The following is a 72089-nucleotide window of genomic DNA, read 5'->3' as shown; positions in this document are numbered from 1 at the left end:
TGCTAGGTTTAAAATAAAATCAATACCACACATTACCAAAAGTAGAAGAGACTTGGATCATTTTATTATATTCACCTATGTTAATGCTCATCATGTTAAAGAAAAATAGAGAGTGAAAGAAAATTCATACCTTGTTATTGCACTATTTGGTCACTTCTATGACTTTGCACAATGATCTCCAAACAATAGATAATTATTTATTTTAGTGAGAAGAACTTAGTTGGCTTGTTATAAACAAAGAAAAAAATGGACTTTATATAGTTGGAAAGGGAAAATGGAGAGTTATAAGAGAGAATAAAAGGGTTCAGGTGCATTAATAGTTGGAGAGTTACATAACCTCTTCAAATTACCATTTAAACCCGCTTGAATCAGATAAGAATGAAAAATTTGGCTATTTAAATTACTTCAACCTGACCCACTGAAATTGGGTTTCATGCGATGTTTCAATCGACAGTCCATCACATGTGCAACATTCTGTCGGTCATTCCTATCATCCTTTTCCAGTGACTTACCTGGAAATATACTGGCAATAGTTTAAGTGGTGGTCCATCAATTTATGATGGTCCGTCAGTCAACCCATTGCTATATTTAAGTAAATTAGTTTCTGGACTTTGGGGCGACAACTACCACAATGGTCCATTGTATCATCGATGGTCCGTCGGGTTACCTGTCGGTCACCCCAAACATTCCCAATTTCTATTTTTCTGCACTGTCAGACTTGCACACTTACACAAACCCTTCAGCTTGACCAAACAACAAAACAAACACCAAAATAACTTTAACTAGTTCTTTACAACAACACACAATGGGTTGCCTCCCATTAGGGCCTAGTTTATTATTGCGACACGACTCAGTTATCTCGATTACTCAGATTTTATCAAGATAGACAGTACGAATACTCTTTACCGAGTCCATTAGACTGATATACAATTTCCCACATTTCCATTTACCTTGAACAAACTTTTGTCTGTATTTTCATGTTTCACTACTCTAGATGAGTAGACTTGGCTCATATTAAATGGGATGAACCATTTGGATTTGAGCTTACTTGGAAATAGTTTGACTCTAGAGTTAAATAGAAGCACCAAGTCAACTCTCTGGAAATCCTGCTTTTTCATTTTGCAGTCGAGGTACTACTTCATTCTTTCTTTGTATAGATCAGCCTAATAATATGCTCTAAGATGAAACTTGTCTATCTCATTTAATTGCCCTAGTCTCATATTTGCTATCTCATTCTAGTTCAAATTAAGCCATTTTATTGCCCATAATGCTTTATGCTCTAGCTCAATCGGCAAATGTCATGCCTTGCCATAAACTAATTGGTATGATGATATGCCAATAGGTATCTTGAAAATCGTTCGATATACCCATAAGGCATCATCTAGATTCCTAGACCAATCCTTCCAGCTAGCATTTATGGTCTTGGCAAGGATAGCCTTGATTTCTCAATTAAAGATCTCCACCTTTCCATTGGTCTGTGGGTGGTATGGGGTAGCCACCTTATGCTGTTTGACTCTATATTTTGCCAAGGTGGCTTTGAATATCTTATTGCAAAAGTGTGATCCTCCATCGCTTATGATGGTATGTGGTACCCCAAAGCGAGAGAAGCTATTTCTCTCTAAGAATGCAACAACCTGCGTTCCTTCATTGTCCGTCAGAGCCACAGCCTTAACCTATCTTGACACGAAGTCACAACAACTAGTATGTACTTCAACCCAAATTAGCTTACGAAAGGCCCTATGAAATCAATGCCCTACACATCAAATAATTCTACCTCTAGTACTTTAGACATTGGCATCTCATGGTGCTTTAAGATGGACCCTCTTCTTTGACATTAGTGACATTTCTTCATGAACTCATACGTATCCTTAAATAAAGAGGGGAAATAGTAGCCACTCTAAAGCACTTTTCTTGCTGTCCGATCACCTGTAGGGTGACCACTAACTAGGAAAGCATGGCTCATTTCCAGTATACTCAATTTATCTACTCTAGGGATGCACCGTCTAATAATACCATCCCCACATTGCCAAAAAAGATACGGCTCATCCTAGAAGTAACAGGTCACATCATGAAGAAACCTTTTTCTTTGATGAAAGGAAAAATTCTCTGGTATCACCTCATTCAGCACATAATTTGTGAATTCAGCATACCAAGGTATTTTCTCCATAACAACAACCAAGATTTCCTCATCTGGAAATGCATCATTGATATAATTTTCATCTTTAACTTCTCTTTCACTTTCCAACCTGGACGGATGATCCACAACTTGGTTTTCACACCTTTTTTTATCTTTGAATTCAAAGTCAAGTTTTTAAAGTAGCAGCACCTATCTAATCAACCTTGGCTTTACATCCTTTTTCACCATTAGATATCTCAAGGTAGTGTGGTCAGTGTGGACCACTACCTTGGTTCTTAGAAAATAAGCCCAGAACTTTTCAAAGGAATAGACAACTGCAAAAAGTTCCTGTTATGTTACGGCGTAGTTCTTTTGAGCACCATTCAGCGCTTTGCTGGCATAAAAGATTGGATGAAACAATTTGTCTTTGTTTTTTCCCAGCAAAGCTCCTAGGACAACACCGCTTGCATCACACATGATCTTAAATAGTTTTGCCCAATCCAGTGTAACAATGATAGGGGCCTCATCCAGCTTCCTTTTACGGCATTCAAATGCCTTCAAGAAATCATAATCAAAGGACAACTTAGCTTTCTTCTCCAAAAGTTTACAAAGTGGATTTGAAATCTTAGAGAAGTAACTTATAAACCTTCGATAAAAGAAAGCATGACCAAGGAAACTACGTACTCCCTTAACTGAGATGGGAGGTGGTGGCTTCTCAATAGCCTCAACCTTGGATCGATGAAATTCTATCCCTTTGGCTGAAATTTTGTGCCCGAGAAAAATGCCCTCCTTTACTATGAAGTGGCATTTCTCCCAATTAGGCACCAAATTAAATTCCACACACCGTTGCAAGGCTCTACTTAAGTTTGCCAAACACAACTCAAACGAATCTCCTACCATAGAAAAATCATCCATGAACACATCAAGGGTGTCTTCCTCCATATTAGAGAAAATAGACATTATGCATCTTTGCAAGGTAGGGGGTGAATTACATAACCCAAATGGTATTTGCTTGAATTAAAAATTGCCATAGAGATACGTGAATGTTGTTTTCTCCTAATCTTCAGGAGCAATATCGATCTGGTTATAGCCAAAATAGCCATCGAAGAAACAATACCACCCCCTTCCCACCAATTGATCAAGCATTTGATCTATAAAGGGCATTGGGAAATTGTCTTTCAAATCCCATAAGTTTGGTTTGCTATCCGTGCAAACTCTCCACCCAGTTACAGGACTGAGGGGAATTAACTAATTCTTTTCATTTGCAACAATAGTCATGCCCCCTTTCTTAGGCACATATTGAACTGGGCTTACCCATTTATTGTCGAAAATAGGATAAACCACTCCTTTATCCTGCCATTTAATAATTTCCTTCTTAACCAACTCTTGCATTAGTGGGTTAAGATGGTGTTGATGCTCGATGGTTAGAGTACAATCTTTCTTAAGTTGTATCTTATGAGTGCAGATGCTAGGGGGAATTCCAATAATATCTACAATAGTCCAGCCTATTGCTCTTTTGTACCTTTGAAGCATGGAAATAAGTGATTCCACCTACTGCTTACCTAAATCATCTGCAATAATAATAGATAGCATATTTCGTTTGCCCAAAAACACATACCTTAAATGCCCTGGCAACTCTTTCAATTCCAACACCGGTGGTTCTTTAATAGATGGCTTAGCCGGTGGTGTTGGTCGATTTTTAATATCAAGATCTAGATTCTTAGGAGCATAACAACATGATCCCATTCTTGTCAAAGAACAAATAGTCTCTTCATATGCCTCAATGCCTTCTTGATCTAAATTCATCAGCACCGCAGCTAGAGGCTCAATGACAAATTTCTCCTCTATTAGCACCACCTTTTCATCTTCATAATATACATCAAAAATTGAGAACACACATTGATTGAGACACATAAAATCTTACCACTTTATCTTTTAGACTAAATAAGAGCTCATTATCTTGCAAATCAATCAGCAAACTTCGAATTGTGAGAAAAGGTCGACCCAAGATTATGGGCACCTCAAAGTCTACCTCACAATCTAGAATAATGAAATCCATAGGAAATATGAAGCTAGCCACCTTCACCAGCACATCATACGAAATACCAAGAGGTCATTTTACCAACCTATCCACCATCAAAAGTCATATGTTGGTGGGTGCAGGGTCTCCCGAACCCAACTTTTATAAACAACCAGCGGTATCAAATTGATGCTCGCTCCTAGATCACATAAGGCCTTAGCAAATTCCATGGACCCAATCATACAATGAATAGTGAATACTCCTAGGTCTGCCTTCTTCTGCACCAAGGACCTTGTAGAAATAACACTACAACGATGGATATTATCCACTTGTTCATAGCTTACCACTTTTTTCTTAGTTACAAGACCCTTCATAAATTTAGCATATCTGGTATTTTCTTAAGTGCCTCTACCAAAGGCATATTCACTATTAGCTGCTTCAACATTGCCATAAATTTACTAAATTTCATGTCATCGGCCTTCTTCTTCAATCTCTGAGGAAAAGAAGGTGGTGGTTTTGGGAGAGTATTCACCGCTACTTCCCTATCATTGTCTTTCTCTTTTACTCAATCATCTACCTGCTGATGATTAGAAGGAATATCAATGCCATCCATCTTTTTAGACTCTACTGGATTGCCTTCTTTAAGATCAACATCTTCTTTGATCACCTCATCATTCACAGCTTTGCCCAAACAAGGGCCTGATAAAATCTTACCACTACATATGGTAATATCCTTGCACTAGTCATCATTTTGAGGGTTCTGAATTGTATCACTTGGTAGAATTCAACCCTTTATCTTATCTAATACTATAGAAAGTTGCCTAATTTATTGTTCTAACTTTTTGATCGAACTGGAGTGTGAGTTTTCCAACTAACTCATAAAATACAAATCTCTCTTTATGGTAGTCACCCTGAAGTTGGTAGCCTCAAATCCCTTTATTAATTTCTCCATCATGTCCTCCATGGACATATTACCAGAGCTAGTTGCAGTATTATCTCTTCTTTTGGGAGGCACATATAGCCCACTCTTATCATTCTCGCTTTTCTAGTTTTCTTGATCCAAATCCTTGTAACCAGCCTCGTCATAGTATTTTGGACCTTGATTTCCTTGTCTATTGCCTTAGAAACCCCCTAGTTATTCAAATAGTTAGCCTCTTTTTATGAATTAGAATCATCTCTACCTTGGGATGTAACAACTTTCACTTCTTCAGTCTTTGTATATAAAGTGTTTGGTCAACAAATTCATATACGTCTTCTCGTGTACCATGTCTTGATCATGTTATTCCTCTTTTCTTACGTTGTTCTAAAGTCATGCCAATAGATACAGTAGGGCTTGTTACCTGAAAATCCCTGGTATGCTAAGCTCTACTTTGTTTGGTCATTCGATCAAGCATTTTTAGGACTCTTAAAAAGTGACATCCATAAATGATCCCCCTGTAGAATTATCAATAACTAATTTTGTAACAGAGCTCCAAGCCTAATAAAGAGTCTCCATCAAATGAATATCTGTCATGTTATGGTTTGGGCACTACATCACCTTCTTTTTGAACATATACCATGTCTCATAAATAGCTTTGGTTGGGAACAAACAAAAGTTATTGATCTCATCCCTCAACTGTTCCCTCCTAGAAGGTGTAAAAACTTTCTAGGAAAGCCTCTTTCAATTAGCTCCAGTTGGTTATAAAATCGGGCGTCATCTTAATAAGGCATAATGTTGCCTCTTCAAATAGAGACAATGGAAATAAATGTAGACAGTGATATTCTATCCCACTCCCGGGTTATCAAAGGACTAGCAAATAGTGATAAAGTTCACTAAATACATATTGGGATCATCTCCCAGGTGTCCACCAAACAACCCCTTCATATAAAGGAGTTGAATCATTATACTAGTAATATTGAACTTTTCTCCTAGTTCTAGAGGTAGAGGAATAATAGCTCTAGTAACACCATCTCCATCCATTCTATCCTCATCATCATTAAGATCAAATTGTATAGCTTGGTGATCAGGTCTCGCCCTAAAAAGATGGCTTTTGTTTACATTTCTGTTAACTAGTGCAACTACATTATTTGTATGCCTTCGATTTAGAGGATCTAACAAGTCATCGTCCCCTAAATAATCATCATCAGGATTAGGATGACGTGCCTGCTGACCATTATTCTACTGATTTCGTTAAGCTATAGCCAAAGCGGCTAGTCTTTTTATATCTTGGGGGTCGCCATTCTACCAATTAGTTGTGGTTCTAGATGTATTTGTAATAATGGTACACCCAATCTCCGCGTAATTAGTATCTACAATAACTCCTTTTCACAAACTAAAAAACAAACAAAAGTAAAATTTCAAAAACTTTACCAAAGGTTAATTAACAAGAACAAACTTAATTAATAATCGTATTCCTCGACAACCCTGTCAATGTTTGGTACGCCTAAATTACATCTCTCTTATGAGAGAGTAAGAGGTCACTGTCAAATATAGAACCCAATTGGGTTGGGTGTCGAATCCCATAAGGAATATTGTGTTCACTAAGTATTGTGACTGTTATTAGACTATTGATCTAAGGTTTTATAGGTGAAAGGGGGTTTGGATGTGTTAACAATATTATTTCTTATTTATTTCACAAAAAGCCCAGCTAACGAGAGTTAATGTTGATGTGATTTCAATAATAATGAATTGACTAGAGTTATACTTACCAAAATATTCAAATAATTAGGGTTGTGAATTTGTGCTTGAATTTTAACTTATGTATTCAATTGCAAGAATTATTGAACTCTTAGAATTACTCATGTGTTTCTTAACCTAATGAGTGTTTAACCCTTTACTTCTCTCGAACTTAAAGGATTCACGCATTATTCAATAACACTTTCATGAGGGTTGATCCTGTTAAGGTATCTACCCATTAACCCAAACGTTAAACCTATGGCATGCATGTGAATCAATTCTTTTCCAACATCTACTTTCTTGTCAGACAAATGGTGTTCATGAGCTCACTTCTCAAGTTTGCAACCAAAAAATGTCATTATAATAAAGAATGATTCATGCAATTTTGATAAATATTAAAATCAAACTGGTTCACAACCCCAAAATAGTTCTCTATATCAAGGCTCCCATAACCCTTGTTATGAGCGTTTAGCTACTCATCTCTATGTAAGAAATTAAAGATATATTGATGTTCATAAATGGCTTCAAGAGAGTACTTACAAAAGTCACAATATTGTTCTTCTCATTCTTTAATGGAAAATATATAAACTAACAATCAGATTCCAATAGCTAGATTCAAATCTCAATAAAAAGTGTTACACAACTCTCAATAGAGAAGAAAGTATGAAACTAATGATAAAAGATATGGAATAAACCCTAATACTTGGTATTTATATATTTCTAGAACTAGAATTTTAAAATTTAAATTTGGTGTTGTAACATCATGCTTGATGGATCGAGCGATGGTTTGTCGATGAGGTGACGGTCCATTGCATAAACAGTCGTTGGAGCAAAAGTGAGTCTATGTTCTATTTTTGGGCAATGGGTGGACCAACTATTCATTGTAATACCGATAATCCATTGCGTGGACCACCGTATGACTTCCAATGGTACTGCATCTATTTCTTGGCAATGATTTAGGCCGATAATTCATCGCAGAGCTGACGAACCATCTCCTGGTCCATCACAAGATGTCCAGTATATCTAGCTTCTATTTTTAGGAAATGATTCAAGCCGATGATGCATTGCCAGGCCAACGACCCATCGCCTAAGCCATCATTGATGATTTCTTTTTTGTTTTGTCCAATTTATCCAAGTTGTTCCTTGTACTTAGTTCATATCCTAAAAAAACTAAAACACCATGTTAAATACAATAGTAGTTGCTTGAAAACACATAATTATCCTAACAAAAAGGTCTAAAATGTTATGTCAAAAGCTATAACATCAGTAGGGAAAGCGGCAAATGGTCATAGAAGAAGTGGGGGAGTTCTTCTTCCTTCTCTACAGCTAGCACTCCTTACCCAAAGCAGTTGGGTAGCAGACGTTAGTAAGGTCATGATAATTTTTTGGCACAAAGTGCCCAATAGAGGCGAGTGGGACACATTTGCAAATTTTTTAGTCATCTTCATTGAGGATTTTATGATGAAAAAAGGGAAAAGTATTTTAAATATGGCCAACAAAGACGTATGCTCAGGAATTATCCAATAAGTAATGGTGCATCAGGAGCTGTCAAGGATTTGATTACTTTATCTTTTGCTCCTATACCTAATGGTGCGGCTTCAGAATCTGCTCTGGATTCTGGTACCAGCATAAGTCTGAATAGGTTGCATGATTTTGCATCTCGGTAGAAATCTAAGGCATCACTTATTGTTGTAAATGGTACATTACAACTCTTTTCTTTGACATGCACTGTTTACTTGATCCAGGGTCCAATTTTTCTTATGTGACCATATATCTAGATATATATTTTGGTTTTGATCATAGAGTTATTTCAGATCCTTTTTCTATTCCTACCCTAGCAGGTAAGTCGATTATTGTTAAAAGAGTCTCTAGCTTATTTGTGGTATTTGTTGGTAGCAAGTTGAGCTTGGTAGATCTATTTGAGCTAGATACGTTGGATTTTGACCTTATTCTAGGGATGGATTAGTTAAACTCTTGTTATACGTCCTTAGATTATCAGACTAGGACCCTTGGTGAACCAATTATAGCGTTGGAGGGTGGTTCTTTAGCTCCTAGGGAAGGTTTAATCTTATCTTAAAGCTCAGAGATTAATCTCAAAAAGGTGTCTTTATCACATGGTCCGAGTTAAAGATTCTAACTCTGAAGGTCCTTCTAGACATTCTATTTCAGAGGTAAATGAGTTTACTGAAGTCATTTCGGGTGATCTTCCTAGTGCTCCCCGAGATAAGGAAATTGATTTAGGTATTAATTTGGTTGCGGACACTCGTCTAATATCTATTCATCCAGATAGAATTGCTCCAACTGAGTTAAGGTAACTCAAGGAACAACTTAAGTATCTTCTAGATAAGGGATTTATTCATCTGAGTGTATCCCCATACAGTACATTGATGTTGTTTGTGCGCAAAAATGATGGTTTCCTTCAGATGTGCATTGACTATCTACATTTGAAAAATGTAACAGTCAAGAACAAGTATTCTCTTCCAAGGATAAATTACTTGTTTGATCAGTTGGAAGGTTCCAAGTTGTTTTCTAAGATAGGTCTTCGTTCTGGGTATCATTATCTTTAGATTAGGGATGAGGGTATCCCTAAGACCATTTTTAGCACTTGATATAGGCACTTTGAATTTTAGGTGATGTCATTTGGTTTGACTAATTCCCCAATGGTATTTGTGGATTTAATGAACATATTTTTAGGCAGTTCTTGGATCTTGTTTTCATTATGTTCAGTCATGACATCCTGGTTTATTCTAAAAGTAAGATGGATCATGCCAACTACCTCTGTGTGGTGGTGAACATGATGAAGGAACAATGGTTGTAAGATAAGTTCTCCAAGTGTATGTTTTGGTTGAATGCTATAATTTTCTTCGGTCATATTATTTCTTGTAAGGAATCAAGGTGGATAATCAAAAGGTTCATGTGGTTAAAAGGTGGCCAAGACCTATGACTCCAACCAACATTCAGAGCTTCTTAGGTTTTTCTAGGTATTATAGGCAGTTATGGAAATCTTTTCTTTGATAACGACTCCTTTGGCTAAATTAATTCAAAAAAAGGTAAAATCTTCTTTATCAAAAGCGTGTGAAAGGAGTTTTGAGAAGGTTTAGGATAAACTAACTTCGACTCTAGTTTTGACATTGTCTGATGGTAATGAGGGGTTTGTGGTTTATTTTGATGCAGCATTGGAAGGTAAGTGCCTATGCTTCAAGGCAGTTGAAGGTGCATGAGAGAAATTATCCTAATCATGATTTAGAGCTATTGGTGGTGGTTTTTACTTTGAAAATTTGGTAACATTATATGTATGGAATGTACATAGACATCTTTTATAATCATAAGAGTCTAGAACATGTGTTCACTAAAAAGGAGCTAAATCTCAAGCAAAGCAGATAGTTAGAGCTTCTCAAGAACTATGATATGATTCTTTCCTATCACCTAGGTAAGGCTAATTTAGTTGCTGATACTTTTAGCAAGTTTTCAATAGGGAGTTTGGCTCGTGTGGAGAAAGAAAACTAAGAATTGCTGAAGGATATTCATCATTTTACCAATCTCGAAGTTTGTCTCTTGGACTCCAAAGATGATGGTATGATTGTTTAGGAAATGTTTTGGTCACCTCTTAGTGCGGAGGTTAAGGAGAAGTAAGTTGTAGATCCTGTCTTGATGAAAATCAAGAATGATGTTTGTGGAAAATAAGTAATGGTCTATTAAATTAGGGGTGATAGTACTTTACGGTACCAAGGAATATTATGTATTCCTAATGTCAATGATTTTCGACAAAGGATTTCACTTGAGGTGCATGAATCAAGATATGTTGTTCATCTCGATTCAACAAAAATGTATCATCATCTCTAGGAGAGGCATTGGTGGAATGGTATGAAAATGGATGTGGATGATTTCTTAGCCAAGTGCATAGTGTGTCAACAATTTAAAGTTAAGCACATAAGGCCTGGTGGGTTGTATCAAGAAATTGATTTGTCCAAATAGATATAGGAGACAATTAATATGGATTTTACTACTGATCTTCCTTGGTCTTTGAACCAATTTTATTTAATTTGGGTTATCATGGTTAGGATGACAAAGTCTACTAACTTCTTTCTAGTGAGGACTACTTTTTTGGTAGAGGATTATGCAAAGTTGTATTATTTGGATATTGTGAATCTACATGGGTTACCTATTTTTATTATCTCTGGTCGTGTTACGTAGTTTTCATCTTATTTTTAGTAGTCTTTTAAAAAGAATTGGGGACTAAGGTTAGTCTGAGTACTGCTTTTTCTCCTCAAACAGATGGGCAAGAAAAGAGGACTATTCAAAATTTCGAGGATATGCTTTGGGCGCGTGTGATTAATTATGTTGGCAATTGGGTTGAGCATCTACCTTTGGTAGAGTTTGCTTACAATAATATCTATCATTCTAGTATAGGTATGGCCCCTTTTGAGGCATTTTTTGGTACGAGGTATAGATCTCTTATTTGTTGGTTCAAGTTTAGTGAGGTGGATATGTTCGGTTGAAATTTCGCTTATCAAGCTATGGAGAAGGTGAAAGTGATTTGGGATAGGTTCAAGGCTGTCCAAAGTCGCCAAAAGTCCTATACAAATAGAAGGTGTAAAGACTTTAGTTTGAGATTGGGGATAAGGTGTTTCTTAAGATACCTCCCATGAAAGGAGTAATACAGTTTGGTAAGAAGCGGAAGCTTAGCCCCTAATTTATTGGTCCTTATATGATTTTACGAAGGTTTGGTAATTTTTTTTATGAATTTTTGTTGCCTTCTGGTTTGAACTCTATTCTTCCTGTATTTCATGTATTCATGTTAAGGAAGTGTCTTAGTGATCCTTCTTCAGTTGTTCCTTTATAAGGATTGGGTATCTCGAATTCACTTTCTTATAAAGAGGTCCCCATTGAGATTTGGGATAGAATGGTTCGTCAGTTGTGTACCAAGGATGTGGCTTCAGTTAAGGTTCTATGGTGGAACCATAAGGTGGAAGAAGCTACATGGGAAGTGGAAGAGGACATGAAGTGCAAATATCTGCATTTGTTTTCTACTCCTGGGATTCATGCGGAAGTTATGTTCTTCAACATAATTTTGTTTCCAAACTTTATCCAAAGAAAGATTAATATATTTGCATCCTTGTTTTCTAACTTGGTTAAAGGTTGGATTGATATTTGATAATGCAAATGAGTCATGCTTGTGTTTACCTTACTTTGTTAGTCATTCAGGGGTGAATGTTCCTAGTAGGGAAGACTGAAACACCCTTGTTTTTGGCCCTTAGAAAATTTCCTTGATTTCTGTTCTCTAGACATAGTATGACTAGGGAAAATGACTCATACACTAGGATACGAGTGGTATGGGTTAGTTGTATGCTGACCAGTGTTGTTTTGCGGGTTTGATTTGGTTACTGCAATAGGTATAATTGTTTGGTACGAGTCTTATCGGTGGTTACTGGTTGGTTGGCCACTTCACTTAATCCTAGACTTATTGACTTAGGTTGGATCTAAGTATAGTGGATCACCATTAGCCGTAAGACAAGGTATGAGTCATACCTTGGACTCGTATGGTGGACACTGTTTAATTATCTTTTGGTTCTATTTAATCAAGGCTATGGTTTATGGGTATTATTGTATTCTTGGGTATGGCTTTTTTCTGGGTTAGTTATATCCTTTACAGTTATTAGATCAAAGGGGAGACCTAGGGTACAAGTGGAGGGTACCACTCGTACAAGGAGGGTATGAGTCGTATAGCTCATTTATACACTATGATGTGAATTAAATGTAGTTTAAGTGAGGGCAATCTGGATATTTCCCACTTATACTAACAAAGCGTCACAACTTTTAACCCACTTGGGAGGTTATATACCTTATTATTCTATTCTTTAACACTCAGAAACTTCTCTGAAACAATCTATAATTCTCCCTAAGGATTTTGGGTAAAGAAAGTCTAGGGTTTCATCTTAAGGATTAATTTAGGGCTTGTGTTGGTGATTTCTCTCCATCATCTTCGTTGTTTAAGGCATGTTCTATTCCCTCGTTGTTTGTTAAAACAAAAGGTATGGGTTTCATTTAATGTTTTTATGATTTTAATGTTGTATGGTTTTGGGTTTTCAAATATAAATTTGGGATTTTGGTTATGATTTTCCCATGTTTTAATAATGATTTTATATGCATTAATGGTGATTATGAATAATTGGTTGCATGGGAATGGCTTTTTGTAATTGGTTTTGGTTTTGGAATTATTATTTCCCCAATATGTTTGATAAAATGTATATGATGATTATTTCACTATGTTATTGGATTTTTAATGGAACTTTTGCATGGTTTAAACAAGGTAATGGACCTCTAAATTGTTTAAATGGTTTTGGAATGGTTATGGTTAATAAACATTCTTGTGGGGTACAATGGAATCCTGCAAGCTAATATAATAATGGGACACTTTCGGGGTACATGGGAGTCCCCCAAGAAAACTTTGTGAATGGGTACACAGGAATCCCTTTATCTTATAAGGTTTGGCTAAGGACAATACCTGCAGGTTATAGTCAGTATGACAAGACCACTATCAATAGCCTTGGTAAATGATAAATGGAATAATGAATTGGCTGGTTGTAAATGGTTTTAATTGGCAATAATGGTGTGTTGTGATATCTAACCGTGAAAGTAGGAGTTCAACGAACAAACACTGCAGACTCATATTTTCCGACATGAGGGGTAGGGCATGGAGACCTTTATATGATACTATTAGTTACACGTGATTCCTTTAAGTACATTTTACATATGTATCATGGAGGGTGAGGGTACTTGGGAATCCCTTACTATAAGACCGTGCAAAATCCTAGCTTAACTCAGTCCTTTAGAGCATGAAAAGAGGTACCAGACTTAGAAAATTTCATCCAAGTAATTGAAACTTAGTCTCATTTTGGCCTTGATATTTCAATGACTTTATCTTCGATCCTTATGACCTTAAAATGTAAATTTATTTAAATTGCTTTATGATCAGGAATGTCAATAGGTGTTCTCAAATGTGTTTAAGATTTTTCGGACCTTGTTTGAAGCTTGTTTGTACATAAAAAATAGTGAGTATATGCGATATCGATGCATCATGTCGCTTGTCACGTTAACTAATATTTTTCACAGCATTTAGTGCAAATTGCAGTGAGCTAACGACATATTGATGCGTCATGTCATCCATCGCGTCGAACCCATGAGTTCGACGCGGCAAGTCGGTCTGCGTGTCACTCGTCATAGTTTTTGTTGTTTTAATTTCATGTCCAGAGGGGTTGTTAGGTCAGTTTTTCCACTTTTATTCATCCCTAAAACACAATATTTATCCACCTTAGAGGCAAAATTCATTCCTTACTCTCAAATTCTCTCAAGAACAAAACCCTAGGGCATCCAAGATTCAAGAACACACCACCAATCTTCATGAATTTTATTTTTAAGGTATGTTAGGTGTTCATGCAAGGGTGTCCTTCCACCCTTGGAGTTCAAGAACCTCTTTTAAAACTACAAGTTGATTGATTTTATGAATTTTTTGTTGAATTTGATTTTATTCATTATTATGATTTTATTTGGGTTTTTAATCCACAATTTATTACAAGTTTCATGTGAAGTAATTAATATGTGTGTAATGATATGTGGATTTATTTAAAAGCCCCTTGAATTTGTGAGTTGGGATTTGTGATCATGATGCTAGCATATTGATTATTATTATATGCATAAATCATTCCACCAAGTGTTTGATAAAATATTCATGTGAGTTGAAGGGTGACATCATTACATAATTAGTATGTGAACAAGTTTATGTATCTTAAGTGTTTGTCAAGATGCCTAGGTGAATGTATTGTTAACAAGTATTTATTGTTATGCTTTTCAAGATCATGCTATGCTTTACTTACTATGCTTTCGAGTCCTGGGGGTATTCAATACCCAAAAATCTAGTTGTTCACCTAGAGCTACAACAGTTTCAGAATAGTCTCAGAAATCTCACGAACAGTAGTACGCAACCAATTATAGAACTCAGTGAAACTCAATATCAGTCTAGTTTATTTCACTATCATAATAGTGTATTTCTTCGATTAATAGAACTTAGAGAACTCAGTCCAGTTCAGTCAGTTAGTACGATCAGTAATAGTTTAGTCAAGCCTAGTAAAGTCTTGAATTACTTTAGTATCTATTCAAATGGGAGTAGAAACCAGCATCGAGCGAACCCAGGGATGGGGGATTCCTGGCAGCAGAGGGTTTGACCCTTAGTAGAAATCACTGCATTACAGATCTACATAGCCAGCATAGGTTGATATATCTTCCTTCCAGACTAGGGTTGATATTTCTCATACGAGTTTTTCTGCCAGCAAGGGTTGACGAAATATCTTCCTACTAGAGAGGGTTAACTTATAGCCATTATTAGTATCCCTTGGCACGGTGCTAACACCCTTCTAACTGGGATCATAGGTTGGACCCCAACTCAGTTTAGAATCGGGGTATATCAGTTAGATGAACAGTCCCATAGTTTTAGTTTTAGTTTTAGACTCTGTATAGAACTCAGTTCAGCTCTAGAGAATTAGGACTGTCAGACACAGCCACCCAGCTTAGTACTGAACTCAGTTCAGTTCTATAGCATCAGGACTGTCAGACACTGTCACTCAGCTCAGTATAGAACTCAGTCCAGTTCTACAGGATCGGACTGTCAGACACAGTCACCTAGCTCAGTATAGAACTCAATTTAGTTCTACAGAATCAAGACTGTTAGACACTGTCACTCAGCTTAATATAGAACTCAGTCCTGTTCTACAGGATCAGGACTGTCAAAAATAGTCACCCAGCTATCAGTAATATAGTTTTCAAAAAAACATAGATAACTTTCACTTAGTAATCAGAAATCAATGTCTAGTATTAGTATGATCTCAGCTATAATATATGTAGTTATGTGCACAGTATTTCATAATCAGTGCTTCAATAATTTCAGTCATGCATGTACTCTCATCCAGTTATATTCATATTATTCAGCTAGTTATTGTTCATACATATGAACCCTTGCAGATCAGTCTACCTCACTTAGCATATCGGTACATTCAATGTACTAACACATACTCTTTCTTTTGTGCTATGATGTCTTATATCATAGGTTCAGATGCATGTGCTCCTAACCGTACTTAGTAGCCCAGACTATCCGCAACAGATATAATGGTGAGTCCTCATCATTCAAGGATAGAGTTATCGTTTTAGTATTTCACTAGGCAGTATGTTTAGTAGTCGGAGTTGGTTAGAAAATTTCCCCACTAACTCTATATTCAGACAGTTAGGGGCTTTTGGACTAGACTATTTTAGATATATGTTTTGTTTTCAGTATTTACTTATCAGTATTTGATTTTCAATTATGAACCTTATGGAAAATTTTAGCCTAAATTTTGCATTATCTCAGTATTATTATGTAGTGCTCACAGCAGGTACAAGTCATAGGTTGGCTTATGGTCCTTTGGGGTTGAAAGCATTGTGCGATTCCCAGGGCATAGACTCGGTATGTTACACTTACTCTTATGGCATCTTTTGCTAGTATGGCTACATGCATCGGGGCCCGTTCAGGGGGTTACATTAGACCCATATAGCTAGTGGGTGGTTGAGAATAGTTAATCTACACATACCCAGGTTAATGGTTTCTAATTCATGCTAAGCTTGATTTCTTTTCCCGGTATGGTTAAATATATGTATGTTTTATGTGCATTTGGATGTTTTACTTAGTTTTCTTAAATAGCTTTATGTTATCCTTATGCTGAGTTTATGTTAGCATTCACCTGCTAACCCATCTTCAGGCGATTGTATCCCCACACGATGCAGGAACTAGTCGTTCTACTCCTCCTGTACAATGATCAAACTTCGAGAACATCATTTGGATTGTAGTGATGAGCTTCCATCTTTTCAGAAGGCTCTATTTCATGGATGATATTTCATATTTTGGATTATTTATGGATATTGGTTTTGCCTATTATTGGGGGCATGTCCAAACTAGATATTTATATTTTTTTGGTTAGAGACATTTGTGGAACTACTATGAGTTGGAATTAGCGAGATCAATATTGGTATTAGCCTTAGTATTGGTATTGGTATAGGGGATGACACCGGTTGACTGTATTATTGGTCATTTCATCCTTTTTTAATTTAGGATTATATATTATTATTATAGAACTCTTATGGTTATGGTTTTTTTAATGGTTTGGTTTGCTTATGGCTACTAATTGGTTTGGGGATGGTTGGACTCTTTTGGGTCAGTCGTGGTATAGACTTATCCCAGTGTCTGGATTTAGATAGTTATATGCTATCTTGTTATTGTTCAAAATCCATCCATATCAGGGTATGTTTTTTATGGTTAGGTTGGGCATTTGGGGGTGGTCCCTTGTCTTGGATGGACTTGGGATGCCTATTATGAAAAGTCCCCTGGTTGGGTTATCTCATAGTATAAAATATATTACAAGAACATCTTGGTAACTTTACCAAGGACTCCCTCTACACTGATTAGCTCTATATAGTCTACTGCTTAGGCCACTCTACTTAAGAAGCTTTATCTCAGCAAGAAAACACTACTCTTATAACATGATTAGTTCTGATATAATTCATTAATCACTCAAAAACTATTACAATTTAAGCATTGATAAAACTAAGAACTTGAGCAGTGTTGAAATAGGGTTTTTACAACCTTTCGTCACTCTTTGGATTTTTGAAAAACCAATTGTTGATGAAGCATCTCTTTCCTTTTATAGTTGGGTGTTGATTAGAGATTTAAATATCATTGGAACAGTTGTCCAAGTCAGTACAAAATAGCACAAAATAGCACCTACAAGTTTTTTATACAAATGACAAAATTGTGTAGAATGCTCGTGGCAGCTATATTGTACTTTGCATATCCAAGTACTTTGTCCCTTATAGTTTAGTTGTTCATCATCAAAACTATATATAGCATGATATCATTATCTTTTATCATCCAAGAAAGGCTAATATGGTAGAAGATGCCTTGAGTAAAAAAAAAGTAAGTATAGGTAGCTTTCCTTGTATATCAATTTCTTTGAGGTTGTTGGCATGGAACATTTAGTCCTTAGCCAACTAGATATTTTGCCTTGATATTTTACACCCTAGGAGGATTCATTCTAGTTTTGAGGTGAGGCCTTTTCTTTTAGATAAATTTTTGGATAATTAGCTTTGTTTCCTTAGTAATAAGATGTTGAGTGGTGAGTCTTAGATAAACACCATAGATTCTGAGGATGTTTGGTAATTACTTAGCCGTATTTTTTATGTAAGGAATGATGACATTATCCAGTTGATTCTGCATAAGGTTCACAACTCAAGGTATTTTATTCATCCGAGATCAACTAAGATGTATAGGGATTTAAGACAACATTATTGGTGGAGTGGTATGAAAAGAGATGTGGTATATTTTGTAGCTCGATGCCTTTGTTGTAAGTAGGTGAAAGCTGAGAATCAACTTCCAGATTATTTGTTTTAGAGATTACCCATTCCCGAGTAGAAGTAGGAGCAGATTACCATGGATTTGTTAGTAGTTTACGCTGTACTTCTCTTGGTTTCAATGGTACTTGGGTCATTATGGATCAATTGACCAAGTTAGCATATTTAATTCCTATTCAAATGTTGTATAGTGTTGACAGGGTAGCTCCTATCTATGTACCTTAGATAGACCATTTGCATGGTGTGCCCATATGTATTATCTCAAACTGAGATTCTATGTTCGCTTCTTGATTTTAGAGAGATTTTTAGGAGGAGTTGGGTACTCAGATAGATCTACATAAAACCTTTTATGGCCAGGCCAAGTGGACTATTCAGGTGATTAGGTTATGCTATGAGCATGTTTTATGAATTTTGAGGGCCAGTGGGAGGAGAACTTAGCCTTGGTAGAATTTTCTTGAAATAATAGTTATCCTTCAAGTTTTAAGATGGCGCCTTTTGAGGCTTTGTATAGTCAGAGATGTCGTTCTCCGAATGGATGGTTTGAGACTTCATAAATTTAGCCCCGTGGTACTGATTTTCTTTAGATCACATTGGATAGATTTAGAGTGATTCAGGATAAGACGAGAGCACCTCAAAGTAGACAGAAGTACCATACGGATCATAGGCTTAATGCCTTGAGATTTGGTTCGGGTCCAAAGGCACCAGGGCTCATTTTGACCTATTTGTCAAAAAGTTAAGAAAGTGGCAGTTGGGTATGGGACCCATATTTCATCAACATGACCTCGTATGAAAAATTTTGACTGTTCCACTTAGTCCAAAATGTCAAATTTTTCACGGTTACATAGATCATTTGCTTATACAGTGTTTCAAATAAATACCTAGCACCAGGTGGAAGTCCATTTTGGACTTTGAAAAAATCTGTTGCACTATTTTCTGGGGCACCTCAATAGCGGCTCTTTAGACTGCGTTCATGGACCTTTTGAGTAGGTCCAAGTACCGCGATTGTAGTACTGATTGCCGCGATTGCGACTGGTGTACCGGTGGACAAGTATTGCGATCACATTACCTTTGTCGCAATAGCGGGACCCGAATACCTAGGATAGGTATAAATAGGTCATTTTCAACAAATTTTTTCCATTTTGTACTCATTTTCTTGAGAGCTAATAGCATAATTACAAAGATATATAAAAATTGAAGCTTGTGAGTGATTTGGGAAGCGTGATTAATGTTTATTTTTTGATTCCCCTTCAAATTTGAGGTAAGATTCCTCTAATTTTATGATATAAGTTTCCCCTAAAACCAAGAGGGCTTGATTTTTGACCCAAATTAGCTCAAATTCCACCCATTTTGAGGGTAATAAATCCTTGAGCATGTGCGAGCATTAATTTGATTTCCAAAACATGATTATCCATAAGCGGGACTAACATGGGATGTTTGGGTGATTTTTGAACCCAAAGAATATTAGTGTAATATGGGTATCATTTTTCTCATATTGATGTATATAATGTGAAATTGATAGATTGGTACTTTGTGGAAGCTTTTGGAAGGAAAAAACCGATGGTTTTGGGGATCATTGAGCTTTCTTCGGCATCGAGGTAGGCTAGGTTTTCTCTCTTGTTAGATTGATCTTGTTCATTAAATTTTTATGAAATTGTGTGAGATTTGGGATTGGTTCTAGGTGTTGGTATGAGAAATTTTAATGCTTTGGATTAATTGAACTATTTAGGCTATTTGACATCCATAAATTAGGCATAATTAACCTAGTTGCTCATATTTTTAGTTTAATTTCCTTTCTTAGGAATAATTATGGCTTGCTTAGTATCTAAAACTGAAAAGTGAAACTTTGAAAACTATAAGTGGGCCATTGACCCACCTTAGGCTAAGTGCATGTTAGTTTGTGTAGAATTTTATACGTTTGTTAGACTCTTGGAAATTCCTATTGAGGTAATATTTAGAAAGCTTGATACTTGATGGCTATGTCGGTTGATGCGAGGGTTGATGCCTATATATTATGCTATTACTTATGCTATTATTATGGTTTTATCCATACACATCAAAACAAACACATAAACACACACACATATATATAAAATTACCGGTTTGAGTCTAGAAGATGCTTATGATATTAATGATATTTACCCGTTTCGAGTGTGGAGGATGATTATTACTATTGATTATATTTATGGGTTAAAGTCATGCTATTGATTATATTTTCCGGTTTATGTTCGGCTACTTATTATATTTGTTGGTTCAAGTACAGCTATTGATTATATTTATAGTTCAAGTATGAATATTGATTATATTTACTAGTTAACGTCGGGCTATTGATTATGTTTTTTAGTTCATGTCTGGCTACTTATTATATTTAGCGGTTCAAGTCTGACTATTGATTATATTTATCAGCTCAAGTATGACTATAGATTATATCTACCAATTTACATCTGGATATGCATATTATGCTATGATGATATACGTATTATAATATGATGATATAAGGGTGAACGATTACAATTATAATTTAGCTATGTCTTAAAATGAGGAGATGGTTATAACATGGTATGATATAAATGGGTTCTAATGGCATAATGATTAGTTGATAAGTTTTGATTAATTGATAAATGCTGAATATAGACAAAGAATGGCTATAGTGTGGCATGACTTAGTTAAATTCCCATGGTATTATGAGAGTTGATAAATAACGGTGGTGGGATATTGTATATTGTTTCAACCTACTTGGATTATGAGGGCTTGCAATGGGTTAGTTACTTTTTCATGCTAATTGGTTTATGGGCGCCAATATTGTAGCTATGTTTGCATATGTTGATGCTTTATGTTATTTTATGCCATTATTTGGGTCTATTTACCTATGTATGTATAGTAATGTTGGAGTTGATTCAGGTTGGTTTTGTTTCCTTACCTTGACTAAGTTATGTTATCTCTTATTTTATCATACATATGTCATGGCTGAGCTCAGTTAGCCTCTAATGCCCAGTGAGTACCTGTTGTTTGGATAGTCATACTACAATTTTGTACCGTTTTATTCCAGATTCAAGTATTAGTTGTTGCCATTGATTTGTGTTCATACTTCTTGATATCCAGAGATAGGGTGAGCTCTTGCAGCTCGAGAAACCCATTTTCCTATATCTTTCTCTGTTAGGCCTTGTGATTTGAGACCAATGTATTGACTACTCTAGATACTTGGGTTGTATTACTATACTAGATGCTCTTGCACTGGATCTACCAGGTCATGGGATGGTATTATTGCAGTGACTACCTTTAAACGATTCCTTATGTCTTGCTTATTTTTTGTGTTGGATTACCTATTTTGCCTTTTTGGGGCATTTCCAGCAAGTTAACCCATTGCGTTTATCTATGGAATATGGTTCAGCTTACCTAATAGAGGGATTTAGTAGTTCCATCATGACTCGTAAACCGATTCATAACAAAAACACCAAAAAGTGTTTTATACTATTTGGTGAGTAACTCACAAACTTGATCAATCCTTTGTGTTCAGTAGGTTCAACAATTACTAGGCAAACTTAATAAGCCTTTTCATCCGCAAAGGATGATGACCCGAACACATTGTTTTTTTGATAGTCCGGTCTTATTCGCGATAAAGAGAAAGGCCCGACCAAGTCCAAATAACCATTCGCGATTAAGTCCACGACATCATGATTGTGATGAAGGAGATTTTACTTCTACGTATTCGTGGATTGATATAAGATGTTGCACCAACTGAACCCATAATTTCTGACTCTCTAAATGAACCCTCATAATTTATTAGAGACCCCATATAATAAAAACATATATTTTACTAGGCTATTTTTGATATTCTAGACTCAATGGAACCATCAAATCTTTTAAAAGAGATTGTAATAGATTAACCCCAGCACCCTTTTAGGTTTATTTTAATAGATTTTGAAAAAAAAGTAAAAGTTCAAAACAAAGGCTTGGGACCCAAACTAACTATGCTTCTTGCCCAAAATCGACATTTCAAATCAAATCGCCATTCGATGCTCAGAAAATAAGATGTTGTCTGAAGTCCAACTCATGACATTTAAAGCCTCTAAGTCTCAAACTCTCTTAAATCATTCCTAAATACATTAGGGACCATTCCAACCATCTCCAAAACTCACAAATTGTATGTAACAAGTAAAGGAAAGGGAAAAATGATTAAAACACATAAAAAAGGGAATTCACCACTAAAATTATTACACCTAGTATGCAATATTCTTTTGAAGAACATGCACTAAATGTACCAGTTAATCAACCACCCTTAGCTTCTTTTCCTATCGTTATTGTATCTCGGGCTAATATAATCTATATATACGTAACTGATGCATCGGTAACACTGAAAAAAGGTCTTTTAGAACCAAAGATGCATCTATTTGGTTAAAGGACTTTTTTACAACAAATATGACAAGTCCTACTACAAATTACACCATTTCTAACTACCTATAGTATTGCCATCTTCCCTTTGGCTATCAAGCATTTATTTATAAAAGCTCAATTGAAATCAAACCATTATCTTATAATGAAATAATGCTTCATCCTTGACAGGTAAATGCAATGAACATAGAAATAAATGTTTTAGAAATAAACAACACATGGATAGTTATTTCTCCGCCAAAAAGGAAGAAGGCGATATGATGAAAGTAAGATTTTAGCATCAAATACAAGGATACAGGTGAAGTAGAGAGATTAAAGAAAGACTAAAGGAAAAAGGTTTTCGTAAACAAAAAGGGACTGACCATAAAGACACATTTTCTTTTGTAGTCTAAATGGTAATGGTGAGAACCATCCTAGCAATTTATTATATCAAACATTGGCGTATTAATCAAATAGATGTGTATAATGCATTTTTAGGGTAATCATACTGATGAAATCTACACGAAACTTTAATAAGGATTTAAGAGTCTGGGAATATAATACCAGCATGTAGGCTTCTTATATCCTTGTATGTCCTAAAACATGCTCCAAGGTAATGGAACATGAAGCTACTAGAAGCGATTCTGTAGTTCAGGTTCAGACAAAGTGAATATGATCACTCTTTATTCTTGAAGAAAACTAGAAATGAGTTAATTGTAATTCTAGCATATGTTGAAAAGTCTACAAATACAAAGGTATACGTGCTGCAAAGTAGAAAAGCATCAGAAGGATGATTCAAGAGAAAACCAACAATAAAAACTATGATGAATCACAATAATAATTATAATCACATAAAAGTCTCTCTAGAATCAAGAACACAACATAATTATGATTACAGGGCGAGATCTATGTAGAGGAATTAGGGTGCAATGACACCCAGGAGTCTTGGTTGAAGCTTTCTCTCTCTATATATAAATATATATTTACACTTAAATATATATACACACACACATATGTATATTTATTTACACATACATACAATTATTTGCATATATGTATGTATGTATGTGTGTATACATATATGTATGTATGTATATGTCACAACACTAAAACCAATAGTCATGATGGCACTTGTTGCAGAAATCCTGGACAAATAGGCCAATCACCCTTACTGATATCAAATGAGAAATCAATACAAAAACTCAAGGCAAGGCTTCTAGAATGACGCCTAACTAACAAATATGATAATAGCGGAAGTACAAAACCAAAGATAGCATAAAATATCCCACAGTGCAAGAATTACTAAATATATCTCAAATGTCAAAAATAAAATAATAGATAACATGGACCATAATCAATCTCTGAAACAAAATAAACATGAAATAGCTATGAAAAGGTAGTAGGCCAACTCTGCAAGCATAGATCATCCGCTACCACAAATATACTTTAGATACCTCCTGAATCAATTGTAATGCGGTGTACTCGTACCTGGATCTACACCGAAAGGGTGCAGGAAGGGTGAGTATGTTCCACTTGTACTCAGTAGGTATCATAAGACAACTGAGAAAAGTACAAAAGAAGGCATATAACTACTCACTATGGGCATGTCACCTGAAATAAAAAATGCCCCAAATGGTAGCCCACACCGTTTCCACTAATAGTTCTACAATATAAACATATACCTTACACAAGTATGAGAAAGAAACATATTTATAGACGTATACCTATTAAAAGTATAAGAAAGACATAAAAATTGACAAATATAACATCAAGGACAATAAAAACACAGAATAGACATAATATATGTGATGCAACGAAGATGATGATGAGGTGATAATGATATGATGCTTGAAATTGTTGCATAACCTCCATATACACCTATCCAGCTGTGGTTCCAAGGTAGAACCCATGGGGGTTTCATCAACCCATATATAATCTAATATCCAGGAATCTTCTATAGTGCATCGCTTTGCTTAGGGTATATAAAGATATCCCAAGCCAGTGTTTCCAATATTTACATAGTGGTATCAATGTTTCACAAGTGCATATAATATGACGGTGTAATGCTCATAACCAATAAGAAAGAATTTTCTATGCCAACTAATACCATCCATGTGATCCAAAATCCACTCAATATGCCAACAATCCATTAATCCAATGTAATCATATGTCAATAGAGCGAAATACACAATAATATGCCATTGATACCACATAAATTCCAAATTAGGCTTTTCACCAGAAAGATATCTCAAAATATATATACATAAGTTTAACAATATCATACAAGACTACACAAGGTCACACATAACAGATAATATCTCAATACCAGCAAATAACAAAATCATTGGCCCTCACGTAGGCACAACACAATATTAATAGCCATTCCCATGATTGGTTCTCACACCCATAACATGATTTTAAACCAATATTAACTACCCTGCACAGTTTGTAGAAAGTTAAGCCATAACCTACCTCAAATGCCAAAAACCATTACAAATAGACCTTCAAAATCAAGATTTCACCACACGACTTGATCCAAAATCAGCTAAAACATAGAAATACTGAATCTGCGCATTAAAAGAAAACTAATGATACTTCTATTGCCTATTTTTGGGTAGGGGTCAAAATGGACCCCCAAAATAGGATTTCAAAAAAGAAGGGACCAAAATTTTGCCAAAAAATTATTTTTCATAAATAAACAAACTCATAGAAGAAAATCCAAGTGAAATGTGTTGAAATTGGGGTTTATACTAAAAAATTCAAATTTAAGCCTTCTGATCAAAAACCCTAAATTTCACTTTCAAATTCAAGTGTAACAAGATTTAAATTATAACAATCAAAGAAATATAGCTGAAATAGGTGTTTTGGAGCTTAACCAAGCTAAAATAGAATAAATTCCCCCAAAAATAAAAACCCAACCTCTAGGTCTCAAAAATGGTGAAAATCATGATAATTAGGGATTAAAACCACTCAAGCATCGCCTAAGCGACCCCCGGGTCACTTACGCAATTCTCGGCTTGTCGCTCATGCGAAAAGGTTGTTGCTTATATGACGGGCACCTAAGAGATGAGGGTGTCATTTTAGTGATGCCCCTAGTTAGTTGTTAGGTTACTTAAGAGACCAATAGCTCTCCAAGGCGGGTGCACCAGCTAAGTGGTTCACCAACTAAAGATTTAGAGAATTTTAAGTCTCCATGGACCCCGTCGTGATTCATCCTAAATCTCGAGAATGTTGTACTATACTACTAGACATAATTTGATGCTCCAAACTCAATGGATACTTTAGATTAAAAAAAACATCTTTTTCACGAAGTTGACCCCCGAAACCTAATTTGACAACTTCATAAATCGATGGTCAAAATGAGTTATAAAAGCCGTAAATTCGCATCAACCATTTTACTGACCTAAAATCGATGTTTTAGATGTATTGGTACCATCTGTTTTGCCATCTATCACACATATTAATAAATTTGACCAAAGTCTACTAATAAGCCTTTATAACTTCAAAAAACACAATCTCACTTAAATCACACAGAAAGGCATTAGGAGTTATGCCAATTATCCACATACCATAGAAATATGACAAAGCAACCACTACGATGGATAAAATGGTCAAATAGCACAAAAATAAATATTTCAAAAAAATTCACCAAAAATCAGGTTATTACATAATCCACCACGAAGAATCTTGTTCTTCCTCAAAATAAAGGCAAGAGAAATACTTGAATTAAAAAAAAACTAGTGATAACTATCACATAAATTAGACTCAACCTCCCAAGTAGACTTATCTGCAGGTCAATATCTCTACTAGACCTTAACCATTGGAATATCTCTTGAATGCAATCATCTAATATCTTTAGTTAAGATGGAGATAGGCTCATCAATAAAATACAACCTCTTATTTAACTATAATCCTAATAAATGATATGAGATAGATTCAAAATATAATGCCAAAGCCTGACAACATGAAAAATTGGATAAACATTTGATAAATCTGGGGGTAATGCTAACTCATAGGCCACGTCCCTAGTAGTTCGAAGAATCTCAAAAGGTCTAATGTACCTGAGGCTAAGCTTACCCGTCTTCCAAAACCTTATCATGACCTGTATGGGAGATACACGAAGGAATACCCGACCACCAATACTAAATCTCAAGGCACGAAGTCTAAGATCTGCATAACACTTTTTCATAATTTGAACCGCTTGAAGTCTATCATAAATGGCCCAAACTCTAACATAAATTTAGGAAGGATGTTCTTACCTCGAGGTCTAACCTTAGAAGCCTCAAACCAACTAACTGGAGAGAGACAATGCCTATTATACAAAGCCTTGAAAGGAACTATCTTAATACTTGAATGGTTGCTATTATTATATGCAAACTCTACCAACGCTAGATGTTTCTCCTATTGAAAACTAAAGTCCATAACACAAGCATTAGCATTTCCCCAAAATATGAATTGTCTGCTCCGACTGACCGTCGGTCTGGAGGTGAAAAGTTGCACTAGGATTAAACTTGGTACCCAACTCCTCCTAAAAAATTTTTCAAAAGTTACTTTGTGCACACTAAGTCTCGATCTCAGATGATAGACAGTGGTATACCATGAAGGCAAACAATATAACAAATATAGATATGTGCCAACCTCTCATCACTGAAAGAAACATAAACCAAAATAAAATATGAAAACATGGTCAATCGATCCACTTATGACCAAACAATATTAAAACCATGAGAAGTATAAGGCAACCTAGACAAGAAATCCATAATGATTTATTCCTCTTTCTACTTGGGGATGGGTAACCTCCAAAGAAAACCACTAGGTTTTAAATGCTCGGCCTTCACCTAGTAGGAAACATAGGAAACAAGCTATAAAATCTTATACATCCTTCCTCATACCACCCTACTAGTAATGTTATCTCAAGTCACGATACGTGTTAGTCACTTGCAGATGGATAGAATACTTGGAATAATGATCTTTCTCCTAAATTAATCTAATCCAATATCCCACTCTAGATATAAAAACTTGTCCTAAAATACTCAAAACACCATCTAAATCAAGTTAAGACTATTTAGTACCATTACTCATCACCTTGTACTAAATCACTCTCAATCGAACACCATTAAATTAATGAGCCCTAATCTTCACCATCAAGGAATACCTAGCCTCAGGAAATTCCAAAACCTACCTAGTGTCAAAATATCAAGCCTAACCAATTGGTTAGCCAAAGAGTGAACCTTCTAGGTGTAAGTCCTCTACAGGGTAAAAATATGTGCCAAGCTACCCATGCTAGTTGATTTCCAGCTAAAGTCATCCACAACCATATTAGCTTTGCCCGGATGATAGAGAATAGTCAAGTCAAAATCCTTAAGAAACTCATGACAATAGTGTTGGCTTATATTAAGATTTCTGGTGAAGAAATACTGAAGCTATGATTATTCGAGAAAATCTCCGAAATAACTCTATTCAAGTTGTGCCTCTACAACTTTAAGGCAAAAACAACTACGCATAACTCAAAATAATAGGTAGGGGGTAGTTTCTCTCATAAGGGTTTAACTAACAAGAAGCATGCACAATCACCTTAACCTCCTACATCAACACAATACATAGCCAACTCCTGAAATATCAAAAATGAAAGAAAATCCTCTTTTGATTCAACTTGGTAAATTGAGATATAATAGATGAAAACCCTCAAAAAAATATCAATAGTAAACTGCTAATCCAATGATACTTCGAATATTGATTGAAGAATTAGGTATAGCCTAATAAAAACCGATGCAACAATGGCCAAATGACCTTAATACCATTCTTAATAACCACATTACCCAATAAGGAAATAGACTCCAACTAAAACTCACATATGGAGAACTTAGCATACAATTTATCATCCCTAAATATTTAAAGAACAATCTGCAAATGCTCCATATGATCAACCTCACTCTTTGAATGAACCATATAGCAAAGATTATACAATAGAAATACCTAATTCATCAACTCCATGAATTAGAACATAGCATTGTTCAACTCAAAGGACATAACTAATAACCCATAAGGATCGTACCAATTCTAAAAAATTGCCTTTTGACTATCTGAAGCTCCAATCCTCTTCTGGTGATACCTGAACCTCAAATCAATATTAAAAATATCAAAAACACTAAAATTGATCGAATGACTCATCAATATGAAGAAGAGGATACTTATTCTTAATTGTCACCTTCTTCAATTACTAACAATTAATACACATACTCATAGACACATCTTTTTTGTTCACAAAAAGATAGGCGCTCTCGAAGGTGATAAACTAGGCAAGATAAATCCCTTATCTAATAACTCATGCAACTGATCTTTTAGTTACTCCAATTCAGACGGGGCTATCCTATAAGGAGGAAAAGAAATGGGCTTTGTTCCTAGATCAACATTAATAGGAAAGTCAATATCATGATTCAAAGCAATACCTAGCAAATTTGTAGGGAAACCATCTATGAACTCACAGACAATATAAACAAAATCCAAAGAAGAAGATGAAACAACACTAGTATCATGAATATGAGCCAAATAATACAAATATTCCCTCTCAACCAAATGATGAGCCTAAAGGAAAGAGATAACTCTCTTTGGGTACTAAATAATGCATAACCTTCTAAGATATACTTGGCATACCTGAAAATACTAACGTCACAGTCTTAGCAGAAAGTCTAGGACATTTTATTAAGTAGCTAACTAATCCATATTAAAAATAACATCAATATCTCTAATTTATAGGACAATCAAATATACCCATAGCTCATGCTCAACAAAAGTCACAACACAAGATTGGTGCACCCGATTCACCACTGAAGAGTTTCCTATAGGGGTAGATACACAGACATGCATGGCAAGAGGCTTACTAGTAAAATCAAAACCCAAATAAAAATCTATAGACATATAATAAAATGTCAATCAAGGATCAAATAATACAGATACAGATCTAATACAAATAGGGATGATGCTTGTGATGATAATGATGGAAGTCTCTGCATCTTTCTAGTGATTATAGAATAATACTATCTATGACCATCACTTGATTGAGTATCACCTATGACCACCATCATACATACTTCTACCTCTATCTTGAGCACTTCTATTAGAGACTTTACATCTCATAGCTGATATAGGATTAGCCCTAAAATAATAATAAGGATAGTCCTTGGCCAAATGTACAACCTAAACACACATAGCAACCTTAATGGCTCGAATCAATAGGGGAAGGTATGGTTGATCTAGAATGACCGCCTGAAGCTAATAAAACAAAAGTCCAACTATCTAAAACCTATAAGGCTGTCTGTACTGGTCTACCATGATATCCATGAAAACCTATAGAATATCTACCTCAAATAGTATGACCTCAAAACTCTCCTTGACTGTGCACCCTCTTAGCGCCTCCTTGGAATCCTTGAAGAATAGACTTATTCATCTTATCATGATTTATGATACCCCAAAATAATTCCTCACATACTACCATCTGAGATTTAGCTAGTTGAAGGGAAACATCTAACCCCTTTACGAACTTCTAAATCTTCTCAACCGCAATGATAACACCAGTATTAAAATATCTAGATAAGGTATAAAAATATGCCTTATACTTCATTACACTCATGGATCCCTACTCTAGCTGCTCAAACTTATCTCGTATATAATCCCTTAAACTATATGGCACAAAACTATCTAAAAAGGCCTCAACAAACTAATCCCAAGTCATCTATGGAGAATCAAGAGGTCTACAAATAACCAATGACCTACATCGATCCCTGTAAATATTTTTCCAATGATAAGTAGTGTATGTAACCCCATGAAACTCAAGAGAACAAAGTTTATACTACTTGTCATGATAGTCAATCAAGAACTCATAGGCATCCTTGCCTACAACACCACTGAACCTAGGAGGACCTACATGAGTAAATCTCTCAAACCTCTTCTGATTCTCTGAAGATAAATTGTTCTCACAATAACCAAAGGCAAAGTAAATCTTGCTTATTAGGATCCTATAGTAACTTAGAAGAAGGAAGAACTGCTAATCTCAGATTACCATACTATACTCGGAGTTTAGAAGTACCACAAAAAGAGGTCAATACTACTTGAGGATCCACACTCAAAGTCAGAGAAATAACATCATTAGTATTGAGAAAAAATAGAGGCACAATACTTAGATTTGAAGCAACATAAGATGTACTCAAACAAATACCCTCTTAATGGGTTAGCAAGGAAACAACGACTGCTCCAAGACTAGGGTAGGAAAAAAAAATTTTGTTTAGTTTGTGATTTTATTTATAATTTAAAATATTATGATCAATCCATCTTACAAGTACAACACAAAATAAACAAAAGAACCAAATAACACTTAACCCAACTACAAAATAAATGGACCATCCCCAAAACCTGACCCAATCCGAAATACTCATATAAAATAAGTAAGGTTTCCAAAAAAAGCTAAAAATTTGAGCTCCTAGTTTCTCTGCCTCCTCCATCATGGACATGTTCTTCAATATTCAGTTTCTTCTTCTCCACCTGTGGGTGATAAACACCATTCCCTTGTTTCTCCAAGCTATCGAACCCACATCTTATCCTTGGCAAAGACAAATTTTACCATTCGACCATATCAACATTTTTTTGTTCTTGATACACAATATGTACCCACATATATGATGTATAACCGAATATTATTTTTTAGTGCCGAAACACATTTTCTCTTCAAAATAATTGCAATTATTTTTTAATTGTATTCTTTTTATTTAAGAATACACTGGAGGTAGTGGTATGTACTGCATACATCTGACCCTTCCCAGACGTCACTATGTGGGAATACACTGGATTTGTTATTGTTGTTGTTGTTATTCAAGAAGTTTGACCCTCCTCTAATTTTTGTGATTTCTTTATTTTATTTGCATTTTATTCTAGCTTTCATAAGTAGGTTTATTCCCCTTTTACCTAGCTTATCATCACTGAAACACTTATTTGACTCATTGTTACTCACTATTTTAGGTGAAATCTTAGATATGTGGCCATGCTTTTTGGGGCTTCTCCGATAGGTCTTGTCATCTGACCCTTGCTTACATCTTTAAGTACACCCCTTGTACTTTTGAGCAAACATCTTAATCTATACATTTATTTTAACTATTTTCTTCTTCTCTATATGTAGCTAGAATAGGGATAGAAATATTGGGAAGCTTGGACCGACTCATAGTTGAAGAGGAGCAAGTATCTCAGTTGCATAAATATTATTCGACTTAGTGACCCCAGATCCACTTAACTTCCTTTTTTGATGGATGGTGTAAATAGGCAGCTTAGCATTTTTAATTTTTTTTCAAACTACTTAAAGGTAATAAATATGCTAAATATAAAGGACCATGATGTAGCCTTCCCAGTCCCCTAATCCTTTTGCTAGTGTTAGCCTGAGATATGTGCATTATTGCTTGTCACTGTTTAGGATCTTCCTACTTGAAATTGGTAATTGACTGAAGGATGTAAATATAAACCTCTACTACTCAAATGCTAAATTAGCTAAGTAATCTGTAATCTGGTTTCCTTCTCTTAGTATATGTCGTATTTGTACTTGCTTGTTTTGTAACAAACTCCTTATTTTGTTTACTGTATCTTCTATCTTCTATGGTGCATCCCATTCTTAGCTTAAATCTCTACATTGCTAGTGAGTTTGTTTGAATGATAACTTTATTTACCCTGACCGACTACAATGAATAATTATTTGCATTATTGCTTCAGCTTCTGCTACCATATTATCTGTATCCTCCATTACTGCTTCTTCTACATGCATTAGTTCCTCTCTTTCATCTATTAAAAAAAATACCCATGAATTACTTTCTGGATTTTTTTAAGCGGTTCCATCTATATTGTATTTACATCAACCCTATTCTGGCAATTGCTATAGTACAACTTGAGCTGTAACTCTAGGTTTCAATTGCCTGAGCTAAATCAAAATTGTTGGCCAATCCATTGCAAACTCCAGTGCTGGTTTTCTCAGCTTCAGTAACATCCTTAAGCGTCTTATAACATTGAATATCAATCTATGTATGCTTATATCTTCGCCTTTATGCTTTTTAGAATTCCTTTATTTCCATGTTTCCTATATTATGATTGTTGGTATTACTCTGAAATAAGCTTCCACCCTTTGTTTTACTTGAGCATTCCACCAAGCAGAAATTGCCTCTTTTAGACTGCTTTCTTTTATGTTTATTCCTATAAAAGAATTAATATAGGACCAAGTCCTGTTAGTTGATGTTGATCTTAATTGAACATGTTAGATGGTCTCTTGTACTTGGTTTTGACAATACCAGCACTTGGAAGAACTATGAATCCCCCATCTTCTCACTCTATTATCTACTGAAATCCTTCTCTTCTGCATTCTCCACATAAAGAATACTATCTTTTAAGGTAACCCCTTTATCCATAGATTCTTATAGAATTCATTAGAGTCCTATCTCTACCTAATATATTGCCATGCAGACCTTACTGTGAAGTTTTCTTTTGCTTCCAAACTCTATACTGGCTTGTCCTTTAGATTATTTAGCTCAGCTACCCTTACTTTAAAAATTACATACTCTACTATATCCTCGGGAAACATACTCATTAGAACCACCTCATTCTAATTTCCATTAGTCATTAAATCACTAACATATTTATAATTATCATCCCACTCCTTAATTTTCTCTATAATTGAGTACATATCTCCTAAACCACTCTAGTTATCAAACCATATATGAGAATCTCCCCTCCTGATTTTTCATATAATATGATGATCAATCAAATCTCTAACTTTTAGTATATTTTTCCACACCTGAGATCCCTTTTCCACTTTCCATATGACTTCTTTAGGATAAAATTTTTTGCAATATTTATTTAACATATATGCACTCCAAATTGTGTTTTTGGTTCCAAAATTCCACCATAGTTTACAAAAGAGGGTTGTTGAAACATCTTGAATTCTTTTAAAACCCAGTCCCCCTTTATCTTTTGGTAGACACATTGTTGACCAAAAAACCCAAGGACTTCCTCTATCTCTAATAGTAATACTCCAAAAAAATTTCGAAAAAGTCTTTTGGATAGTGTTCAAAACATTTTTGGGAGGATTCATCACTGATAGGGAATGAATTAGAATGCTTTGTAAGACACGTTTAATAAAAACTGCTCTACCTCTATAAGAAAACAACTTTCCCTTCCATGCTCGTAATTTGGAATTGGTTCTATTCATAATGTATTGGTAGTACACCTTATTATTTCTCATGTAAAAGATAGGGCACCCCAGGTAATTGAAATGTAACTGTTGTCTCAAAATCCCTATTGCAACTTCTACCATCACTACTACACCATTTGACACACTGTAATAAAGATATTTGGTACTTTTCTATCCTAAAATACCTTTATATCCCTCAAAAGTATTTTTCATCATCCATGGAGTACCTATGTTTGCCTTACATTAAATGATCATATCATTCACAAAAGCCAGGTGTTTGATTTTAGGACTCCTACTAGGCATCCCAAAGAGTCTAAGTTCCCTTTTAGTCATTAGTTTCTTTAAACTTCTTCATAAAACCTCTTCCACAATAATAAAAAGTAAAGGTGAAAGAGGGTAACCTTGTTTAAGACCTTTAGTGGATTTGCAGAAGCCTTTTGGCTGTCCATTTAGTAAAATGGAGTACCAACTATTTGCCAGTAGTCTAAAAACCATATCTATCAGCTGTTCAACAAATCCAATTCTTCTTAATACTTTGGTCAGGAACAACCATTCTACCCTATCATATGCCTTCATCATATCAAGCTTTATCACCATGTTTGGATGTTTACCCCTTTTCCTGATTTCAGAAACTATCTCCTGAACCATAAAAATATTTTTAGCTATACTCTTTCTTTAAACAAAACCATCTTGTTCCTCAGGGACAATAAGAGGAAGAATGTCCTTAATCCTTTCATGAATAATTCTTGAAAAAATTTAATTCACAAAATTACGAAGGGATATAGGTCTAAGATCTGAGAAAGTACTTAGTACCAACTTTTTTTGGCAATAATACAAAATTAGTATGAGTGATAAATCTTGGAAGAACAAATCCACAAAAAAAATTTATTACCATCTGATGTATGTCCTATAATATAATATCCCAAGCATCTTGGTAGTATGCCCCAGTCATACCATCTGGACCTCCATCATTATTCCTATTTAAACACATGGCTACATTATGTACTTCCTCCATTGTTAGAATCCTCTTCAACTATTTATTCTGGGATTCTGTTACCATCTTTGGTAGCTCATCTAACATTGAAAAATCTTCTAGATCCTCTAGTTTCTCAAATTGTTTTTAAAAGAAAACTTCTGCTGCCTCAGCTATATGCTCCTGCTTATCTAACAAGTTCCCCTCAGATTCTTGTATTCTTTGAATTCTTAGCCTAGATTTTTTTCCTTTGGCTATAATATGGAAAAAATTAGTATTATTTTCTCTATCTTTAAACCACTTAAAACCTTCTTTCTGCCTCCAAAATTCGTCTTCTATTTTTTCAGCTACATAGCTAATTCTGCCTATGATTTTGACATCTTAGTTCTATTAATACTTGATTTTTCCTGCTCAAATTGCTATTTCCTGACCTAAATTACCTCCTCCAAAGTAGAAATCTCTAGGAAAATGTTTCCAAAAGTTTTCTTACTCCATTTAGTCAAAGCATCCTTAGTTTTCTTAAGTCTTTGGTGAGATTTGATAAAGGGATTCTCTTCACATTCAGTCGTCTAATTCTCCTTAGTGACCTCCATGCATGAATCTTTCTTTAGCCAAAAATTCAGAAATCTAAAAGGCCTGATCAGCTGCTTCCTTGACCTGCTAAAATACAACAACATATGGGCATGATCAGATCCATTTCTTACTATATTTTCCACTTCCATAACTAGGAACATATCCTGCAATTTGTCATTAATCAGCACCCTATCCAGCCTCTTAAATATATAGTCTGCATCTATTCTTCCATTTCACCATGTAAATTTACTTTCTTTGAAAGCACATTCCTCCAGATTACACATACTGATACAATGGTTGAAATTATCAGTCTCATCAACTGTGATAGGTAATCTACGAAAATTTTCCTACTTATTTCTGATTACATTAAAGTCACCTCTAACTAACCATGGGTGTGGCATTGTATTGACCAACTCCCCTAATGATTCCTACAAAAATAGCCTTTCATTTTGACAATATTTTGCATATACCATAGTGACAAATATTTCTATCCCCTCATTCTGATTCTCCAACTTAAGAGCAATTAGTTGTTCTTCATCTCTGATAATATTGTTTTCACTAAAATTATCCATGAATGCCCATATCTTTTCTGTACAATTCGTTACTATATATTGTATTCCTAGTTTCCTTTTATACTTCTCTATACCCTGAATCTCCTAAAAAGGTTTCATTAAACCTATGAAGCTGAAATGAGATCTTCTATGCATTGTAATCAATCTTGTGAAGGCTTTCTGTGTATTGAAAAATCTAATTTTTCCAATTAAAGCATTTATTTTGATAATGATTTAAGCATGTGACTCCTTGTCTGCATTGTAGTTGCACTAATTTTCTTATTCCTCTTGTGATTTCTCCCATATATGTATTCAAAGACTAAACCTAATCTGGAGCCTAATCTGGAGATAGATACCCTTCAAGTGTAGCATTTTTAATATTATCCTCTAGATTTTCTTCATACAAATCTTTATTCTTACTATTCACCATGTCTATCAGATTGCCTACTTTCACTGCTATTGGTAATACCCCTTCAAAAATTATTTCTTTTTTTGTTACTATTGTCATATTGTACCAAAGCCAACTCTGCATCTTTCTAAATTTTATCCTCGATTTGATTATGAATGTGGTCTTTCTTAGCTTCAGTCTCTTTATTCTGATATGTTGTTTCTACTTCTCCTTGACCAGCACTTCTTTCATGCTTTCTTTAATGCCATTTTCTGATTGAACCTAATTAGAATCAATAATTGGTATCTTTTCTGCCCCTATTTCTTCTTCTTTGCCCAAAGTTTTAGTCAACCAATCTTTAGTGCTTTCCTTTTACTACATACTGATATCTTGTTGTTGATCTTCTTCTTGTTCTTGAGATAATGCGTCAAATGCATTTAACGTTTGAATTTTCTCCTTCTTATCTGCTATCTCTCCTATTATATGCCTATATCTGACCTTCTAGTATTTATTTCTTCTGTTCAGCCATCTATTTATATTTTCAACTTCTACTGTTATCTGTCCTTGTTCCTTCTCTGTGTCTTTATCCTTTCTAAATTCTTTGCCCACCTTTTGACCCTGGATCTTATCATATATCTCTAGATGTATATTCTAGCAAGTAGTTTTATTATGCCCTTGTAAACATCACTCCTTATAGTATTTTGGCATGAGGTCATATTTAATATTGATCCATTTTGACTTAATCACTCCATCTGTATCATTCTCTTCTTTGATCTTCACCCTTTGAGGTAATTTGGCCATTATATCTACCTTAATATTTACTCTAGCACAACTAGGCCTTGTGTGGTTTTTTGTGGCCATGTCCTCCATCAAAAGGCTTTTCAACTGCTGAATCAATTGAAAAAATTGCTTCTTTAGCAAAAACATTTAGTGGTAAATCAAGCATGGAGATCCATGCAATACCTATGTTCATTTCAACATCTTGTTCAAACCAAGGGTCCCATTTAAGAGTTCGCATTTGCCAATAAATATTATTAACCTTAATATGATGAGCCACTGTTGATAATATACTCGAATAGCTCTCAAGATGACTTAATCAAATTCAAAATATGTCGTGAATCCATTACCCCTATTGTATATTCTCCTTTTATGCCATATTGAGTAGGGATAGTTTTACTTAAAGTATTTACCTTCGGTCTACCATAAGAGAACTTACCGATAACAACATACTATAAATTCTCTTTTATTATTAATGCTTTAATTTCTGAAATTTTCTAGGTCAATGTTGGCTCACCATTCACCATTATCACTGGTGTAGGAGGGACCTTATTGTTGTCCTGCACGTAAGGTTTATTCCTTAATAGATTTGTATATTTTGGTGCCACACTTTGTTGCTTCTCTCCTTCAAGTTTTTTCTCATAAATGGATTCATCTGGTGAACCAACTCCATACTAGTAGCCATGGTTGTCATGATTTAATAGGGTAGGAAAACTATGTGGGATCGAAGGAAGATCCTCATGCCCGTCCACTAACTAAATCCCATCCATGACGTACAACTTTCCCTCTAGACTGATCCCTCTATTTGAATTATAACTTTGTATCTCTAGCCTCATTGGATCGAGTCCTCACTATCTGCATTGAAAAAAGAGAAATACTATTTAAAACCCAAGGTATGAAAGAATTTACAAAGATAAGGAACAAAATATGAGAATTTTCCTAAAGATATCTGACAACCTTCAAAGAAAGAAATGGAAATCTATGTACCAATTCATGAGACTCTACAAGATACCCTATTCGTACATTAATGAGACCAATAAAACCTGGTTGCTCTAATGCTAATTTATCATGACCCCAAAATCAAAACGTCACGATGACACTTGTTGCAGTAAGCCTGGAAAGTATGCCAATCACCTAAATTGATATGAAATAATAAATCAATACAAAAACCTAAGGCAGGGCTTCTATAACAATGACGAACAACAAAAACATGATAATAGAGAAAGGACAAAATAGAAGATACCATACAATATCCCAAATCCTGGCCTCATAGTATAAGAACTACTAAATATATCTATAATTGTCAAAGATACAGTAATAGACCAAAAGGATCATAGTATATCATTAAATACAAAATAAGACATAAAATATATAGGAAGATCTAGTAGATAACTCTGAAAGCATAGATCATGTGCTACATTGAATATACTCTAGATATCGCTTGAATCACCTACCTTACAATACACTCGTACCTTGATCTACACCAAAAAGACATTGTAGGGGTGAATACAATCCACTTGTACTCAGTAGGTATTATAGGCCGATTGAGCAAAGTAGAAAATGATGCATATAAAATACACACTATGGGCACATCCCCTGTAATTAGAAAATGTCCCAAATGGTAACCCATATTGTCTCCACTAATAGTTCTACAATTTAAACATATACAATACACAAGTATGAGAAAGAGCACAATTATACACGTATACCAAATAAAAGTATAAGAAAGAAGTGAAAATATACAAATATCCCATCAAGGATAGTAATACAACATAAAATGAACACAATATATGTGATGCAATAAAGATAATGAGGATGATGATAATGTTGTTTTGATGATGTGATGATCGAGGTTTTCGTATGACCTCCATATATACTTATCGAGTGGTGATCCCAAGGTAGGACCCATGGGAGGTTCATCAGATCATATACAAGTTAATATCCAATACCAATATATACGACTCCTATCTGGCACATCCCTCAATAGAGGGTCTATAATGATGTCACAAGCAGTGGTACCAATGTTTCACAAATTCATATAATATGAAGATGCAATACTCACAACCAGCTAGAAAGAGAATTTCCAAAGCCAGCTAATATACGAACAATGTGAGGCAAAATCCATTTAATAAACCAACAATCCATGAATCTAATTTGAACATATATAAATAGAGAAATACATAATACTATGCCATTGATACAACATAAATTCACATTTATGATTTTCACCAAAAGATACCACCAAATGTATATATACATCACACCAACAACATTATGCAAGACCCTACATAGCCTAAAATAATAGATAAAGTCTCAATATAGGCCCCATATGGGCACAATACAATATTAATAGTCATTTACATGATTGGTTCCAATACCCATAACATAATTTTATATGAATATTAACTACCCAACCTAGTTTGAAGAAAGTTAACCCATAGCCTGTGTTAAATGCCTAAAAAGGTAGAAACATGCTTTCAACATTAATCTTTCTCCTCACGAAATCCCAAGAACCAAGTTTTAAAAAATGGTGAAAATTGAAGAAATAATAAAACCTACCCAGGAATTGGTTTAGCGACCAAGAAGTCACTTATCAACCATCTCTTAAGTGACTATAAGTCGTTTACATGATTCCCACCTTGTCACTCGCATGACAAGGCTGTCATTTAAGTGACAAGTGCCTAAGAGATAGGGGTATCACTTAAGAGATAACTCCAGTTGGTTGTCAGGTTTATTAAGCAACAAATAAGTTACCTAAGATGATACAGCAGCTAAGTGGTGCAATAACTATTGACTTAGTGAATTCCAAGTTTCTGCAAACCCCTTAGGATTCATTCAAAAATCCCAAGAATGCAAACGAGAGATTAAGCAGTCGTTGTCAAATATATAACCCAACTAGGTTGGGGTCGAATCCCACAGGGAATATGATGCTAATTAAGTTGTATGAATATTAGTTGACTTTTAAACATTTGTTTCCATAAAATAAATAGGGGGGATTTGATTCAGTTCACAAATTAATGGTTTCAGTTTAACAAGAAGAAATATGTGTAGAAGTATTCAAATTCAGAGAAATAGCAAGCTAGGGTTATGTCCACCTTGTAGTTTTCAATACTTTCTAACTATGGACTTTACGAATTCATATATGCTTCGTGCTTACAGAGAAAGGTATTTTATTTAATAACATAATACTAGTGTTTCTCAACCAAAAGTAATAGGAAATCTCCAAGTAGTTAATCCTGCTAAGGCATTAACATATGAAATAGGGGTTGGGAATCCTATTTTCTTGTCACTATTATATTTTCTAAACATCAACCTTTCGTTTGAATAAGTTGCATTTTAAGGCATATCCTCTATATATGCAACCACGGGAATTCAAGATAACCGAAGAGAGTATGATGTAAACAAATCAATGCATAATGAATTCAAAACCCAAAGTGATAGATTGTATTCTACAAGGCTTCCATAACCCTAAATAATAAACTTAGCTACTCATGAATAAAATAAAAATCATCATAATTATATTCGTCATACCAAAAACTAGAAGAAGATCTTGGTGTGCGAATAGGGAAAACAAGAGAAAACCATTTCTATCTCTCTCCTCAAGCTAAGCCGCCTTTCTCCTCTCCCCAAAAATAATACAGAATAATGAATTACGAATTAAAATTCAGCATTAGGCCTTTATAATCTTTTCTCTCATAATTGGCTTTTAAGTCCTTAAACTAATTATAAATGACAAACTAGTCTTGGACATAGTTTCTAGGCGCCATATTTTTTCCAGACTGCTACTCTCTCTTGTGTCATATACCATCCACATTCCATAGTCTCATTTTGTCTTCATCTACTTCATTAATACCTAAAATCATGCTAATCACATTGGTTAGCTCAATTACACAGAAGTAAATTAAAAACATAAGAAACTAGGCACTTTGTTATCTAAACTTAGCTAAAATATGGATAAGTTATGGAGCTCAGGAGTATAAATACACCCCAGATCAGTGACCATGGCCCATTCTACCATAATAGTAGAGGCCGCATGACCGTGATTGCGTAACTCAAGCTGCAATCGCAGTCGAATCAGATTAAAAAGACCATGTGAATGTCTTTTTCCCATGCGCCTTATTTTTAAAATTATCTCAAATTTTCTGTCAAGTTTGTGGCTTTGCATTACATATCCAAGTTTCGTTTCATATCAATTGCATCATCTAATTTCGTACGTTGTCTGAACTCCCTTGATGTGGATAAACATATGTTTAAACTTATAACTTAGTAGAGGCTTGAAATGATGTTTTCATCACAAAAAGCATGCTTATTTGCGACTATTGTTATGGTTAGATATTTTAGTTGGTGTCCATACTAATGGGGAAGTCTTGAGTACCAAAATTTAAGGTTTAAAAGGTTGAAATAATTGTGTACACCATGTGTTTGATTCAAAACCCCTATGAACTCTATGTTAAATTGTTTGAGTTTGGGGTTATAATCATGATAACTAGGCTTAAGTCCCTTAATTCTTACGTGCCTAGTAGAACACGAATGTGGGGATAAATTTGTATGTTTTGATTAAAATGCAGAACTGCAGACTATGGTCTCCGGTGCCACGATCATGGTCCCGAAGACCATGATCACCTTTCCGAAGTCGTGGTCACTTCTTTGCAATTTACATAAATGAGGGCAGTATCTGCAGGAACCAAAAATTTTTGCACATCCATTTCTACCCCCCAAAACCTTCTTTAACACTGTCATATGCATTTATTTGTTTGATCTAGCATTTTTTTGGTACGATAATACTAATGTTGGTTTAAGTTACATGACTTACATATTCTCAACTGCAAAGATGGAAGATTTCAAAGTCACCAGATTCATGGCCACATAATGCCACACCTCTACTGTAAGGATTTCCATAGGACAAAGCTATTCTCTGAAAAGGGTATTAGCTTAGACAAGGTGGAGGAGAAGCCCCAAAAATTCCATCCTAGGCTAATTATGACCCGATGGATTTGCTTTTTCCTAGAACCCTACTATGCTAATGAGCAGTGGGTATGTGAGTTCTACGCAAACATCAATATAGTTTCGCTCACAAACACAGTGAAGAAAATTAGGGGTAAGCAAGTGAACTTTAGAGCAGACAAAATTAATGTCGTGTATGGGCTCCCAGTTATTGACATGGGGCAGTTCCAGGCAAGATAATGAGAGATAGGGACCTGGCTGGCAAATATTTTATGTTACGAAAAAGGAACTCCTTGATACATACCCAAGAGAGATATTTTGATAAAGGACTTTACAGAAGAAACTAGGCTTTGGCTAAACATCATATGCAGCTGAGTATCTCCATGCACCCATAAAGCCATTGTCACCAATTTTCAAGCTTGGATAGTGGCTTGTACTTTAAGTGGCATCCCTCTTAATGTAGGTGAGATTATTCTTTCAAAGTAAAGGTATTTCCAAAATAATAAAGGTAGACAATTTTTCCTTTCCCTTATCACTGAGCTTTGTATGAGGAAAAAAGTGAAAGAGTGTGTTGTAGATACTTGGGTGCATCCATGCTCCCTCATCTGCCCACTCCAATTTAGAGGTAAGGGTTCCACAGGTCAATGTAAGAAAAAAAAGATGGACATGGTAAAATCAGTCTAGGAGGATACAGACTCTTGTAGACCCTCAGCAGCCACTGCTTTTGATGACATCTCTATTTAGATTCAGGGGATAAGAGAACTATTGTCCATATCACCTCAAGGACCAGGAGGGCCCTTCACTACTTGTCTTTCATATATAGCATAGTAAGATTATTAGAAGTACATGGTGGAGTAATAGAACCAGGGTTCCATAGTATCTAATCTTGAGAGAGCCTATTCGGCCTTAGCTGTAGCTCACATGGATCTCAAGGATTTGGATGAGTAGTTGGTGAAGAGAGATAAAAAGAGAGCCATGTTTTTCATAAAGTTGTCGAATAGGGTGAAAGGCATCTTTAAGTTGGTCAAACCCAACCATCAACTACCTTTACCAAGGATGGATAGTAAAGATAAGGCCCATGCAGATTGGTTAGCTGATGATGCTGATAGTGGTGATGTCGAGTAAGCAGGAGAAGATAGATCTTAAAGTAGATACAGAGAGACCCTTTTACTCTTGCCTTCTTGCACATGCAGTAAGGAAACTACATTCATTTTAGTTGGGGGTCCCCCAGATCTATATTATTTTGTTGATGCACTGCGGGATATTTTTTATATGTTGTTTTGGTATGACACTTTGGATACTATTTTTATTTGTCTTTCATATGCTACATCTTTAGGTACTCTGATGGTCCCATGTTTTATGGATTATCATGTGGTTTCTATTTTTAGTTTTTCTTTTACTTTTATTTTAATATTGATAATACATGACTAGCTTTGCCTTATGATAGATTGAGTGACGACATTCTTAAGGGTAAAGATTCATATTTGGGTTTTGAGTCATAGGTTCAAGGGAAGTCAACGATCCCGTAGCATAAATGTCAAATAGGCAAGGGAAGTTTGAGTACCTGTGGCATTGGATTTTGCAAAGTTAAGGTCACTTTGTACACCATTGGCGAAGCCTGAGTAGCCATATGGGTAGTTTTCCTGTTTTGAGCCTAAATATGAATCTAAGGCTTTAGTTATAGCCATAGTTTAGATAATTGCGCAAGAGGCTAATTCAAAATGAACAACCCCCTTCATCCAAAATTTTTGAAAAATCAAGGGCATAGACGTGAGTAATGTTTTAACAAAACCTTTTCTCTTTTTGTGGCTTCATAAATTTTGATTTATTAATAGAAAAAAATAATCCCATTTTTTCTATTGTAGGAGGGACATTTGAGCCCTCTTGACGAATTTTGCATGCCATGTGTCGTGGATTTTTGTATTCATCTTTTGTACACTAGTGTTATCTTGAACTTGCCCCGTTTGTATTTTAAAACTAATTTTGATTATATGTTTTTGGTGAAATGATCTTAGGCGACTGTTATGATATTGGAACCCACTCTAGCCTAAAAATCCTACCCATGCCTAATTATAATACCTAGTACCTACTTTGAGCCTTTGGACATTTCTTTGGCAAACTCATTACAACTCGCGATCCATATTTCTATCCATTTTTTGAACCCAACCCTCCTTGAACTTGAAAATTCAACTTAAGGCTAAAATCCTAAGTTGAGGATGGTAAAGGTTGATGGAAGAAAGTGTGAGGCCATAAATTTATTATCAAAATGCCTTATAAGCTTAAACTGTGAAAATAAATAAATTGAAAATGAGTGAGCCCATCAAAGGACTGAATTGCACGAAAGTTGCAAGAAAAAGAAATGAAAGAACAATGGTAAAGAAAGAAAGCTAAAAGTAGGCATAAGAAAAGAAAGAACATAAAGAAGAATGGCCCTTAGTTAAAAATGAGGATTGAAAAAAATTTAATGTAGACATTCAAGGAAGGTTATAGAAATATTATTCCCAAATGATATCCTACGTTACTCTAAACCTACGTTTCAAGCTTAGAAAGTCCTTTGAGATATACAACCATGTATTTTCTTCATAGTGACGATTGAAAATATGGGCAAGCTTATGGTATGAAACTTGTTGCATAGAGATTTCTTATGTGTGTGAGAGAGGTTTTACACTTAAAACTCCTTGATGTATTTTTGGTAGCTTGGTGTGTAGAATCTTCTTTCTTGTGAGGATTGGCATGCGAAACAAGTTGGGGTGGGTGATTTTTTCACTATCCGAAGAATGAGGCAAATAGAGTTAGCTAAGTTGTGGACAAGAGGAAGCCACCTCTACACTATTGGTTGTTGCTGCTTGGTTTCTCTTTAAAGTCCTATGTATCCTTGAATATTACATCTTATGATGAGGGGTGTAGTGGAAATTATCTTAGCCCGTATGCAATGAGCTACTTGTATTTGTGACTAAGGTTAAAGTCATTGTGAGCTTTAAGGTATAAAGTTTGGGCATAGAGAATTGTTGTCTTATGGTAAGAGGTAGTGTTTCTTAAGGAGAAGCGAATTTATTAAGTTGGGGGTGTTGATGACTGATGATTTTACAACTCATTCTCACTAAATATTTATGCACATTCCCTTATTTTAAAAGAATGAATGAGACATATTGGTGATAAAGTACTAATATCCATTCTTTGCATTCAGAGATTTAAAGAGATCAAAAGATGTGGATTGGAGCTTATAATGATCAAAAGTGAGCAAGAAAAGTGTAGCTAAACACTTACAGTAGAAAGGATATCACAACCACGGTCTGCTGACCGTGATTGCGGCAGTAAAGTAAAATTCATTCAATTGTGATAACGAAAGTTACCCGCGGTCGCATAACCACGGTCGCCAGACCCTCACGATCGTAGCTTAGAAGAAGAAATTAGCACAAGGACAGAAACTAGAAATGCATGTGGATGATCCCAATTTTAACCAAAAGAATAAACCCTAGCATAATGTATCATATTCCATCATCCCGAATTTTTAGGTTTAGGTCTTTAGTTCATAGCCTCTAGTTTTGGAGAATAAAACATTGTATAATTTTTGGGAGAAGAATACATTGGAGACTTTCTATGTGGAAGATTAGCTCACTTCTATTGTTGATTTATGGGAGTGCCAAAGTTGAAGTAACATTCACTTAAGCTTCAATAAATCATTCCAATGGAGATTATGGGTATATTTAAGATTATTTATCTTATTTGTAGCTAGATCTCCCTTTTGGGTTTATGTATGAATAGGGGTTAAAGTGTGTATGGGTTGTGATTGATTAGCTTCGATATAATAGTTCATGTTTATGGGTTTTATCATTTATATGCTAACTTGGCTGGGATTTGGTAGGTGAAATACCCAAATACCTATATGGGTATTATGAGTGAAATCTTCATGCTCTAGAAAACATGAAGTTATCTTCGAAAGAAGGGTTTTGGATAAATTTTAGGAATACATATTATCCTTGAAAGATGGGTATGTAGACAAAAGCAATGATAGACAATTGTATGTGTAGTTTTCTAAATTTTCACTATCTTAGACATAAGGGTGAATGTAAGGTTGACTATACCATGGGTATCATTCTAGTAATAGGGATGCCTAGATTGAGGTTGTGGTTACCACAATTGGTTAACACACCTATTAGGTAATCGAAAGAATCAATGGGTGAAAGTTTGATGTTTTGTTGAAATACTAGCATCAAAATCTATAACCAAACCCACCCATATTTGACTTACTAAATTGATGTTGATTGTTAACACCGATATATCACTCCCTTAGTAGTGCAAAATCCCAAGATCCATGCTTACTTGTTAAAAATCTAATTATTCGTAGCCCAAAATTTATACTATAAAGCCCAATAAGAAACATTAGTGTAGATACCTATCTCCCCTATTTTTACCTTCTTGTAACATTGGTTTGGATTTAACTTGCATCTATTATTTTGAAGTAACGTGATTGCCACTCAATTGTTCCTTGTGGATTCAAAACCAAATCTAAAGTTGGGTAAATATATTGACGACGACCGCCTTGCTCTTAAATTGTCATGGAAGGTAAGCATTATCAATTACTTCACCCAAAACCATGGGAATTTCCCCACTACCTACTTAAAAATCTACTTTGTCCCAAATGTAAAATCAAAAGTAAGGATAGAAAATTCTCCTTGAGGCCTCTAGTCTTAGATAGTAGCATATTTAATATCAAGACGGTCCTTGGACCCATACTTAGTGTCGCCCATCCTTCTTAGCTCAGGTTTCCGATACTCAAACTTTCCATCAGCCTGTGACTTAATAAAAACAAATACTACATGAAGTAAAAACTAAAATACTGGAAATAGAAAATACTTTACTTGGGTTGTCTCCCAAGCAGCGCCGAATTTACTGCCGTGATACGACCAACCATCTCAACTCAATCGACTTCCTTCCTCCTCTTACACCTACTTGGAGGATATATTCTCACTCTTTTTTGACATCTTTAGAGTCAACTCTCAAGGTCAAAAACTTTTTAAATTTGATCCTTTCTAGGCTCATCAATCTTCATCAATTTAGGCTTAGGTGGTTCCTCGAGCAACACAATTATATTTTTCAAATAGATCTTTGATGGTGCACTCTCTACCACTCAAGACTTATAAACTTCAATCACTTTAATCATGCATAAATCTTTGTAATGGTAAGGTGGATTGAGTTGCTTATAAACTCTAAAACCACGTCTTCATCATCCAATCTCATTATGATAGTGCCCTCTGTCACATCTATCAGCACTCTTCCCGTGTCTAATAATAGACATCCCAGAATAATTAGAACCTTTCTATGTACATCAAAATCAATAATAATAAAATTAGCAAAATTTACAACCTTACCAACCCTTATGAGGAAGTCCTCAAGTATACCTTCACGCTTAACTATGGTACTGTCCGACATTTAGATCATCAAATGGCTTGGTCTCGGCTCACCCAACCAAGAGTTCTGAACATAGACAAAGCCATCAAATTTATACTTTCCCCCAAATTAGTCAAGGTATGTACCACTTCACCATCCCCAATTTGAATAGGATGGGTGAAACTTACTTTCTTTTTAAGATTTTTAGGGACCTTTTTTGTTACCATAGAGTTTTACTCCTCGGTCAATGCCACACTCTCAACATCCTATAGCATAGCATTATTTTTCACCACATCCTTTAAGTACTTAGAATAATTTGGGATTTCCTAAAAATATCTAAAAGAGAAAGGCTATTTCAAAGAACTTCTTGAAGCATGCATCATCCTTTGCTTTCTAGAATCATTGTGGGAATGGTGGCGGCGTTCTCTCCTCAACAACTTTTGTTTTGGGTTATTCAGACTTCCCCAAATTTTCAACAACTTTGCAACTAATTGAGGAACCAACTCTACATCTACCTCCTTATTTATCTTTGAAGGCCTATCATTCAGCTCATTTCTACTCTTTGAAGTTATTGTCATTAATCGTAAAGAAGGTTCACTATATCTTTGTAAACCAACCTGAGGCCTTGTATTCTATGTTTGTGCCAGTTTTCCCAGTTGCTTCTCTAATTACTTCTATGCAATTTGCAATTTTTTTAGTTCTACAGCCATCTATTCTTCGTAGGACAAAATCTTTTTCAGAGTCACTTCAATGTTAATGACCTGTTTATTGTGCTGTTGATTCAAAAATTATTGCTACTGTTTGTTGTTCCATGGGTACATTGGGTGAGTATACTACTTTTAATTGTAGGCATTACTATAATTTGGCTTGTCTGCATTACCTACAAATTTGACAAATTTAGAATTTGCACCACACATATCTATAGAGTTTCCATTATTTCCACTAACCTCACATCATACCAGAGCCTGCTGCACTCCATGAATGTAAGTCTAAGGTTGGTAAACGCATAAAATGCTAAGATGATTCATCATTTGATTATGCAGAGGTAAAAGTTAGCCAGCTAAGGCTTTTATGCTTTCAACTCTGATTATATCGATAACCTTTTTCACTGAGATACTTGAGTTATCACGAAGCCTATTTGGATTTCCTTGTGAAATTTGGGTCACCAAGGTGTATATATCATCTTAAGTCTTTTCCGAAGCCTGACCACCTACATCTAAATTTAGCCAAATTATCATGTTATGGTAAAGTGCCTCAACAAAGGTGTGAGCTAACACTATATTGGACTGCTGATTATGTAGACAATCCAGAAAGAGAACTTTGAACCTCTCCCAAACATGATTTAGGTTCCCATCTGTCCTTTACTTAAAGCTTAAAAATCTCACTACAAAGTCTCACAGTCATACCAGATGGAAAGAATCAAATGAGGAACTTTTGGGCTAAGTCATCCTAATTTGTGATTGAAACTACCAGCTTAGTGTTAAACCACTTTTTTGCTTCCCCCAAAAGTGACAAGATGGAATACTTTCATCCTCACATAATTAGTTTACCTACCCACATAGATGAATTTGTCGCTGAACTCCAAAATGTTTGGTAGGTTGACTTGTGGATATCCATAAGATAGTTATGTGACTTATCCACTGTTGTGCAAGAGGTATTCCACTATTGTGAAAGAGATACACCATGTACTTCGTTAGTTGAAATATAACTCCAGGAGCCGATCTTGGAATGTTCAAGGTGATATTAGTCGCAAGAGGTATTTCCACTTTGCGAACTGTACTAAGTGGTGGCAGATCCTTAACCATATTACTAAGAATATCTTGTTCCTCATGAGTATTCGATATATGGTAAAGAAAAACTTCTTCTCTCATCATTTGGTGAAATCTTTTCTAGGTTGAGGGTTGATTAAACCAATTCTCAGTCCCTTGCTAGCTTAATAGCTTGTTACCTATGGCCTGCAAATACAGAGTTCAACACCAAGTAAAAAGAACCAATGAAATAAAAAATTAAAACTAAACTAGGATAGTTACCTATTGACAAGTCCATGATAATGGCAACAAAAACTTATTGCGCCCAAGCGCACATGCAAGTGTATGTGGTCTTACCAAGTAATACAGTGTCCTTATAAAAAATTGAATATCTATCCTTCAGAGACTTGTGTTACAACTATCCAAGCTTAGGTCACTAATAAGATTAATCAAGTGATACATAACCAAAAGAGTTTGTAAATTTCAAGTAACTGTAAACTAAACAATGCAGTAAAGTAATTGTTTGAACAATCAATGGGAAAGCCTAGGGTTAAGGCTCCGCATATAGACGTACTAGCTAGTGAAATTTAATTGGTTAGGCGAGTTATCTTGGTTGTTGGTTCACGGGTTCTATACAATGACTATGGCCTTCTGAACCTCTAATCAACTATCCAACTTAGCCCCAACAACTACATAATTGAGAGGGGATGCGAGAATTAAGTTGAATTATTAAATATTCATCCTATACTTGAACCAAATAGGTCACTTAGCTATATTCCTATCCTAATTTTAAATTGCAACATCTTTCTATGAATATTACAATTCAATTCTATTTATCCCACGTTTTACTCTACCATTCAACCTTACGGGTTAAAAATAGAGGCATAGCATGTATTCTAAGGTACATAAATCCTAAAAATATTAATTAAAAGGATAATTAAGCAATATATTAATATAATTAACTAAATACAAATCAACTACAAAAAATAGTAATCCTTTACTATGACATTAACCCCAAAAAAGGGCATTTAGCCACTCTTGGACATCTACGTATTCATAAAGAATGAATATAGGATAAAATCCAAAAGAACACTAAAGTAATGGATGAAAAACACTAATTTATTTATTCTCCAGCCAATATCCATGTCTCAAGGTCATCCAAGGTGTCTAAAACAATAACTAAGTGTCCTATTTATAGTAGGACATGAATTGCCGAGTTTGAACTAAAGGTTTGCCACACCAATATCGCGTCATGTAGGAAGGGTGGAATTTCAAAAGCATGGTGAGAAACAGGAATTGGTTCTCACTGGAGTTTCATAGGGTGTTCCATCGCTATATCATTGAACCTAGGTAGCGTGGAATGCCAAGGACATCAAAACGTCAAACTTTTATCAATCATTGTCCAATGCTTATGTCCTTTAAGTCCGTGCTTTATGATATTGTTTCCATTTTATTTAAAGATTGTTCATCAAATATATAACATATTACAAACTTATCAAGATATCTACAACATCACTACCACACATTAGAGCTCAAACCAACATACAAGTTAAGTTAACAAACTAGTAAAGGGCCATAGCTTAAGCTAATTATAGTAGCTTTTGTCCCTTGATTCTTAATTTGGTGTTTGACTCCAAATACTCTATGAACACACTATGAACATTAAAGTTACATTATATAGCACTTAGATGCTTACTTATACCAAGAATCACATATAAATCACATGAGAAATCCTCCAACCAAAGCTAAATAAGCCTTGATAACAACACTGAGGTGTATAAATTCATCTCATATCAATTAGGAGAATCCATGAAATGAAAGAAATTAAAAAGGAATGTGGAAAAGGTGTCCATGTAGGAATTGAATTCATAAAAATAGGTTTCAGAAAGGAATGAGATTTCTTTGAAGGAAAAGTGGGGAAACTTAAAGGATGAAAGTATCAACATCTATAAATACATAAGAGCTTCTAGAAAGTCATTTGCACACTTATAAAAAACCAAAGTCAAAACCAATGATTTAGAATTGATGGGTTGTGTGAAGAACTCCTGTATGGAATAGGTCCATCCATAGCAGAGTCAAGCTAGAGTTTATCTTTATTGTATTAGGAATGTTCTTGGAGTTGTAATTGTTTTTGTATTCACAGTTCTAGCGTGTGTATAGAATGGAATAAGAGTTATTAATCAAGTTGGGATAACTTGAAAACTTGGGATCACAAGCCTAGGATTGATTGTAAGTTGTTTAGGAATTAGATTTAATAATTCCTTAGGTATAGAGTTTGTAATAAATTGTTTGAAGATGATCATTGTCAAGGAAATTTTAGGTAAATTCTACAGAGGTGTTGGTTGTGGTTTTTTGCACCAACTGAGAGTTGGGCTATGTTTTCCAGACTCAGGTGTGGGTATTAGAGATTGGTTCAGATTTAAGAGTCGAATTTCTCAACATCTAAATTTTAAGATTTGGGGGCTCTAATCCAAGTATGAATATAGATGCGGGGATTCAGCGAAAATATATATTCTTAACTATTAATTTAATTATATTTCAAGTATTTTTATAGTTCACTATTAGTTATTCATCCTAAATTAAATTTATTTAGAAATATAAAAAGAAACAGAGGAAATATCTAGGTTATGCTACTTATAGCAATTTATTTCTCATATAATGAGAGATAATTTTAAGAATAATTCGTGGCATGTCAATTTTTTTATTATAATCTATATGTTTTATCATATTGGGTCAAATAGACAATTTATGGATAATGAAGATAGAATACACATTTTTTCCAATCTACCCAAACCTGGTCGGCCCAATAAATAACTAACAAATAAAATGAGTAATATTACTTTATCTTCTCATAAGACCTAAAGTCCGATCAGTTCATATCTTTCTTTTTCGGCATTATTTTGCTCCTCGAGTTATTTTCCATCATCGTTTTGCCTTCCAACTTACAAGTCTCCATACGGAATTTTCCATATCTATTTTGGACTAAAACGTTCTCAACCCTAGTTAATATATCTAGATGGGATTTTACCCAATCAAAGATGCACCCTGCTTCTATACCTACACCAATGTCACATTAAGATGGGTTCAAAATTAAAAACAAAGAGTCCTCGCAATATAGGAGTCAGGTGTTTTCTTCATGAAAATTTATGTTCTTTAAGTTTACTATTTTTTATCACACTAGTGGAACATGTTAGTCAACTCTGTCTTATTATAGAAAATAATTAACTGTAATTTACTAAATTTTAGACATGTAAAATATCAATTGTTATCAAAGAAGGTTCTTGTTAAAAGTTTTAACTCCTTAAGATAAGGTCAAGATCAATTCTGCACAATCCACCACCAGGCTACCACGGTTCAATAGGACTCACATTAATTGGAGGAAATCCAACATGAAAGACTTCATTAAAGTGGAAGATCATGAGTTTTTAGATAGAATAACTATTGGTCTTACTATTCTTTTGAAGAATGGGGAAGGAGAGCACTAATAAAAACAAGCACTAGATTCACCCCCAATGATCTTACTACCTTAAAGACGAATACAAAGGCCAAAAATATATTTTTGTGTGACCTTGGTCACGTTGAGTAAAATAGAGTTTCAAACTACACAACTTCCAAACAAATTTTAGATTCCTTGGTCAATGCACATGAAGGCACTAATCATGTGAGAAAATTTGGTTTTCCAATGTTGGTCACTGAGTATGAAACATTTAAAATAAAGGATACTGAAAACTTTAAGGAGATGATTACCAGACTCACCACCTTGGTGAATAAACTCTCATCCCTGTGAAAAACCTTGACTACTAAAGAACAAGAAAACAAAGTCTTGAGAATCCTCCAAAAGGCTACCTGGGATGTAAAAGTTACTAAAATAATGGAAGCAAAGGATTTCACTACCATGACTCTTGATGAATTAGTAGAAAACCTAAATACCCATGAGATTAATATGACCACTACCAAAAAGGTGGAAACTAAAGACAAGTCACAAGCTTTAAAAGCATTTAAGAGTGATGGCTTAAATTTTGATGAATACCAAAGGGTTTCATTACCAAAAACTTCAGAAAGTTCTTTAGAAAAGATGGAAGGAACGACAAGAATGGAATAGGTAGCAACCATTGGTCCAATGATAAATCACAAAGTTGACTCTTAATGTTTGGAAAAATAGATGACATGATCAAAGACATCCCGCTATGGGAGAATATTATGGAATAAGGAAATAATGATGAATGGATAAAAAGATAAGGAAAAAAATCCAAGAAATGTCATACCATGATAGCTGGTTGGGGGTATGAAAAATCTGGTAGTAATATATAAGATTCTTCATTAGAGGCTATAAAACTCAAATATAAGATTCACCTTTTTCTAAGAAAAAGATAACCACCTTAATGTATCATCTATTGACAAACTTGATGCCTTAACAATAATAGAAATTGGTTTCTCAAATCATTTGGTAGACTCAAATATTATCTCATAGATATTGAAAAGGGAAAAAAGTACTATTAAGAAAGAAAAATGAACAGTGAAGGAATAGATAATCCAACATGGTGTAAGCATCGTATCTCTTAAGTGAGAAATACTCAAACTCTCCTTTACTAATAAAAGGAAAAAGACTGCCATGATGTTTTTCTGAGGATTGAGTCTACTCTTAACCAAAAGAATTATCTAAGGATTGAGTCTGCTCTTAAACAAAAGATTGTACATCAACTGAATGAAAAATTTATTTTGAAGTCTATAAAAAATATATATTAAGATTGGATCTAGAAAGAGCTAATAGGTTGACTCGATCCACAAGAATTGTAAATTATCTAAACTGTAGAACGCATAATATGAGAAGGCTGGACTAGGATTTCACAAAGAAACTATCCTTACCAATATTTATGTTACATTTATGGAAAACTAGGACACTTATACGCCCAAATTACACCTCTCTTACGAGAGAGTAAGCGGTCGCTGTCAAATATAGAACACAACCAGGTTGGGTGTCGAATGCCACAGGGAATACTGTGTTACTAAGTATTGTAGTTGTTACTGGATTGTTGGTCAGAGGTACTTGAATGGGGGGTTTTGGTTTAAATTTGAAATGATAGTTACAATATAACAATGAAGCAATATGTATATTAATATTTGATCATAGAGAATAACAAGTTAGGGTTATGTCCACCTTGTAGCTTTTACTTCTCTATTAACTATGAGCAATAAGGATTTATACATGCATGAACTTATAGAGAGATGTATTCTAATTCAAAATCCAAGTGTTTCTCAACCATCAAGGATTTATTCACCTTAGTTCTCTTGAATCCAAAGTGTACAACCAATCATATGAACTCTCTAAGTAGTTAATCCTGTTAAGGCATTAACGTGTAAAATAGAGGTTGGAAACCCTATTTTCTTGTCACTACTCTCTTTTCCAAATAGTAACTTTTCTATCGAACAAGTTATTGCTATAATGGAATATTCCCTATGTTTGCAACCACAAGAATTCAATCATAATGAAGAGAGTAATGATATAAGTGAATTAACACATCATAAATTCAAAAACTCATAGCAATAAAGAGTATACTACAAGGTTTCCATAACCCTAACAAATAAACTTAGCTACTCATGAATATAATGGAAATCACAATAGAAATATTCATCATACTAAAACTTATAACGATCTTGGTGGAGAAGATGAATAGCGAAAATAAGAGAGAAAAACGTTTCTCTCCCTTTCTCCTCAAGCTAAGCTGCTTTATCTTCATTTTTTTTCAATAATACAGAATAATGAATCCCTAAAAATTCAGCCATAAGGCTTTTAATAACATCCTTCTCTAATAAATTACTACTGCATCCTTAACTATTTAAAAATATTGAGTTTTCCCGGGAAAAAGTTCCCATATATCACATTCAGTCCAAAAGCTGTTTTTCTTTTATGTGAAGTTTTCTTTGCTATCCATAGGTCCCCAAAGTGTAGTAATCTTCCTCATTAGTACCTGAAAAGCATGATAACCACATTGGTCAAGTCACTTAACTAAAAATAGACAAAGTACAAGAATTATGTATTTTATCCTAAAAACTTAGCTAAAACATGGGTATGTTATGGTGCTTAGACGTATAAATACGCCCAACATCAGACACCCTACCACTGAGTTTCTCAAAAGAAATTATGTAATGAAGAAAAATAAGGAATTCATAAACATAAAAAGATCCTTAACTGACAAAAAAAATAAGCTCTTAACGGAAAAGAAGACTTGACCAATATTTAGAATAAATAGCAAGGTTACCTATACTGAAAGAAATAGGTGAACTAACCTATTTCTAGTATGGTCCAGAAGGAACTTGATTTATCCCTTTGCTTGTAAGAAAGGTCTCAAGTTTATTTGTATGCCTAAAACTAATCTCTAAATTTTTTTGCAAGTACGAGTGAGAGAGGATAAGAAACATTGGTATATGGATATTTCTTACACAAAGCATATGACTGTAGACAAATAAAAGTTTTTCTCACTCACCTCACTAAAAGAAGTATATGTGTTATTTAAATATGGATAGAAGGGGATCATCACCAAAGTAGCAAAGATTTGTAGAACACCTTGCAAAGCCTAGTAAGGAGTATAACATGTTAAAGGACCAAAATTATTTTTGAGAATTTGTCCATTATATCAAAAAGGTAAAAAGGTAATCATCATCTCAGCAGGATGCATAGGGAAGAAACTAGATATAAAAGATGTAGCACTCACTGCAAGAGGGCCTAAAAATACGTAAAAGGCTAATATCTTAAGAGAATCAAGATAGAATTTATTATGTCTAAGTGTGATGGATCATGAATATCTTATATGGCACAAAAGACTTGGTCATCTGGTATGCAACAGATAGAAAAAATTACTTCAAGGGACCTGGTCATAGGGCTTCCCAAAGCTAAGTTGAAAAATGACAAAATATATACTTCTTGTGTAATAGGGAAGAAGATAAGGACTTTATTTAATAGAAAGAATATAGTGAGTAAAACCAATTGACTTGATCTAATCTGTATGGATCTCTGTGGATCTTTTAGAGTAAGAAGTAGAGGAGAAAAGAATTGCGTATAGTTCTTGTAGATGACTGTTCAAGATTCACTTGGACTCTTTTCTAAATTTATAAAGGATGTATATTACGTATTGTATATATTTTTCAAAAAGATAAAAAATAAATTTTGTAAGTCCTTAGTATCTATTAGATCTTATTACAGATTTGAGTTTCAGAATGCTAAATTTTTGGAGTACTATGTAGCTGATGGGATAGATCATAATTTTTCTCCTAAAACTTCACAACAAAATATAGTAGTTGGATAAAAAGATTAGACCCTTAGAAGATATATCAAGGACCATAATGATTTTTGGAAATATTGGTTAAAATCTATGGGTTAAGGCCTTGAGTAGTATTAAAACATCATTAATAGATGCATGACTAGACATAGTGTTGTGAAAACATATGAATTGTTAAGGAAGCATAATAACTACCATCTCAGGGCTTTTTGTTGCAAATGCCTTATTAATCATAATAGAAAGGACATTCAAAGAAAGTCTGATGCTAGAAGTTATGAAGAGATTTTTCTAGGGTACTCACTATATTGTAAAGCCTATAGTGTGCTAAAATGAACAATTGTCAAGAAGAAAGTTTCTTCATGTAGTATTTGATAAGTTTAACACCACAATTGAACTTGTAAATTAAGATGATGATCAAATAGGAAACAATGCGCAAGAATAGGTCACTATACTTATTCCATCTGATGAACACACCAATGGGACATTGATGGTGGGAAAAGATGAGAAAAACAACTAAAAGTCCATATCTCTCCATTAAATAAAATGTAGGAAATTCATAAGAACTAGCCATGATGAATTACAAATGTAAGCTTTCTCATTCAATTGGTAATGTTATCACATAACTTAATTTTTTTGTCACTACTAGATCAGGTTTCAAGAATCTATGTCCATTAAGTAGTTTCCCATCATTAACTGAACCCAAAATGGTGAAGGACATTTTTCTTTATGAATATTGGATACTAGCTATACAAGAAGAGCTAACTCTGCTTGAAAAAAGAAAAGAGTGAACCTTGTTCCTCATCCCAAAAATAGAACTATTATTATACAACATTGGATATACAAGGATACACTTGATGAAACAAACAATGCAAGGTTAGTGGCCCAAGGGTACATTCTAGAAAATAGAATAATCAAGAAAATGGAATTAACTATGATGAAATATTTCTTCCTATTGCAAGGCTTGAAGATATTAGATTTCTCATTGCATTTGAGTACTTTATAGAATTTGTTTGTATCATACGGTTATTAAGAGTGCATTTCTAAATGTGAACTTGAAAGAGAAGTCTATGTGAAACAACCTCATGTATTTAAAAGTACTGAGTTTCCTAATTATGATTACAAGTTAGATAAAGCTTTGTATGGGCTAAAGTAAGCTCCAAGAGCATGTTATGAATGGTTATCATAGTCCTTCGTGGAACATGCGAACAAAAGAGTCAAAATTAATAACACTTTTTTCTTTAAGACAAGTGAGAAAGATCTTTTGACTGTTCAGGTATATATAAAAGATATTATCTTTGGATCCACAAATTAAAAAGATTACTCAACAATTTTCCTAACTAGAGAATTAAGAACTAGAGATGACTATGATAGGAGAATTAAAATTCTTTTTATGTCTTCAAATAAAACAAAATCAAACTAGTACTATGATTCATAAAATAAAGTATATGAAGGATGTAATGACCCTTCAAGTAATTTTTTGTATTTTGAATTATTTTAACTGTTATAGCTTTGTTATATCTTACCCAAAATCATTTATGAATTGTTTGAACTAGCATTTTGGTTAATGGTTAAGTCATTTGGTTTATAGAGCTAATTCTCTATTTTGAAGTCTTTGATGGTTACAAATATCCACTGTGAAGAAACTTCAATCAAATGACCTCGTATGATAATTCTAACTGTTCAAAAGCTCCAGAATGTCAAGTTTAGCTTGGTGGAACTTTTGTTTGGGTCTCGAGGCACCCAAGATTATTTTTGAGCTATTGGTCGAAAGTTAAGAAAAATGGAAAATGGAAATAGGACCCACTTTTGTTGAAATAGGCTTGGATGTTAATTTTCTTTGTGACAGTTAGTCTATAATATCGAACTTTATAAGGTAGCCGAATCCATTTGTATATACAGGATTTTGGATAAATCCTAAGGGGTTAGCAGTGACTTTGAGATTTCTAGGTCTCAGTTGATGCACCGATGATCATGAGACATTGATCATAATCGCATTTTGGTAGACACTAGCAAATGATGCAAACGTGACATTATTAGTTACAAAATAAATGATACAACCAGTATGGCCAATATCATGAACGCGATGGCTATACTGCGAACACGACTTATATCCCTTAGATGAGTATCAGGAATAACAATCAACAGATCGTGAAAGCAACTCCCGTGTATCTTGAATCATATAAATACCCTCTTTCAGACTAATTTCTCCAATTTCTCATCCATTCTAAAGACACTTAAACATTGGATTTGGATGATTTAAATGAATCACTGATATTGTTTATTAATGCGGTTTATTACTATGAGTTTCAGTTCAAGCACGTCAATTGCTAATGGTTTTGATAATATGAGTCCCAGTTTAAGTTTGACAATTAATAAGTTCTTGGTAATATGAGTTTGGGTTCTAGTCTGGCATTGAGGGATGTGCACGATGTGGTATGGTATAACTAGATTATTGTTTATGACATGAAAATTGGTAAATTATATTTGTGTAGTAATTTACTATTCTTGACTATAGTACCTAAGCTTATGGGGGCCTGCGTGGGGTTATTTACTTTTCATACTTATTGGTTTATGGAGGCCAATTTAGTTGTTGTAAATGTATGGTTGTTATGTTATCATTATGATTCTATTTATTTCTGTATGTACAGTGGTGTTGGAGCTTATTTCAGTGTTTTCAATATTTAGCTTGACTAAGTTTATGTTATCTTATATCTTATCATATTTATTGAATGATTTAGCTCAGTCAACCGATGATGCCTACTGTGAACCTATTGTTTTGGTACTTATACTACACTTTTTGTACCTTGGTCAATGTACATACCGCTTCAATCTACTAATCACTATAAAGGAAGAGAAGAAGATGCTTTGTCCCGTACATGGTGTGGAGACATAGCATCTGGAAATGGTTAGTGGTTGGAACGCTAGCATGTAACTCAAGGATGAGGATAAAATAACATCATCATTCAAGAACAAGTCAATACATCATCATATACCTTGTTCATACACTTACCCTTACTTATTAGTATTTCACATGAACATCAAGAGACCAAGGGTCAACCACATTCTTGAACATAAACTCATACACATAGATATACACAACATGTTCATCTTCTTCCATAAAGGAAATAATACTTACCAAGCACTCTCAATACACTTATCCCCATATCATGAGGTGGACAACACTGACCTTCCATACCTATAGGTTCCCATATTTTTTATTAAGCGAGGTTCTCAAACCCCAAACAAACTCATTTGGAAAGGGACTTAAACAAAAATCCACTTTATTACACTAGAGACTCAAACCACTAGTCATTTTATTAAATAAGGTATTCTAACCTCAAGAGATCTCTTTAGGCAAGGGACTCGAACCATAAGCCATTTGGACTAGGTACTCAAACCACTAACCATATAATCGGGCAAGGAACTCAAACCAAAAGTTTTTTCATTGAACTAGAGTATCGAACCACTAGTCATCCCATCGGGCAAGGGACTCATATTCATTTAGCCAATTCAACCCTAAATATGACCACAAGGTCCTCACGGGAGCCTTCATTTCTCAACTATTTCAATAGGCCAATGCCTTCTTTCAATTCATCATAAAATTAAATTTGCGGTCCTCAAGACCCACTCAAAATTTCACATTTCATTAGTAATATAATACCACATTCTTACTATACTATAGTTCCACACACAATTCATGTTCTTCTTCATGTCTAGGGTTTTTCCCTCTTATTAGCCATCAACCCACAAGGTTCACAATTTTACAATACATGGCTAATAATTTATTTACAACACCATTTATCAAGTATTCATATATATTGGACTATTTCCCTAGTTTAATACATCACTAACGTGTGACTAGACAATTCACGTAGACATTTTCACAAACAACTTATATGGTTACCTTTATTAATTTCATTTTCATGGTAGAGTTCATCAAGATTAGGGTTACTCATGAAACACATGTTATACCACATACAATAAGTATTAGCATATTCAAATCATCATTAATAACATGAATAAACACAAGTCTAAGTCGGAATCATCATTATTTATCATTTAGCAACAAAATCCTTTTCATTTGATTTTAAAACCACTATGTACACTTACTAATTTAAGTGTTAAATAGATGGGTCTTATACTTATATAAGAATCAGAAGAGATACATGACTCTAAGAACTTGAATCACTAAGAACATTAACTCTTCGTTGCCTCTTAAAGATCACACTCCAAACACCAGCCTACAATCTTGTTTCAAGAAACATTTAGTGTGTTTTGGAGTGTTTGAGTCTTGTAAATAAGGGCTTAAGGGGAAACAATTCCTTAAATACTGAAGTTACTTAGGGTTTTATACAAGGGAAATGACCACAAGGCCCTTAGTTAAAAGCTATAAAATGACCCTATTTAGGGGTATGACTCCCTAAGTAATCATACCCTAGGGCATGTGTGGTACCCTTACTCGTACCCTAGGCTCCTCCTAGGTCATTATACTATGAAGTGTACGAGTGGACCCCCTTGAGTTTTAAGTTACGGTTTTGAATCAACCCCTAACTTGTAAGCTTAATCCGTCTAGAAAATAGTCTACTCGAGTTGAAAATTTACTTTATATGATTGAGTAGTATACGACTCGTATGCATTGGTTACGACCAAGGGGAGTCCATATTGTATATTAGACATTGTGTTAACCTCAGAGACCAATCAAGGTATGAGAGGGGAAGGGCAAGGTGGGTACGAGCTATATCTATCGGTACAACTCAAGTCCCTATCTATACCCAACTCAAAGACATGAAATGGTGATGTTTTTCTCATGGTTCAAAGCCTACGTGTTTTAATTCTCCTCCACTTAGATAATTTGTCAGCAAATGGAGTGGGGTAGGGCAAGTATATACATAATTTAACACATTAACACACCTCAATTAAATCTTTACAAAATGTTAAATCAATCATTCAAAAAATATATAAGACAAAACATATCATGATCATTATCAATCGATCATTCATTTCATTCACTAGGGGATTCAAACCAATTATATGTATCAAAGCCACTTGGCTCCTACAATTTTTAGGGACTCGAACCCATTATCAACTCAAGACATAAATCAACTCAAAAAGATTAACACATACCTCAATCATAAGTTTCTTGAATGGATAACAAATGTGGATACTTGGACTTAATATCTTTGTCCGCCTCTCAAGTAGCCTCTTCGGAATTTTGGTTCCTCCATAGAACCTTCACCGAAGACAATTCTTTCATTCTCAACTGGTGAACTTATCTATCTAAGATCCTCATTGTCACCTCCTCATAGGACAAAAAGTCTAAAACAACAATCTCATTTAAAGGAACAACCAATGAAAGATCATCCACACATTTACGTAACATCAAGACATGGAAAATTAGGTGAATAGAGTTCATACTATAAGGCAATTACAACTTGTAAGAAAAATTTCCAACACTCTTCACAATCAAGTAAGGTCCAATATATCAAGGACTAAGCTTCCCCTTTTTACCTAATCGCATCTTTCTTTACGAGAGACACTTTCAAGAATACTGAATCACCAACACTAAAATCTAAGTCCCTAAGCCTCATATCCGCATAGGACTTTTTGCAACTCTGAGTGGTTTAACCTATCATGAATCACCTTCACCTACTATAAGGCTTGGTTAACTAGTGGTATGAGTGGTACCCTTACTCGTACCCTAGGTTTCTCCTAGGTTTTCTATACTATTATGGGTATGAGTCGAAAACCATGAGTCGTAAATAAGGGGTACAACTCATCCACTAATATGTATGCTTAATCCACATAGAATATAGTCCACTCAAGTTGAAATTTAAATCCATACGATTAAGTAGTATACAACTTGTATACATTAGTTACGACAAAGGGGATACCATATTGTAGAGTGGACAGTGTATTATCCTCATAGACTGATCAAAGTATGAAAGAGTAAAGACAAGGTGGTTATGACCCACATCCATGGGTATGAATCAAGTATCTTGTCGTACCCTACTCAAAGATATCAAATGGTGAAGCTTTTCTCATTATTCAAAGCCTAGGTATTTCATCTAGAGATTGGGTAAGCTCTTAGTGTAGGAGTTTTCTCAAGATAGGGTGATCTTTTAGAGTAGGAGTCGCCCCTTATATTCCTTTATTTATCTATGTCTACTATTTAATTTAAAGAAAAATTATGATTACTATTCTAGATATTTTTGTGTATTTATAGTAGATCTTGTACTCACTATACCAGGTTATGGGGTTGTTTTCTATCTCATGGTATACATTTCAAAGAATTTCTATTGCCTTGCTTATTTATGAACTATATTATCTATTTCTCCCACCTCTTTTTAGGGTATTATCCACCAACTTAGCCTATTATAATCAAATCCACGATATGATTTTTCTTACCTACTAGTGGGATTTAGTAGGTGCAATGATTACTTATAAATTTGGTCGTGACAAATTAGTATCAGGGCTTAGCTTTCATCGATAGTGTTGGTGCAAGTTCAAGTGTCTAGTATAGTCCCAATGATAGGTATAATGATGTTTTTTCTTTATCTTCGGGAGGCTATAGGAAATTCTTATAAGTTCTTCATTTTTTCACTTATTTTGTGCTAATTATCTAGTTTTTTTAAGGTATTTCTTTAGTTTCACACTTTTAGAGATGGCTAGGACACGTGTTATCACTACATGAGATGGGGGTCTTAAGATTGAGATTAGGGATCCTATCGCTGTCCATGGATAACAGAGAGGTTGTGCTCATTCTTGATATATTTCCCCATCTAGGTACAAGGATAAGGCGCCTTCACCAAACCCTATTCCCGCACCAAAGCTAGAGATTCTTTCGCTCTAACTAGTGGTAGGCCAGGGATTGGCCAAGTGTTAGTAGTGATTTATTTTTTCTTTAGTGCTTAGGGATTTAATGATTAAGATTTTAGGGTTGTTTGATTGTGCACCATATAATGGTGGATATTCTATAAATTAGAGTGGTTTTATAGCAGGGCCGTAATCTGTGATTTTAGCTCTTAGAGTTGAGGACCCTCCTATGCTGGTAGTTCCTTAGCAAATGGTTTCCCAGCTTTCTATGTCTGTCGAGGAGCATAATATGTTGGGTATATTCTTGATATTAGATCAACCTAGATTTTTGTAAGGCCCTACAAAGTTCCCTCATAGTTTGAGTTGTAGGGCATATCGAGTGAGGCGTGATTTTGGCCCTAAAAGATTTAGAAGTTTCTTCATAAGACATGTTAACTATATAGAATTTCCCTAATTTTCACTTTTTGTCATGTGGGAAATCTGATAAGCTTTCCATCGATATAAGATTTTCCCAAATCTGACACTCGGGTTAGAAGTTAAGGCTAATTTAAGCCTTAGTCGTGAAACTGCATCATTTAATTGCCTGGCGCATAGCGGATAGGGTTGTTTTTGAAATTGTCATTTCCCAGTAGAACCCCGTGATAGTGGCGCATCACGGAGGAGTCCCAGGTCCCAACCAGTTAGAAAAAGCGATTGCTCAACATCGCGGAGGCTGCCAATTTCCCAATTGTCAAATTCTAGTAAGCCACCGTGATATGTCGCGCATAGCGGAGGCCAATGAAATCGAGTTCTAGTTTAATTTTTCCATTTTTGCATAGATATTTAAAAGAGCACTTTGGACCTTTTGCAAGCCTATAAAATCATGGAAACACTAAATCAAAGTCATTTATAAGTATCTTATGAGGTTTTTCTCATGTTTTCTCTCTACATAAATCCTAAGTATCCAAAACTCTTACAAGAATCTCAAGAATCTTCCATGGATTTCCTAAATTGAGTTAAGATTCAAGATTCACAAGTCAAGGACCTTAAGAACCCTCATTCTAGAGCATAAATAGAGTTCTAAAAGTGAGAGTTCATCAAAAGCTTCTAATTTAAGTTATGTGAGGCATTTGAACAAGGGTAACCCTTTCACCCTTGTGCCCGAAAGGATATTTAAATCATAAAATTCTTGAAATATATGAGGTTTTTACATGAATTTGAATTGGGGTTTTCACCCATTATTATTGAATGCATTATATTGATATCTCCCATGAATTAAGAGTCAAATGGCATGATTTCCACATGTTTTCTTGAGTATTTACAGCTGGGTATAAACCCCATGATTTTACTCCTTTATAAGATAATATTTGCATTGTTGAGATATTAAAGCATATGGCTATATTGAGATTTTGAGGTAATTTGCTGAAATTCCTAGATTTCCACATGATTTATGAACCTACATGCTATAGATTTTGCTTTTGATATGCTTTAACTTGAGATTAAATTATGGGTTAGTAAACCCCATTTGAGACTTGTGAAATTATGAACTCTTATTCTATGAGCACCCATGTTTTGAGTATTTTGAGATGATTTAGAAATGAATTGACCTAATGGTCCTTGAGTTGTGAAATCCACTTCACTATTTGATATTATCGATTTGGTTATTGGGTTCATGGTGAATCATTTAATTATTCTAAAAGTGGATTTTTTTTATAAGATGAGCGCAAATAATCTAAAGGGCGTAGTATTTAGCACCGAGTGGGTAAGTTACTATGATTTCTTACCCCAAACCTATGTGCCACCATATGTTGAGCCTAAGGCAGAGTTTATGATGATTATGATTGGGCCCGAGACTAAATTTTATTTAGTGATCACTAGCCCTAGGTTATACTCTATGGTAAGAGTATGACACTCCTCCCTAACGTGGGGTTTCTTCCTTAGGAGGACAAAATGTTTGACTCCATGTAGCTTGCATGGTTTATGTCATTTACGAGAACCTCTCTTGATATTTAGTCCTTGAGATCAAATACTTATTTTCCTTCCCTATAAGCTATTTTCCTAAATGGTTGAATTGCGAAGATGTTTCCCCCAACTAAAGTATTTTCATGATGTAAGTTATTTCCTAAATAAAAGCATCTTCCCTTGTTATAGTACTTTTATAAAGCCTTACGGTAAGTTGTTTCCATAAACTAGAATGCCTTTCTATTTGGGATGGAGTGATTTCTCTAAAACTTGAGATAAGATATTTTCCTAAAGTGAATGAAATGCCTTTAAGTATGTTTTCAAGTTATATGATTCTGAATTCCAAGTATATGAGCTCTAGATAGTTATGAAATGTTGAGCACTGAAGAAGTTTTACCCTCTATGAGACTTATGCATGAGTTGAAAGTATCGTTTAAAAGTCCCTTAGCCTTTGGGTATTGAGAACTAGAGAAGATTTTGAATTTTGAGATTAAACAATGATGACTCATGAGATTTGTCTTACATGCTTCATTCTACATGACTTATGAGCTTTATATTTTATACTTGTTCAAGCCTTGTGAGTCGTCTCATAATGCATACATGATTTGATTAAAGAAGATTGTTACTATTTTATTCATATGCATTCACCCTCGCATACTCAGTATATTCCAAGTACTGATCTACATATATATCTATGTGCTACATTATGTTATAATATAGGTTTAGGTGCTCAGTCCTAGCCTCGCCAGTGATTCTTCGAGTACCTTACCTATGTTTTCTACAGTGGTAAGTCCTCATGGTTTGAGGACCGATCTTCAGATATTTACCGTACTTGAGAGACTATGTTTTATCTTTTATTCATTTTGAGTCAATTGGGGACCTATCCTAGCGACTCTCTCGATTTTGATTTGTAGAGGCTTGTCAGACTAGTGTAAGACTTATGATGTGTTGAGGGTTCGATATTGTAGTTTTGTTAAGATTTCTCGATATTATGGTCTTATGGACCCAGTATCTTTTCCATATTTCCTTTCATTTGATATGACTATGCTAGTGTTCTGTCCATTCTTATCTTGAATTGAGTGTCATTGGTAGAAACCAGCTCTATGGGTTATCTTGGGGCTACTCGTTGACTTAGGCACTGTGTGACGTCCCGGGAGACGATTTTAGGTTGTTATAATTTTTAAGTGCATTAGGTGAGAATGCATATGAGTTCCTAATTGCTTCTTAGGATAGGCTACACAATTTGAGTCAAGATAAGACTTCTGTTGTAGATTACACTACTTTTTAGTTGGACTTGGAAGATTGACATTAGTGGAGAGGACATCATGATTCCAGTCTAGCTTCATCTTCTCCATAGACATGGACTCAGTTCTCCAAGATTTGCATAGAGAAGTACTTGTCGTATTATATTGGGAAGCGTTTGAGGAATCTGTTCTTAAGGTTAGAGTAGGGCTCCATGATAGTTATTGAATATGAGGCTTATTTTAATGAGTTTTCTAGGCATTCTATGTTTATTCTTATTACTAAAAATTTGAGGGTTGTTGCTTTATCTGATGATTGATATTTACACTTCATATGTCTAATAAAAGTTTGGTTATTATGAGTAGGTATTTTACTGAGGTATCTGATCACACTTTGGTGATAGATGAGATGCATTATGAGGCTAAAGAGGGTAGAGAAAAGAGTCTTTGGTATAAGAGTATTTTTAGTTGGAGTCATTGGAACTCTCAGTTTAGAGGTAGTTTCTTTCAAGGTAGGTACTCTCTACATGAGCCATTTTAGCATCAGGGTCATCTAACAGATCCATTCAAGTCATACTACATAATATAGATGGAGGACTCTATCTCTGGTGATCATCATGGTCAAGGTCGTGGTAAGACTTTGAGAATTTTTTTATTAGGCTATTCTAGTCATAGTGGTTATTCCTGGTCTGCCAGATTTTTTTGTTGTAGTTTAGTGCATAGAGCATGTTATAGTTGTACAAATTTGGGTCAATTCTTCCGGAAGTGTCCTAGTTGTGGGGAGATTGTTCCTTTAGCTCAAAATATTCCACCAATTAGGGGAATTCATTCCCCAGCTAGAGGTGGTATGCATAGTCATAAAGGTAGTCTCTAGGTTTCTCTTAGTGGTTCTCGGGCAGGTAGGATAGGAGATTGGTTAGGAGACTAGCTAGGTGATAGGCGTGATCAGTTTTATGTAGTAACTACTAAACCCGAGTCTGAGTATTTCGATGCTGTTATTACAAGTATGATTTTTGTGTGCCACCAGTTGGTCTTTTCTTTGTTTGATCCAGAATGCATTTATTCTTATGTGTCTACTTAATCTGCTCTACGGTTAAAGTTATCTTTGGATTTACTATTTATATCATTACGTATATCTACTCTTGTAGAAAGTATTTTTAGTAGTGGATTGGTTTTTTAGATTATATGTTGTGACTATTAGAGAAATTGATAATCATGATGATCATAGTATATTAGACATGGTGGGTTTTGATGTGATTCTAGGCATGGACTGGTTATCCCACTATTATGCGGTCATGGATTATTTTACCAAGAACATTACCTTGCCATTCCCAGCATTCCAAGATCGTGTTGTAGGGAGCTATTAGCTATGAGCTGGCGGGGATTATTTCTTATATGTTTGCTACGATGCTTGTTTTGAGGTATTACGTGTGTTATCTTAATTAAATCCATGATGATAGTACGAAGAATCCATCACTTGACTCTGTTAGAAGAATGCCTTGAACCCTGCCTATTTCTATTGACCTTTTCTTTATGGTTCCTGCTCAGCTTAAGGGGTTGAATACTCTTCTTTAGGATCTTCTTGGTAAGGATTTTATTAGACTAAGTGTGTCTTCTTAGAGAGCTCCTATTTGTTTGTGAAGAAGAAGGATGGCTCTATATTTATGTGTATTTATTATAGGTAGCTTAATAAGGTTATGAAAAAGAACAATTATCCCATTACTTGCATTGATGAATTATTTTACCATCTTCTAAGGGTAGTAGTGTTTCATAAGATTGATTTGAGGTCTAGTTACCATTAGTTGAGGATTCGGGTAGAGGATATCCTAAAGATAACCTTTATGACCTATTATGGTCATTATATGTCCTTGGTAATATCAATTGGGTTAACTAATTCCCCAGTCATTTTTGTGGACTTAATGAACTGAGTGTATATTCCTTATTTAGATTCTTTCCTGATCGTGTTCATCAATTAGATCAATGTGCATTTAAGGAGTAGAGAGGAGCACGTAAAATATTTTAGGATTGTGCTCTAGACTTTAAGAGATGATGTGTTTTTGCCAAGTTCTCTAAGTTTGAGTTTTGGCTTAAGTTAATGACATTCATTAGGCATGTGGTGTCTAAGGATGGGATTATGGCACACCCAATGAAAATTTAGGCTATTTCTCAATGGGTCGTGCCCATATCTCCAATTTAGGTGCACAGCTTTACTGGCTAAGCTGGTTGTTATTGGTGATTCATTGAGGATTTTGCTACTATTTCAGTATATATGAGTAGATTAACCTTGAAGAATGTTCCTTTTTGATAGTTCAAGGAGTGTGAGTTGAGCTTTTGTAAGCTCAAAGAGTTCCTTACCTAAGCTCCTATTTTGGCTCTTCTATTAAGAGTGATGGATTCACCATTTATTGTGATGCTCTAGTGTTGGTTTGGGTTGTGTATAAATGAATCAGGGTTGGATTATTGTTTATGGTTTGAGGAAGCTTAAGTAGTACGAGCACAACTAGCCCACAAATGATTTTGAGTTGGCTATAATAGTTTCAGCGCTTTGGATTTGGAGACATTATATTTATGGTGTGCATTATGAGATTTTCATAGATCAATGAAAGAGATTAATTCTTGGAAGTATAGATCGATGGAGTTGCTTGAGTATTATGATATCTCCATTATGTGTCATTCAGGAAAGACAAATTTGATAGTAGACCCATTGAGTTAGAAGTTAGTGTGTGGGCACATGAAAGAAAGAGAGTTCGAACATATTTTACAAAATCCAATAGCAAATACAAAACTAAATTCGAATAACCTATCAAAAATTTTATTCAAAAATAAAGAAAAAACAAAAAATAAGCCATCCAATCTCTGCCCCAAGGGAAGTGTTTAGTAGATCTCGAAGTGCAGAGGATAATGAGTTACACAACAAATCATCATTTACAATGCAAAGCAAAGTCATTCTTTTTATAAATTGGCTACCTAGTTATTTGCTAACAAGTCAAGACACAAGCTCAACCATTATTTTCCACTAGTTTACAAAATTAAATATGATCATATCAGCACTCTCGCTCAGCATCACGAGCAACTATAGTTAGTTATATTAGTGCTCCATAAGGATTAAATATTTTCTCCAAAAACTTAGAGCTAGGTAGTTCTTTATCTTCCTACAAAACACCAAAGGTCCATAAACTCTTGTAGCTGGATAGGTTGTAGATATAATATGTGAGGGCATTTTTGATGTTGAGTTATAGCATTTGAAATTGATTTATTTTCACAAGACTGTAGCTTTATTAGTAGGGTCTATTATGATCGAGGCTATTTTAGAAAGGGCATAAGATGAAGGTGTGGAGAAGCTAAGGAAATTTGCAAGATGTATTGGGTGGTTATTTAAAGTCTTCTCAATAATTAGGGAAAACAACTGGGAAGGACTTAGTTGTGGATAAGGTAACTTATCCAAAATTGATAGGTATTAACAAGTCTAGGGAGTATGCTGAGGAGTTAAATAGAGATGCAAAAGCTCATCTTGCTGGATTTGATCTACAGAAAGTTACATCATTGTTTTCTTTAAATCAACATCAGAAATGCAACCATAAATACCACCCCAATTCAGAAAACTCCTTTACCAACCAACCACAACACTCTAATAACACTCTCTTACCAACCAACAACAACACTCAAACAACCAATTTAGAAATGTATAAGACTCCATTCTATTTACTCCTTTCTCTTAGTTACCAACCATAAATAACATTCACTATAGTCAACCACAACATGAAATAGAGTATGATTTAGAATTCAAATACTAACCTTGACTGTTTTGAGTGGCTTCTAGTGTAGAAATCCATTCTGTTGGTAAAGGAAAGGCCAATGCCACCAGTATCTTTGGATCTAATATTCCTGTATTCTGAAGTTAAGAAATTACATTTGCAACAACTTCTTATCGAATTGTTCTTTTTCTCTCCTCAATTTGATCCTTCATTTTTTGTATCCTTTCTTACATTTGTTGGACAACATCATTTGTGGCATTTAAAGTTTTCCCAGAGCTGCCATTTAATCTTTTCAAAGAAGTCTTTGTAACTCCCCCTCCAAGTAGTCTTACACATCGTGGATATTCAGCACCCATGACGATTGAAATGTATCAACGATCTATTTATTTTCTCCTTGTTGTGTTTTAATTTCCTCCATTTAAGCCTAGTAATCATATATTCAAAAGCACATTCATATAAGTAAAAATTTAGAATTGATCATTTATGTCAATATTAACTTCAAAAAGATAAGTTTCATATAATTTTACTGTTGGTGTCCTCATTAGTTGACTTGTACATATGATCAGGTTTTCTTGCTCTTATGACTGCAAACATCTCCTTTATAGATAAAGATTCCCCCTTCTTATTTTCCTATTCATATGATATTAAGTGAATTTCAAAAACTATTTAAATGAATAGTTATAACTAAATAATAAACAAGAGAATACACCAATTTGTTACAAACTAAAGCAAAAATCTTCTTCCCAGTAGTGTGTGGATTCACTAGCATCTTTCGATTCTAAGTATTCGTTTTGGACATTATTTGAAAAAAATGAATCAGTACCATTAACTATAATAATAAAAGGCTCCATCTATAGGAATAATAGTAATATGTTAGCAAACTATGAAATATGTTATGCCTAGAACTTTTTGGACTTCCAATACACGAGGAGCTCTTTATATTAACATTCTGGAATACTATCAGGCTTTTTAGTTAATCGAACAACATTATCATCATATGCATCGTAGTGATATATTTTCAAATAATTTCTATGCTTTCTCCAAGATTCTCGAATTCTTTCCAAAACCCAATGTTTTGCGGCATCAGGAATATGATATTTTGCCTACAAGTTGGTTCTATTCAATTAAAAATAATGATATTTATCTTGACATTCAAATGTCAACAACACAAAAAAATAGATAAAGCTAGAAAATGTAGACAACACATTCATAGACACAAAACCACTCAACAAAAAATATATCAAATATTCAGAGCACAAACCTGAGTATACCTCCATAACTCCTATTTAGAATCTACTAAATCTATTTCATATATATATTCCGTGCACCCCCCTACAAATGGTATCAGAGCCCAGCAATTTAAAAAGTATGGAAGAGATATATGTTAGAGTTAGAATATATATGTTAGAATTAAGAATATATATGTTAGAATTATTAGAATTAAAATTAGATCTAGAGTTAAAAAATTTACCTACAAAATTACTAAATTAATTATGCGAAGACCATTTAAAAATAGAGAAGCTTTTAGAAAAATTAAAGAATCTTTAATTAGTAATTATTCAGAATATATAAGTCTAAATAAAACAAAAGAAAATCCACAAAAATTAGCCTACTTAATTACATTAATATCTAGTATTGAATCAAAATTAATAACACATTTAAAATCCAGAAGAATGAAACACACGCCACCTAATTATGATAAAATTAGATTTAGATATCCACCAAGATATTATAAATATAATTTAAAATGAATAAAATACAACAATATAAAGAACTAAAACAAATTATCTCTGAAAAACGTAAAGAATTAAAAATAAGAATAAAAAGACTACATTATAATATATTTGCCGGAGTTAGTAAAAACTCAATAGATACACAAAAAGATGAAATATCAAAATTAGAAGCACAA

Source organism: Capsicum annuum, chromosome 10, assembly GCF_002878395.1.
Source record: "Capsicum annuum cultivar UCD-10X-F1 chromosome 10, UCD10Xv1.1, whole genome shotgun sequence".
Lineage (NCBI taxonomy): Eukaryota > Viridiplantae > Streptophyta > Magnoliopsida > Solanales > Solanaceae > Capsicum > Capsicum annuum.
This window is presented reverse-complemented; position numbering follows the sequence as displayed.